The sequence below is a fragment of the Mobula hypostoma genome, chromosome X1 (genome assembly GCF_963921235.1).
Source record: "Mobula hypostoma chromosome X1, sMobHyp1.1, whole genome shotgun sequence".
Taxonomy (NCBI): domain Eukaryota; kingdom Metazoa; phylum Chordata; class Chondrichthyes; order Myliobatiformes; family Myliobatidae; genus Mobula; species Mobula hypostoma.
In genome coordinates this window covers 24,731,866-24,803,954 of record NC_086128.1, presented here as the reverse complement: position 1 = coordinate 24,803,954, position 72,089 = coordinate 24,731,866, and the positions used below count along the sequence as shown (strand labels likewise).

The 72,089-nt window shown below is 45.5% G+C and overlaps 1 protein-coding gene across 2 annotated transcripts; it reads right to left on the bottom strand.

Moving 5' to 3' along the window:
- Nucleotides 1-35,943: 35,943 nt before the first annotated feature.
- tamalin (trafficking regulator and scaffold protein tamalin) lies at nucleotides 35,944-71,688 on the bottom strand. 2 transcript variants are annotated; one of them, XM_063037088.1, is made up of 8 exons: nucleotides 71,450-71,688; nucleotides 52,416-52,465; nucleotides 51,486-51,540; nucleotides 51,098-51,200; nucleotides 47,004-47,097; nucleotides 45,223-45,289; nucleotides 43,991-44,057; nucleotides 35,944-42,807 (listed from the first exon to the last, which is right to left on the bottom strand). In XM_063037088.1, the coding sequence occupies exons 1-8, from the start codon at nucleotides 71,648-71,650 to the stop codon at nucleotides 42,368-42,370; spliced, it is 1,077 nt and encodes a 358-aa protein (XP_062893158.1). In that variant the 5' UTR covers nucleotides 71,651-71,688; the 3' UTR covers nucleotides 35,944-42,367. The 2 variants fall into 2 exon arrangements, with proteins under 2 accessions (XP_062893158.1, XP_062893159.1); XM_063037089.1 differs by having other exon boundaries at nucleotides 35,944-42,615.
- Nucleotides 71,689-72,089: the final 401 nt, after the last annotated feature.

The window sequence follows — 72,089 nt, the reverse complement described above, 5'->3', positions numbered from 1 at the left end:
CAGGAGATAGCCAGTATAAAGAGGTAGGGGCAAGTGGTGTGGTAAAAGCTGGTGGATGATAGGTGGATCCAGGTGAGGGGAGAGATAGACAGGTGAGAGAGGGGGCAAATTGGGAATGGTGTCAGAAGCTGGGAGGTGATAGTGATAGCTACAAAGGGCTGAAAAAGATTGAATTTGATAGGAGAGGAGGTGGGGAAGGGAACCAGTGGAAGGAATGTGTGGGTGATGGCCAGCTCGAGGGGGTGGGTAGGGGAAAGAAATGCAGTGATGGGGGCCAGTGGGATAAGAAGGGAAAAAGGAAGGAACAGAATGGAATTGTTACTGGAAATAAGAGAAAGCAATATTATAATAGGGTTCTTCATTGGATCTGAATATTGACCACTGCTGTCACAATTTATACTCTGAAATCAAGAACACATTTCCTAAACTTGCAGATTCGGGGGATTGTCAATACTGAAGAAGTTTGCAAAAAAAAACAGAAGAACATTAATTAACTTGTAAAATGGGAAAATAATTGACAGATGATGTTCAACACTGATAAATATGAGGTGGGCCATCGCGACTGAAAGAACAGGAAGGTCACCTTGTACATTTGAACGTGTGGGAGTTGCAGTGAGGTACAAAACACAGGGATCTCAGTAAGCATAAACATCGGTTGCCATAGGGATGTGACACAGGCTACTATAGCTACAAAATGTAACCCAGTAGTAGGGTTTATTCATGATTCTAGTTCATTTTTCACATGTACAGTGAAATGTGTTGCTTGCATTCATACCAACGCACCCGAGAGTGTGCTAGGGGCAGCCTGCGAGTGTCACCACGCATTCTGGCGCCAACATTGCTTACCCATAATGCTCGGCTGAACAACACAGAACACAGTCCTCTAACCACAAGACAAACTGTCCTCTTCATCCTCCAACACTTATTTCTCGAGGGACTGAACTGACAAGTGGGGAAAGTTATGCTGCCAAAAGCAACTGTGCTAGAAGAACAATGAATTAAGTAGCATCTGTGGAAAGAGAAATGAGTCAATGTTTCAGGTCAATGACCCTCAGGACCGAGGGAGAATGGAGAAGTTACAGTTTTCAAGACAGAGCTGCAGAGAGGAGTGAAGTGTAAGACAAAAGACTATAAGGAGATAGGATAAGACACGTCAGATGATTAGAAGCAGGAGTACTGACATCTTATTGTAATGATGTGAGAAAGGGACAAAAGCAGGGTAGTGGGAATAATAGGCGAGCACTTCACGTGAGGTTAGAGAATTCAGTGTTCATTGTAGAGGGTTGCAAAGTGCCCAGATTGAAGATAAATGATGTTCACAACAGGAATTCTGCAGATGCTGGAAATTCAAGCAACACACATCAAAGTTGCTGGTGAACGCAGCAGGCCAGGCAGCATCTCTAGGAAGAGGTACAGTCGACGTTTCAGGCCGAGACCCTTCATCAGGACTAACTGAAGGAAGAGTGAGTAAGGGATTTGAAAGTTGGAGGGGGAGGGGAAGATCCAAAATGATAGGAAATGATTGGATAAATGATGTTCCTCTGCTTTATGTTGGTTCTCACTGTGGCAGTGGACGAGGCCGCAGATGAGCGGGCCAGAATGAGAGTGGGATTAAAGTGGCCGTTACAGGAAGCTCAGGATCACCTTGAGGACTGAACACAGGGGCTTCACAAAGGAATCGCCCTTTCAGCGTTTGGTTTCTCTAGTGTAGAGGAAACTATATTGTAAACACTGAGTGCAGTACACTAACCTGGAAGAGGTGCAAGTCAATCGCTGCTTCGCCTGAGAAGATTGTTTGTACCCCTGGGTGGATGGGAAGAGGTGAAAGTCAAAATTATAAAATCAGCAACCATGTGCAAGCCAGGGGAGTCGCAATCTTTATTTCCCACTCATCCAGCTGAAGGTGTTGATAATTGGATTTCAACATGAATAAAACACGGGGTCCTTGTGCCCTATTGTTAGTTTAGATCAGATCTTGAACCCACAACACTGACTCAGAGGTGAGAGCACTGCCCACTGAGCTCAGCCTTCTATAAATAGTCAAGAGGAAACAAGCATCACTTTCCCAAGAGGTTAAGAAATCTTCGAAACACAAATCAGCCAAAAAAAGCTTGCTCTATCATGACAAGCCAAGATAGGAGCCATTGCAGATTTCCGCTTGGCTCAGTCACAGCCCTTGCACTTCAGAGGGAGAGTGGGGTGTGGCTGTGACCTATTCCATGATGAGGCTACTCTCAGTTTGGAGGAGAAACACTTCAGAATCCATCTGGGTAGCCTCCAACCTGATGGCATGAACATCGATTTCTCTAACTTCCAGCAATTTCTTCCCCCTCCTCCTTCTCTATTATTCCATTCCACATTGTGGCTCCCCTCTTACCCTTTCTCCTTTCCTCACCTGCCTATCACCTCCCTCTGGTTCCCCTTCTTCCCTTTCTTCCATGCTCCACTGTCCTCTCCTGTCAGATTCCTTCTTCAACCCTTTACCTTTCCCACCTATCACCTCCCATCTGCTTACTTCACCTTCCCTCCCCCACCCACTCACCTGATCTCACCGATCACTTGCTAGCTTGTCCTCCTTCACCGCCCCCCCCCCCCACCAACACCTTCTTATTTTGGCATCTTCCCCCTTCCTTTCAAGTTCTGATGAAGGGTCTTGGCCCAAAATGTTGACCGTTCATTCCTCTCCATTGATGTTGCCTGACGTATTGAGTTCTTCCAACATTTTGTGGACTTCCAGCATCTGCAGAATCTCTTGTGTTATGAAAAACATAATGAGTTTCCATAGCTATTTTTTTTTAAAGTTAACAAATTGAGCGTGGGTCCTATAGAAAGTGAATCTGGGGATTTACTGATGGGAAACAAGGAAATATCAGATGAATTACGTACTTTGTATCAGTCTTCACTGTAGAGAATACAAGTAACATCCCAGAATTGGAAGGGAAGGCGGCAGGGAAGTTACAGTCACCAGGGAAATAGTGTTGAACAAGTTGTTGGAGCCGTGGGCTGGAATCCCTGGCTCCAATGGACTTCATCCTGGGGACATAAAATAATGTTTTCTTTTATATTCATTTTAGGGACCTGTCATCATTGAGCAGGCTAGCATTTGTTGTCCATCACTAGCTGTGCATAAGACCATAAGATAGAGGAACAGAATTAGGCCATTTGGCCCATCGAGTATGTTCTGCCATTTCATCATGGTGATCCAATTTTCCTGTCAGCCCCAATCCCCTGTTTTCTCCCCATATCCCTTCATGCCCTGACCAAACAAGAATCTATCAACCTCAGCTTTAAATATACATAAAGACTTTGGCTCTATAGCTACCCGTGGCAAGGAATTCTACAGATTCACCACTCTCTGGCTAAAGAAATTCCTCCTCATCTCAATTCTAAAAGGACACCCCTCTATTCTGAGGCTGTGTCCTCTGGTTTTAGACTTTCTCACCATAGGAAACATTCTTTCCACATCCACTCTATCAAGGCCTTCCACCATTCGATAGGTTTCATTGAGGTCGCCCCTCATTCTTCTGAATTCGAGTGAATACAGGCCCAGAGCCATCAAACGCTCTTCATATGACAAGCAATTCAATCCTGGAATCATTTTTGTGAACCTCCTTTGAACCCTCTTCAGTGTTAGCGCACCTATATTAAGATAAGGGGTCGAAAAGTGCTCACAATACTCCAAGTGAGGCCTACCCAGTATTTTATAAAGTGTCAGCATTGAACCAAACAAAACCAAACATTGTGGTGCCACCAACATTGCGGCCTCTCTCCCAGATGAGCTCAATCGCTTTTACACTTGGTTTGATGTCGCTAACTCTAAGCTTCCGAGGAAAGCCACCGCTACAACCTGCAACCTGATCATCTCTGAGGCTGAGGTACGTGAGTACTCAGGATGTGCGCAGAGCAACTGGCAGGTGTGTTTACAGACATTTTTAATCTTTCCCTTTCCCAGTGTAGAGTGCCCTCCTGCTTCAAATTATCCACCATTGTCCTTCTGCCAAAAAAGACCAAAGTAACATACCTGAATGACTGGCGTCCTGTCACACTCACCTCAATAATAGGCAAATGCTTTGAGAGGCTAGTCAAGGATTACATCTGCAGCTTGCTACCACCCAAACCCTTACAATTCGCCTACCGACACAACTGATCACCAGACGACACAATAGCCACTGCTCTACATACCATCCTTACACATCTGCAGAAGAAGGATGCTTATGTGAGAATGCTGTTCTTGGACTACAGTTCAGTATTCAACACCACAATTCCCTCCAGCCTCGACAGGAAGCTCAGAGACCTCGGCCTTGACCCTACCTTGTGCAATTGGATCTTAGACTTCCTGTCAGATCGCCGGCAGGTGGTAAGAGTGGGCTCCCTCACCCCTGCCCTCTGACTCTCAATACAGGAGCCCCTCAGGGCTGCGTACTGAGTCCCCTCCTTTACTCCCTGTATACCCATGACTGTATCACCACCCACACCTCTAATCTGCTAATTAAATTTGCCGACAACACTACATTGATTGGCCTAATCTCAAACAATAACGAGGTGGCCTACAGGGAAGAAGTTATCTCTCTGACACAGTGGTGTCAAGAAAACAACTTCTCCCTTAATGTCGCAAAAACAAAGGAGCTGGTTGTGGATTACAGGAGGAATGGAGACGGGCTAACCCCTACTGACATCAATGGATCTAGTGTTGAGAGTTCCTCGGCATCCACATCACCAAGAACCTCACGTGGTCTGTGCACACCAGCTGTGTGGTGAAAAAGGCACAACAGTGCCTCTTTCACCTCAGACGGTTGAGGAAGTTTGGTATGGGCCCCCAAATCGTAAGAAATTTCTACAGGGGCACAATTGAGAGCATCCTGACTGGCTGCATCACTGCCTGGTATGGGAACTGCACCTCCCTTAACCGCAGGACTCTGCAGAGAGTGGTGCGCACAGCCCAGTGCATCTGTAGTTGTGAACTTCCCATGATTCAGGACGGTTACACAGACAGGTGTGAAAAAAGGACCTGGAGGATCATTGGGGACCGGAGTCACCCCAACCATAAACTGTTCCAGCTGCTACCATCCAGGAAACAGTACCTCAGCATAAAAGCCAGGACCAACAAGTCCCGGGACAGTTTCTTCCACCAGACCATCAGACTAATTAACTCACGCTGATTTGAGTGTATTTCTATGTTACATTGACTGTTCTATTTATTATAAATTATTATAAATTACTATGATTGCTCATTGCACATTTAGACGGAGACGTTACGTAAAGATTTTTACCCCTCATGTATGTGAAGGATGTAAAAAATAAAGTCAATTCACCTGGAACTTCCACCATAATGCTAGCATCCTCCACAATGAAGACTGATGCAAAATACTTATTCAGTTCATCCGCCATTCCTTGTCCTCCATTACTACCCCTCCAGTATCGTTTTTCCAGTGGTTCCATATCTACTCTCGCCTCTCTTTTACACTTTATGTATCTGAAGAAACTTTTTGTATCCTCATTAATATTATTGACCTGCTTACTTTTGTATTCCATCTTTACTTCCTTAATTACTTTTTTAGTTGCCTTCTGTTGGTTTTTAAAATTTTCCCAATCCTCTAACTTCCCATTATCTTTTGTTCTGTTATATGCCCTCTCTTTGGCTTTTATGTTGGCTTTGACTTCTCTTGTTAGCCATCATTGTATAATCTTTCCTTAAGAACAATTCTTCCTCTTTGGGATGTTCATATCCTGTGCCTTCCAAATTGCTCCCAGAAACTCCAGCCATTGCTGCTCTGTCGTCATCCCTGCCAGTGTTCTTTTCCAATCAATTCTGGCCAACTCCTCTCTCATGCCTCTGTAATTCCCTTTACTCCACTGTAATACTGATACATCCGCGTTTAGCTCCTCCTTCTCAAATTTCAGGGTGAATTCAATCATATTATGATCACTCACCCCGAAGGGTTCTTTTACCTTAAGCCCTCTGAGCAGTTCTGGTTCATTGCACAACACCCAATCCAGAACAGCTGATCCCCTAGTGGACTATGAACTGCTCTATAAAGCCATCTTGTAGGCACTCTAGAAACTCCCCCTCTAATCCAGCACCAACTTGATTTTCCCAATTTACCTGCATACTGAAGTCTCCTATGACTATTGTCACATTGCCCTTTTGGCATGCATTTTCTATCTCCTGTTGTAACTTGTAGGCACATCCTTACAACAGAAATTCTGCAGATGCTGGAAATTCAAGCAACACACATCAAAGTTGCTGGTGAACGCAGCAGGCCAGGCAGCATCTCTAGGAAGAGGTGCAGTCAACGTTTCAGGCCGAGATCCTTCGTCAGGACTAACTGAAGGAAGAGTGAGTAAGGGATTTGAAAGCTGGAGGGGGAGGGGGAGATCCAAAATGATAGGAGAAGACAGGAGGGGGAGGGATGGAGCCAAGAGCTGGACAGGTGATAGGCAAAAGGGATACGAGAGGATCATGGGACAGGAGGTCCGGGAAGAAAGACAAGGAGCGGGGGGGAGACCCAGAGGATGGGCAAGGGGTATATTCAGAGGGACAGAGGGAGAAAAAGGAGAGTGAGAGAAAGAATGTGTGTATAAAAATAAGTAACAGATGGGGTACGAGGGGGAGGTGGGGCATTAGTGGGAGTTAGAGAAGTCGATGTTCATGCCATCAGGTTGGAGGCTACCCAGACGGAATATAAGGTGTTGTTCCTCCAACCTGAGTGTGGCTTCATCTTTACAGTAGAGGAGGCCGTGGATAGACATGTCGGAATGGGAAAGGGATGTGGAATTAAAATGTGTGGCCACTGGGAGATCCTGCTTTCTCCGGCGGACAGAGCGTAGGTGTTCAGCAAAGCGGTCTCCCAGTCTGCGTCGGGTCTCGCAAGTATATGAAAGGCCACATCGGGAGCACCGGACGCAGTATATCACCCCAGCCGACTCACAGGTGAAGTGTCCGCCACATCACCTCATCACCCTTCCTACCCATGTCATTGGAACCTACATGGACCACAACTTCTGGCTGTTCACCCTCCCACTTAAGAACACTGAGGACTCGATCCGAAATATCCTGGAACCCGGCACCCGAAAGACAACATACCATCCAGGAATCTCGTTCTCAGCCACAGAGCCTCCTGTCCATTCCCCTAACTAATGAATCCCCTATCACTACAGCATGCCTCCCCCTGATAGTACCCAAAGTGATATACCTGTTGTTGAGGGGTTGGCCACAGAGGTACACTGTACTGGCTCCTTAACCCCTTTCCCCTTCCTGACTGTCACCCAGCCTTGGGTGTAACTACCTCTCTATATGTCCTGGGGGTGCACCTGGATGACAGACTTGAGTGGAGCATCAACACAGAGGCTGTGTACAAGAAGGGCCAGAGTCATCTCTACTTCCCGAGGAGACTGACGTCCTTTGGAGCGTGCAGGCCTCTCCTTCACATGTTCTACCAGTCTGTTGTCGCCAGTACAATCTTCTATGCAGTGATGTGCTGGGGCAATGGCATCAACACAGGTGATGCCAACAGGCTCAGTAAACTGACTAAAAAGGCTGGCTCTGTTATAGGATTCAAACTGGACACATTGGAGGCTGTGGTAGAACAAAAGACCCTATGGAAAATCCTGGCAATTCTGGGCAATGTTTCTCACCCTCTGCATGCCAATTTAGCTGAACAGAGGAGCACTTTTAGTATTGGACTAAGACAACTGTGCTGCTCTAAAGAGCGCTGTATGAGGTCATTCTTACCCTCGGCCATTAGGCTCTATAACGAGTCAACCTTTAGCCAGGAAAGTGATGACCACCCCTCCTGTTAGACTGTTTGAGGTAACTTATTTTTTATTCTTTCTACTTCTCTTCTAATATTTGTACATCTGTGCACTTGTAATGCTAATGTGACACTGTAATTTCCTTTGGGATCAATAATGTGTCTATGTTTTACCCCTTCAGCCTCCCAATGATCCGGAGTTCATCCAGTTCCTGTTCCAACTCCTTAACGCGGATTGATAGAAGCTGCAGTTGGATACACTTCTTGCAGTTGTAGTGGTCAGGGACACTGGAGGTCTCCCTGCCTTCCCACATCCTGCAAAAGGAGCATTCCACTATCCTGCCTGGCACCTCTATTGTCCCAGCTGAGCAGATAGAAAGAAGGCAAGGAAACAGAAACTTAACCTTGACCTTTCTCTGACTGAAGCCTCTCTTTGCGAAAGCCTTGAAGGGCTAAAGCCTCAAGATCACCACTCTGACTCTGTCCACTCAGGTGACGGCCGCTGCGATGGTGTCCTTGAGAAGATGAGGGTGAGTTGCCTTCTCGAATCGCTCAGTTTTCCAGTGAAGGTGCTCCCGTGGTGTTGTTAGAGAGGTTGTTGAGCTGAGTTGGGTTTATTGTCATAAGCACAAGTACGTGGATGCACAGGAGCAACAAAACCTTACTTGCAGCACGATCACAGGCTCATGTAAACAGCAATGACAAGAAAACATCAATTATACTCAATTTTTACGAGAAAATAAAACACAATTAGAAATTTTTTAAAAAGCCCATTTTAGTGTGATTAGGGTCGGTTCAGGAACCGAACGTTTGAAGGGAAGTAGCTGTTCCTGAACCTGGTGATATGGGACTTCAGGTGTGTACCTCCTGCCCAATGGAAGCTGTGAGAAGATGGCATGGCTAAGATGGTGGATGTCTTTGCTGGACGTTGCCTTCCTGAGGCAGCACCTCCTGTAAATACCACTGATGGTGGGGAGGGGTGTGCCCCTGCTGCATTTAGACCCAGTGATGGCAAAGGACTAGCAATATATTTCAGAGTCAGGAGAGTGTATGATGTAGTGGTGTTCCCCTGCTCCTGTTGTGCCTCCCCCTTTGATAAGAGAGGGTGCGCTCTATCAGAGTATCCTGGGTGAGAAACTACAGTGCATTTTGTAGATGGTGCCCACTGCAGTTGTGTTAATGGTGGAAGGATTGGATGGGGGTCTAATCTGGGGGTTGGATGGGATGGCCATCAAGCAGCTGCTTTATCCAGGGTGGATTCAAACTTCTTGAGACTTGCTGCAGCTGCAGAGTCTGTCCCAACACACTTCTAACCTGTGGAACCAGAGGAGCCAACACACTTAACCATTGTTATACCATCATCAAGAATGTGTACCATGCCATCCCACGCCCGCACTTTGGAAGGTCCGATCACCTCGCTGAACTTCTACTCCCAGCGTATTGGCAGAGACTAGAGACCACAGCACCAGTGCTGAGGGCTCAAGGGATGTGGAGAACTTACAGGACTGCTTTGTGTGGACTGGACAATACTCAGGGATTCAATTTCGAGTCTGAATGAATACGCCACAGTTGTCACTGACTTCATCTAGACCTATGTGAGTGAGTATTCACCTTTGAGAACATAATCGACATATCCAAACCAAAAGCCGTGGATAAACCAAGAGATTCATAGTCTGCTGAGGGTTAGATCTGTGGCATTCAAGTTTAGTGATCTAGAACTATACAAGAAGTCCAAGTATGGCCAGGAGGAGCAGGGTGAGCCGCCTCATCATCTTTCACCCAGTGGCATCACATCTACTGTGATGAAGTATCTTGAGAGGTTGGTCAGGGCTGGACCCGGTGCAATTTGCCCACAGCAGATGCAGTCTCACTGGCTATCCACTTGACCTTGGGTCACCTGAACAATAGTAATACCTACACAAGGCTGCTGTTTGTTGCTTACAGCTCAACGTTCAACACAATCATACCCTCAATTCTAATCAACAACCTCTAAGGCTTGGACCTCTGTACTCCCTCTGCAACTGGATTCTTGTCTTCCTCACCGGGAGAATGCAACTTGTGCAGATTGGAAGTAACATCTCCTCTTCAATGACAATCTACACTGGCGCACCGCAAGGATTTGTACTTAGCCCACTGCTTCACTCTCTCTACATCCACACTTGGCCATGCACAGCTCAAGATATATAAATTTTCTGACGACACAACTGTTGTTGGCAGAATTTCAGATGGTGACGAGAAGGCGTACAGGAGTGGGATCGATCAGCTGGTTGAGTGGTGTTGCAGCAACAATCCTATACTCAACACCAGTAAGACCAAGGAATTGATTGTGGGTGCCAGGGAGGGGAAGTCGAGGGAACACACAACAGTCCTCATCAAGAGATCAGCAGTGGAAAGGGTGAGCAGTTACAATTTCCTGGGTGTCAACATCTCTGAAGATCTATCCTGGGCTCAACATATTGATGCAATTACAAAGCAGGCACAACTGCAGCTATATTTCATTAGAAGTTTGAGGAGAATTGGTATGTCACCAAACACACTCGCAAATTTCTGCAGGTGTACTGTGGAGAGCATTCTAACTGGTTGTATTACTATCTGTTATGGAGGGGCCACTGCACAGGATCGGAAAAAGCTGCAGAGGGCTGTAATCTCAACCTGCTCCACCATGGGCACTAACTTCCCCAGCACTGAGGACACCTTCAAAAGGTGATGCCTCAAAAATGTGGCATCCATCATTAAGAGTCTTTTAAGAGACTCCTGGACAGGTACATGGAGCTTAGAACAATAGAGGGTTATGGATAACCCCAGGTAATTTCTAAGGTAAGGACATGTTCGGCACAGCTTCATGGGCCAAAGGGCCTGTTCTGTGCTGTAGGTTTTCTATGTTTCTGTGTTTCTGTTCAGGGCCCCCATCACCCAGGACATACCCTCTTCTCATTGCTACTATCAAGGAGGAGGTACAGGAGCCTGAAGGCATACTCAACGGTTCAGGAACAGCTTCTTTCCTTCACCATCAGATTTCTGAATGGACAATGATCCCACAAACACTTCCTCACTACTTTTCCCCTCTCTGTTTACACTAGTTATTTACTTTAATTTTATTTTTTATACATACTATTTATTGTAATTCATAACTTTTATTATTATGTATTGGACTGTACGGCTGCCGCGAGACAATAAATTTCACGTCACATGCCAGTGATATTAAACCTGATTCTGACTGGTGCCTTGCAGATGGTGGAAAGGTCTTGAGATGTCAGGAGATGGGGCCAATTAGAAGGCCTAGTGCCTGCCAGACCACATCCCAATTCGAGTCTGTTGGAGGCTGGAGGCTGAAGAAGATGGCCTGTTCTGGGGTTAGAGGACTGTGTGTGTGTGCGTAGGTGTGAGGGAGGAACGGGGCTTGTTTTTGCTGCTGTTGTTTTGTTGATTGTTGTGTTCGTGTTGTTCAGCCGAGCATTGTGGGTATGTTATGTTGGCGCCGGAATGTGTGGCATCACTTGCGGGCTGCCCCCAGCTCATCCTCTGGTGCGATTGTTAAGGCGAATGAAAGATTTCACTGTATGCTTTGATGTAAACATGATAAACTTGTGGATAATGAAGCTCATGTGTGGAAGATAATATGTTATTGAGGACAGCTATCTGGGGCACTAACAAGAAACAGAGACTTGACACAAATAGGCCTTTATCTGATTGGCAATTTCTGACAAGTGGTGCATCACAGTCACTGATTCTGGCACCTCAGCACTTTAATGTATAAATAACAGACGAAGATATCAAATGCATGGCCACAAACTTTACTGTTGACACAAAGATTGGACAGCAAGTAGATGCACAAGGGACAGCAGACACTGAAATTTGTAGCAACAAGCAATCTGCTGGAGAAACTTAGCCGGTCCAGCAGCATCAGTGCTGGGAAATGGACAGTCAATATTTTGGATCAAGTCCTTTCATTTAGACTAAAAGGTAGAGGGGAGCTAGCCAGTATGGAAAGCATTCAGTACTCCTAATGTGGCCTCCTCTACGTTAATGAGACCAGTCACAGAATAGGCGACCACTTTGTTGGGTGCCTTCACTCTTTCTGCCATGGGCAATTGGAGCTGCTGGTTGCCTGCCATTTTAATTCCCCTCCCCATTCCCTCACCAACCTGTCTATCCTCAGCCTCCTCCACTGTCAGGGTGAGGTTAAACACAAACTAGAGGAACAGTTCCTCATATTCCCCATTGGGTAGTCTACAGCCTGCTGGCATAAATACTGAATTCTCCAACTTCTGCAATCTGCTCCCTCTCTGTTCCTTTTCTCTTTCCTCCCGATCTACCCAGTTCCTCCTACACCCACCCCAGCCCCTATCACCCTGCCTCTTTCCCCTACTCCACTACCTCTAGCTGCCCATCACCCATACACTCCTCAGCTAACAAATGTAATCATTAATGTTGCGGGAACTGTAAGCCAAATAGGGAAAGCAACAAATATAGACTGCAGATGCTGGAAATCTGAAACAAAATCAGAAAATTCGGGGAAGTCCCTGACAGTCAGGCAGCCTCTGCGGAAAGGGAAACAGAGGGAATATTTCAGGCCCATGACTCCCTCGTTAGAGCTTACAGCAAAGATCTCAACCTGAAGGGTTAACAAACTTCAGGAACTTATGCTTTAGTGAGCTGCAGTGTGGTGCAGCTGATACAATCCTGACGTTAGGTGCTGTCTGCATGGAGTTTGCAAATTCTCCCTGTGACTGTATGGGATTCCCCTGGGTGCTCTGGTTTCCTCCCATATCCCAAAGATATGCAGGTGGGTTGGTCAATGAGCTAAAGTAAATTTCCCCTGATGCACAGGTTGAATCAGGGGGAATTGATTGGAATCTAGGGATGTAGGGTTGGTGTAAGAGGGCGTTTGATGTGGGTGTGGAATCAGTGTTCTGGAGAGCCTGTTTCTATGCTGGACATCTCCACAAACTCTATCTGTGATCTCTGTTTATACAGGGCAATAGTAAGAGCACGTAGAGTCATAGTCATAAAGCATTTCAGCACAGAAACAGGCCCTTCGGCCCATCGAGTCTGTGTCGACCTTTACTTCTGCCTCATCCCCTCCATCCGCAACTGGACCCTCCTTACCCCTCCCTTCCTCGTACCTATCCAAACTTCTGTTAAGTGTTGAAATCGAACTCCCATCCACCACTTCCGCTGGCAGCTCGTTCCACGCTCTCCCTACCATCAGAGTGAAGACCTCCCCCCTCAGGTTCCCCTTAAATATTTCATATTTCACCCTAGACCTATGAGCTCTAGTTCTAATCTCACCCAAACTCAGGCGAAAAAGGTCTATTTGCATTTGCCTTATCTATAGCCTCATAATTTTGTATACCTCCAAAAGATCTCCCCTCATTCTCCTATCCTCCAGGGAATAAAATCCTAACCTATTCAACCTTTCCCTATAACTCAGGGCCTCAAGTCCCAGCAACATCTTTGTAAGTTTTCTCTGTACTCTACCAAGCTTATTGATACCTTTCCTGTAGGTAGGTGACCGGAAATGTGCATAACACTCTAAATTCAGCCATACACGGGCAAATGGGACTAGCTTAGAAGGGCATCTTACAAAAGAAAATGGAACATAGAGTCCAGAACCTAGAGCATAGAACATAGACCTCAGAACATAGAACTATACAGTGCAAGAACAGGCCCTTCAGCCCAAAATGTCTGTGCCGAACTCGATGCCAAGTTAAACTAAGCCCCTCCTGCCAGATTCCTCCATTCTCTGTACATTAATGTATCTAACAATCTCTGAAACACCACTATCATATCTGCCCCCACTACTATCCCTGGCAGTGTACTTCAGGTACCTTCCACCCTCTGTGTAAAAAAATCTTGCCCCGCACATCTCCCTTAAACTTCCTCTCTCTCACCTTAAGTGCATGCCCTCTAATATTTGATATTTCTATGTAAGATTGTAACCGTTTACACGGACAAGTTGGGTCAAAGGGCCTGTTTCCAATGCTGTATTACTCTATGATTCTATGATATCTTGATAACCTTAACATCTAAAAGTCTACCAAGCTCCACCTTCAGTGAGTGAACCTCCATGGCCCTCCTTGGGTATAGCATTCCAGAGATTCACCATCCTCTGGGCAAAGATGTTTCTTCCCACCTTTATCCTGAATGGCTGATCCTGTATTTTAAAATGGCATCCTCAGGTTTGAGACCCCGCAAGCTGGTCACTAGGCCTGCATCTGCCCTGTCAAACCTCATGAGGATTGTGTATTTTAAAACAAAATCACCTCTCGCTCTTCTAACAGCCCAAGTAATGGAATCGCAGCCAGGTTCTGGGCTGCAGTTGGACAGTTCTCACAGGTTCTTCCCCAACAGAGTTGCACGAGTGTAGAAGTCAGCTGGGAAATTTCCATCGGACACTTGTCACTGACGTTCCAAACTGTAAACAAAACATAAGGTAAATCTACTCATTGAAAATGACAGGATAAATAAACTAAATAGCATGCAAAGTATTAATCTTCTGTTAAAGTGCAGCTTGGTGGAACTTGTTAGCTCTTTCTGATCACAGGTTCCATTTGCTTAGCTTTCCTTAGCTCAATTATAGAGGTTTGTAATGTTGTAGACAGGGTGAATGCACAGTCTTTTTCCAGGGCTTGGAGAATCAGCAACTAGAAAGCAGAGATTTAATGTGAGGGGGGGGAAGATTTAAAAGAGACTTGAGGGGCAACTTTTTTCACACAAAAGGTGGTATGTATATAGACTATAAGACAGTAAGACCCTAAAACATAGGAACAGAATTAGGCCACTTGGCCTATTGAGTCTGCTCTTTCATTCCATCTTCCCTCTTAACCCCATTCTCCAGCCTTCTCCCTGTAACTTTTGATGCCCTGACTAACCAAGAACATATCAACCTCTGCTTTAAATATACTCATCTGCGGCAATGAATTCCACATACTCACCATCCTCTAGTTAAAGAAATTCCTCCTCATCTTTTCTAAATGGACGTTCCTCTATTCTGAAGCAGTGCCCTCTGGTCCTAGACTGCCCGCTATAGGAAACATTCTCATCACATCACTCTATCTAGGCCTTTCAACATTTGGTAGGTTTCAATGAGATCCTCCTTTACTCTTCTAAACAGTGTGTACAGGTCCAGAGCCATCAAAAGCTCCTCATATGTTAACCCTTTCATTCCTGGAATCATTTTTGTGACCCTCCTCTGGACCCTCTCCACTGCCAATCTTTTCTTAGATAAGGGGCCCAAAACTGCTCACAATGCTCCAAGTGCGATCTGACCATCATCTTATAAAGCATTACATCCTTGCTCTCATATTCTAATCCTCCCGAAATGAATGCTAACATTGCATTTGTCTTCCTCACCACCAACTCAACCTGCAAGTTAACCTTTAAGGAATCCTGCATGAGGACTCTCAAGTCCCTTTCCACCTCTGATTTTTGAATTTTCTCCCCTTTTACAAAATAGTCTACACCTTTATTCCTTCTACCAAAGTGCATGACCATGCACCTCCCTGCTCTATATTCTATCTGCCACTTCTTTGCCCATTCTCTAAATATTTCTAAGCCTTTCTGCAGACTCCCTGCTTCCTCAACAGTACCTGCCCCTCCACCTATCTTTGTATCATAATCAGTCTTGGCCGCAAAGCTATCATCCAAATACTGACATTTAACGTGAAAAGAAGCAGTCCCAGTCCTATCCCTGTGGAACACCACTTGTCACCGGCAGCCAATCTAGTGATTCTTGAAAGATCATTACCAATGCCTCCATAATCCCTTAAGCCACCTCTTTCAGAACCTGGGGTGTAGTCCATCTGGTCCAGGTGACTTGTCTACCTTCAGACCTTTCAGCTTCCCAAGCACCTTCTCCCTAGTAATAGCAACTGCACTCACTTCTGACCCTGCCACTTTCGAATTTCCATCATACTGCTAAAATCTTCCACAGTGAAGACTGACACAAAATACTCATAAAGTTTGTTTACCATTTTTGTCCCCTATTACTACCTCTGCTATCTCATTTTCTAGTATTCTGATATCCACTCTTGCTTCTATTTTACTCTTTATATACCTGAAGAAACTTTTGGTACCCTCTTTGATATTTTTTGTCTAGCTTACCTTCATACTTAATCTTTTCTCTCATGTTTTTGTTTCATTGCCTTCTAGTGGTTTTTAAAAGCTTCCTAATCCTCCAACTTCCCTCTAATGTTTGTGATATTATACACCCTCTCTTTTGCTTTGATGCTGTCTTTGATTTCCTTTGTCATCCACATTTGACTCGTCCTCCCTTTAGAATACTGCCTCATCTTTGGGATATATCTATCCCATGCCTTCTGAATTGCCCCAGAAACTCCAGCCATTGCTGTTCTACTGTCATCCCTGTTAGTGTCCCCTTCCAATCAACTTTGGCCAGACCCTCTCTGACAGCTCTGTAATTCCCTTTACTCCACTGTAATACTGATACATCCAACTTTATCTTCTCTCTCTCAGAAACTGCAGGGTGAATTCTATCATATTATGATCACTCTCTCCCAAGGGTTCCTTTACCTTAAGCTCTTAAATCAAGTCTAATTCACCAAACAATACCCAAACCGGAATTACCTTTCCCCTACTGGGCTCAACCACAAACTGCTCTAAAAAGCTATCTCATAGGCACTCAATAAATTATCTCTCTTGGGATCCAGCACCAACATGATTTTCGCAATCTACCTGCATATTGAAATCCCCAAAGACTATCGCAACATTGCCCTTATTACATGCCTTCTGTATTTCACATTGAAATTTATATCCCACATCCTGGCTACTGTCCAGAGGCCTGTATATAACTCCCACCAGTGTCTTTTTTCCCTTGCAGTTTCTTAATTCTACCCACAAGGATTCCACATCAGGTCCTATGTCACTTTTTTCTAATGATTTGATTTCATTTTTTTACCAACAGAGGCACCCCATCTCCTCCTCCTACCTGCCTGTCTCTTCAATACAAGGTGTATCCTTGGATGTTAAGCTCTCAACTATTATCTTTTTTCAGCCATGTCTCAGTGATGCCCATAATGTCATACCTGCAAATCTCTAATTGTGCTAGAAAATCATCATCCTTACTCTCTCTACGGTGTGAATTCAAATATAACACTTTTAGTCCTGCAACACACATCAAAGTTGCTGGTAAACGCAGAAGGCCAGGCAGCATCTCTAGGAAGAGGTACAGTCGACGTTTCGGGCCGAGACCCTTCATCAGGACTAACTGAAGAAAGAGCTAGTCAGAGATTTGAAAGTGGGAGGGGGAGGGGGAGATCCGAAATGATAGGAGAAGACAGGAGGGGGAGGGATGGAGCCAAGAGCTGGACAGGTGATTGGCAAAAGGGATATGAGAGGATCATGGGACAGGAGGCCCAGGGAGAAAGACAAGGGGGAGGGGAGAAAAACCCAGAGGATGGGCAAGGGGTATAGTCAGAGGGACAGAGGGAGAAAAAGGACATTCTTTCTCTCACTCTCCTTTTTCTCCCTCTGTCCCTCTGACTATACTCCTTGCCCATCCTCTGGGTTTTCCCCCCTCCCCCTTTTCTTTCTCCCTGGGCCTCCTGTCCCATGATCCTCTCATATCCCTTTTGCCAATCACCTGTCCAGCTCTTGGCTCCATCCCTCCCCCTCCTGTCTTCTCCTATCATTTTGGATCTACCCCTCCCCCTCCCACTTTCAAATCTCTTACTAGCTCTTCCTTCAGTTAGTCCTGACGAAGGGTCTCGGCCCGAAACGTCGACTGTACCTCTTCCTAGAGATGCTGCCTGGCTTGCTGTGTTCACCAGCAACTTTGATGTGTGTAGCTTGAACTTCCAGCATCTGCAAAATTCCTCGTGTTTTCACCTTTAGTCCTGTATTCATCACCCTTTTTGATTTTGCCCCCATGTTACACTTCAACTCATCCTACTGACTGCAATGTTGTCCTGTCGTCTGCCTGTCTATCCTCACAATCTTAGCACACTCTGCATTGACTTGCATACGGCCATTCTTAGCCTGAAAACACCTGATCTTGCAAGCTGAGCAGGCTCAGGTCTGGTTAGTGCTTGGATGGGTGACTGCCTGGGGATACCAGCTGCTGTTGGATATATTATATTGTGTGTTGTTGTAACGTAGCAGCTAGTGCAATGCTATTACAGCTCAGGGCGTTCCGGAATATCCAGAAGAATTTCAAGGAGTAGTGCCCCAGTAAGGCGGCATCCATCATTAAGGACCCCCATCACCCAGGACATGCCCTCTTCTCATTACTACTGTTAGGAAGAAGGTACAAGAGCCTGAAGGCACACACTCAACAATTCAGAAACCGCTTCTTCCCCTCTGCCATCTGATTTCTGAATGGACATTGAACCCATGAACACTACCTCACTACTTTCTTATAGCTATTTTTGCTATACTTATTTAATTTAACTATTATATATTCACGACATATGACATATGGATCTTAAACCTGATTCTGATTCTGAGTTCAGAGTTCATTCCTAGCACTATTCTGTAAAGAGCATTTGGAGTTCTCCCCAAGGAATGTGTTTGTTTTCCCTGGGTGCTCCGGTTTCCTCCCACAGTCCAAAGATGAACTCGGTAGGTTAATTGGTCATTGTAAACTGTCTTGTTAGCTTAGGGTTAATCAAGGTTGTGGGATTACTGGGACAGTGTGGCTCAAAGGGCTGAATGAGCTTACTCCAGGTTGTATCACTAAATAAACACCAACTACCCCATCCTTAGCCCTGTCACTCCAGTTTCCACCCCCCTGCCAGATTAGTTTAATCCCTCCCCAACAGGTCTAGCAAAATTGCCTGCAAAGATATTGGACCCCTCAGGTACAGGTGTAACCTGCCCTTTTTGTACAGGTTATGTCTTGCACAGAAGAGATCCCAATGATCCAGAAATCTGAAGCCCTGCCCCCTGCACCAATTCCTCAGCCACTCATTCATCTACATCATCATCCTATTCCTGCCCAGATTAGCATGTGGCACTGACAGCAATCCAGAGGTTATTCCCTTGGAGATCCTGGTCTTCAGCCTCTTCCCTACTTCCCTACACTCACTGCGCAGGACCTCTTTTACCGCTTTCTACTCATATCATTGGTGCCAATGTGCACAGTGACCTCTGGTCCCTCTTGAGAATCTTCTGCAGCCACTCTGAGACATCCTGGACCCTAGCACCTAGGAGGCAACACATCATCCTGACGTCTCTTTCGTGGCCACAGAATCTCCTGTCCATTCCCCTAACTATTGAGTCTCCTATCACTATCACTCTGCCTAACTTTCCCCTTCCCTGCTGAGCTGCAGAGGCGGCCACAGTGCCACTGGCCTGGCTGCTTCTACTGTGCCCCAGCAGTATCCAAAGGGTTCGCTTGTTCCTGAGGGGAATTGTCACAGGGAACCCCGCACTGACTGTTTACTCCCCTTGCTTCTCCTGGTGGTCACCCATCTACTCTCTGAAACCTATCCTCAGAAGTCTGCTCTCTAAAGGTGCTAGGGTCCAGGATGTCCCAGAGCACCTCAGTAAAAGACTCATCCATGAAGTCTCGAGTGCATCCAGCTCCTGCTTCAGTTCCTTGACCTTGTCAGTCAGAAGCTGAGATTGGATGCACTTCCTGCAGATGTAATCATCAGAGAGACCATTAGGTACCCTAAAAGCCCACACCTCACAGGAGGAGCATTCCATTGTCTGAACTACCATCCTGCCTACACGTGTTATGCCCCTAATTTCTCAAACTTAAGTTCTAGCCTGCACCCGTTCTCCCCAAAGCCTGTTGGGTCAAAGTCTGACCACTCTAAGACTGTCCAATCACACAATGGCTGCTCTGCTTAAACCCCGCTTCTTTTTATTGCTCCTTGCTAATTAACCCTGGTTTCTATTAACCCAAGCAATCTCCCACTCCACAGACAAGTCCCAAAGGGCCCCGCTCACTTTTTAAAACTGGCGTGTAATGTCCACAAGGAACTGTCTCCAACTCGCTCTGTGGTCGCCTACTCCACAGAAAGGTCCCAACAGGCTCCATTTGCTCTTTAAAGCTGGTGCATAAAGTCCACAGGGTACTGTCTCCAACTCACTCCGTGAAGGTGTAGGAAAACATAGAAGATATAAGCTATTTGGCCATTAAGACTTCACCATTCAATCATTGCTGATTTTTTTTCAACCCCATTCTTGCATCTTCTCCCTGTAACCTTTAGCCCCTTGATCAATTAAGAACCTATCAATCTCTGCCTTAAATAGACCCAGTGACTTGGTCTCCACAGTCATCTGTGGCAATGAATTTCACAGATTCACCACACTCCAGCTAAAGAACTTCCTCCTCACCTCTGTTCTAAAGAGACGTCCCTTTATCCTGAGGCAGGTATGGAGTGGGCTGCCAGAAGAAGTGGTTGAGGCAGGTACGTTGACAACATTTAAAAGGTACTTGGACAGGTACATTGGTAGTTAAGGTTTAGAAGGTTATGGGCCAAACATGGGAAAATGGAACTAGCTTTGAAGGGAATCCTGACCTGCATGGACAAGTTGGGCTGAAGGCCTGTTACTGTGTTGTCATACTCTTTGGCTCTTCAGTGATTACTTGGTTGAAGCAAATTGCCAATTCAGTATGAGGTCATCCTCAGCTACAGTATTGTACAAAAGTCTTAGGCACATATAGGCAGTACCCAGGGTGCCTAAGGCTTTTGAACAGTATTGCATATTGTTAAAATAGAAAGGTGGTTGTGAAACAGAAATAAAAGTACTTAGCTTTGTATTAGCTCAGTTGTATTAAGTGTTATTTGGTAACTGGAAAGACATAATATACAGTAGTGTGCAAAAGTCTTAGGCACCCTAGCTATATACAAAATATGTGCCTGACTTTTACACAGTACTGTATATTACGCTAATTGAATTGATGTTTCAATGTTCATGTGACAAATAAAACTAATTTTTATATATCCTGATCTAAGTTTTCTGGATATTGGATGGATCAAGGGATACGATGATAGGGCAGGAAAATGAGACTGGATGTTGTTGAGTACCAGAGCAAATTAGTAAGGCTGAATGGCTGACTCTTTATCTATTTCTTATGTTTTAAATAGGTCACAAAAAAACTGCATTTGTTGCATTCTGGCAGAGGAAGAGGGCAGATACTGTTACAGCAAGAGATTTGATCTATTCTAATTTGAGATCATTGTGCTGATTGCATCTGAATTCTTTGAGCTTATTTCCTGTTCCTCTGCTGGACTGATGTGATGAAAGACCGCGGGTTTTGAGCATTGCCGTTATTGCTCAGGATAAAGAGCTGCAGATGATTTAATATTCGTGTTATAAATGTCACTGGACAAGGTTCAGTGGAGTTGTAAATTGTGTCAAAATGTCTAACAGCAGAACAACTGGGAGGCCCCGCACTCTCTTGTCCAAAAGGCCTGATCCAAGTCTCATTCCATAAGTTTTCCAGAGAACAGCTGCAATGAGCAAATATTGAACTTACAATGTCCGGAAGACAAAGCAACAAGAGCAATTCTTTCCGTTGTGTTTACAGAAATATTAGAACTCTGTTCAAGAGGTGAAGCCTTTCCATTTTCACTATGACCCAGAGACCAGGGATAAATCTTCCCAATGTGCTTACAGTGTCACTGAGACTCAGCAACGGACAAGATTTACTGTGTTTACAGTGCCATGGACAACAGCAACCAGAGGAAACCTTTACTCTGTGTTTCTAACACCAGCAAGTCACAGTAAATAGAGTGAATGTTCAAACTGTGGTGATAATGTAAGTAAGACACAGTGACCAGGGTATTTTCCACTGTGCTTACAAAGTGGTCATAAGGGATGGAAATTGATCGAAGAGACAGATTTTTAATGCAAGGGCAAAGCACACATTTGCAAGGTAGAAGGGCGTGTACACTAACTATTTAAGGATAATAGATGATAGAAGAGCTTCAACAAAGCCCAGTCAAGGTCACAAAGTCCCATGACCAGTGGTAACCTTCAGAATGTTTTTTTTTGAAGAGCTCAATGTTTTTATGCTTGCTTTGACCATCAAAACATGGATAAGCCTTCACCTATCCCACAGCCCCCGATGACCCTGTGATTCCAGTCTCTGAGGCCAATGTGAGAGCATCTTTCAGGAAGGTGAACCCATGGAAAGCATCTAGCCCAGTCAGAGTACCTGGGCGAGTACTGAAGATCTGTGCTAATCTGGCTGGAGTGTTCTCTGAGATCTTTAAACTCTCACTTTGGCAGCCTAATGTACCCACCTACTTCAGACAGGGTTAATTATACCAGTGCCCAAGAAGAACATGGTAATCTGCCTCAATGACTATCATCCAGTAGCACTCTGATGAAGTGCTTTGAGAGGTTGCTGATGAAAAATATCAACTCCTGCCTGAGGAGTAACTTGGATCCACTCCATTTTGCCTCCTGGCACAAAAGGTCCACAGCAGATGCCATCTAATTAGGTCTTCACTCAACCCTGGGACATCTGGACGGTGAAGATGAATACATCAGGATGCTCTTCATTGACTACAGTTCCACATTCAATACTACGATCCCCTCAGAACTAATCAATAAGCTCCAAGACATTGACCTCAATAGCTCCTTGTACAAATGGATCCTTGATTTTCTCACTTGCAGACCCCAGTCAGTTTGGATTGGCAACATTCCCTCCAAAATCACCATCAGCACGGGTGCACCACAAGGTCCCCTGCTCGACTCACTTTATACTTATGATTGTGAGGCTAAGCACAGTTTCAATGCTATATTTATGTTTGCTGATGACATTGCAGTTATTAGCCAAATCAAAGGTGGTGATGAATCAACATTTCGGAGGAAGACTGAAAATCTGGCTGAGTGGTGCCACAGCAACAACCAAAGAGCTGATTATTGACTACAGGAGGAGGAAACCGGAGGTTCATAAACCAGTCCTCATCCAGGGATCAGAGATGGAGAGGGTCAATAACTTTAAATTCCTCAGCATTATCATTTCAATGAATCTGTCCTGGGCCCAGCACGTAAGTATCCTTACACAGAAGGCAGAGCAGCATCTCTACATCTCTACTCTCTTAGAACTTCTTGAAGATTCAGCATGTCATCTAGAAGTCTGATAAACTTCTATAGATGTGCAGTGGAGATTATATTAGCTATTTGCATAACCACCTGCTTTGGAAACACCAACGCCCTTGAACAGAAAAGCCTACAAAAAGTAGTGGATACAGCTCAGTCCGTCATGGGTAAAGCCCTCCCCACCGTTGAGTACATCTACATAAAGTGCTGTCACAGGAAAGCAGCATCTGTCTTCAAGGACCCCACCACCCAGGCCATGCTCTCTTCTCACTGCTGCCATTGGGAAGGAGGTACAGGAGCCTCAGGATTTCTACCACCAAGTTCAGGAATGGTTATTACCCGTCAACCATCAGGTTCTTGAACCAGAGAGGATAACTTCATTCAACTTCCCTCACCTCAACACTGAACTGTCCCCACAACCTATGGACTCACTTTCAAGGACTATTCATTTCATGTGCTTGATGCGTATTGCTTATTTATTCATTATTATTATTTTGTTTTTTTTTTCTTTTTGTATTTGCACACTTTGTTGTCTTTTGCACGTTGGCTGTCCATCCTGTTGGGTGCTATTCTTCATTGAATCTATCCTGTTTCTTTGTATTTACTGTGAATGGCCGCAAGAAAATTTCAGAGTTGTATATGGTGACATATATGTACTTTGATAATAAACTTACTTTCAAGTTTGAACTTTTTTTCTAGGACATGAGGTTCTAAAGATCAAGAGAGCGCAGGAAATACAGGAAGGTTTTGACAGGACCGGTATGTCTAGCCATGACAAAAGATTGGAAAAGCTGAGGGGGGACTTAACTAAAGTGTATACCTTCTTGAAGGCTCTAGATAGAGTAAATAAGATCTAATTTCCCTTTGCTGAGGGGCCCAAAACTTAGTGGCACAGAGTTGAACTAAGTGGTAGAGGAATTAGAGAGGTGATTGGAGGGGGTGGGGTTGTGGAGGCAGAGAATCCACATTAAGGGATAAGTGGTGGGAAGGATGAGCAGCTTCACGTTCAGCACTGTCAGCATCTCAGGGGATCCATATCGGTCCTACATATTGATGCAATCGCAAAGATGGCACACCAGCGGCTCTGCTTGGTCGGGAGTTTGAGGAGGCTTGGAATGCCGCCAAAGACTCTCACAAATTTCTGCGTATGTACCATGGAGAGCACTCTGATTGACTGCAGCACCACCCTCATGCAACCTCTGCTGTCTACCCAGCCAGCTCCATCACGGGCACAAGCCTCCCAGACATCGAGGACATCTTTAAGAAGCGGGGCCTCAAGAAGGCAGCGTCCATCACTAAAGACTCTCACCATCCAGAACGTACCTTCCTCTCATTGCTACCATCAGGGAGGAGGCACAGGAGTCTGAAGACACACACTCAATGATTCTTCCCCCATGAACATATGAACACTACCTCACTATTCTTCTTTTTCACTTTTTTATTTGATTTTGTAACTTCCAGTAACCTTTATGCTTTGGACTGTACTGCTGCCGTGGAACAGCAATTTTCATGACATCTGTCAATATTAATAAACCTCATTCTGGTTCTGAAATACTCATCATGTTGAACCGGTACTGACAGGTGTACCTCAGTCATGACTTGCAGTGCAGCAGACCCAGTGTAGGAAGGTGTGGTTATGCTGCCTGCTTCCTTTTCAATCACAGGTACACTGAGCCACCTGGCCTTTCTTTGCTGCAAATTTTCCATGATGTTATGAGCAAAGAGAATCTTCAGAAGGTTTTTCCAGTGTTAACCACACTGAGTGTGCAACTCCTCAAAGAGGTAAAGACGGGGAAATTTAATACTAAAGAACAGTATTGACATCAGTATTTACCAAAGATAAGATGTGGAGGATAGGCATATTAATAAACTGGGACATTTCAAGGTAAAGGAGGAGGTGGTGTTGGGTCTCTAAAGGAGCATTAAGGTGAATAAGCCCCCAAGGACTTGATGGACTGTGTGGTTCACCCAGATGAAGCCAATGGTGGTACGGCCCGAGGAAGTAGTAAGAGTGATGGGGACCCCCAAATTCCCCCGAATGCCTGAGGGCGAGGCCCTCTTAGCAGACACTCCAGAAGACCACGAGGGGGAGTCGGGGTTTCCTGCTGGGGTACTGGTGAGGCCTGAATTGCAGAAGGTTGTACAGGCGAGCAGAATGGCAGTGATCGTCAGGAACACTACGAAGAGGGAGGTCACCTTCAAGCGGGGGATGCCCCTGGCGCATCTGTTCCCGGTGACGGTAATGTCTGGTGACCCTGTGAGACAAGCCGGGGAGAAACTATTGGAAAAGGGGGGAAAGTTGACTGCTGAGTCATTCAACTTCGGGGTCTCCCCGGTTCCTGCGGGTTAGAAGAGGAGGTTGGTAGAGAAGATGTTGAAGCTGGAAGGTGTCTCTTCCACTGATGAGTTTGATGTGGGTTGTTCCAAGAGCACTCGTCACACTATCCGGGTGACCAAGGACATCCCGTTCAGGGAGAGGTCGCAGCGACTGGCCCCTGCAGAGGTGGAAGACGTTCGGCAGCATTTGTGTAAGTTGAAGGGAGCTGAAAAAGGCTTATGAATTAGCTGGAGCTGCGGCTGCCAAAGCAGAATCATGGAAGTAGAGGTATGATCAAAAGGTGAGGTTTTCCCAACTCCTGCCGGGAACTTGGGGCTACCTGAGAAGCACAAGGTGGCTGACCACTGGGTGGCCACACCCTATGTGGTGGAGAGCCTGATGCCAAACCTACCAGTTCTCCGGGTTAAACTAGAGGATGAGAATGGGCCTGTCAAGATTCTCCATTGGAACCACCTGTTGCACCTGGGACAAGAGGTGCAGGTTGACCCAGATCCTGACCTGGAGCCCACACCTAGTAAGAGGACTCTGCAACAACGTGGGGCAACTGCAGAGCCAACAGCAGGAGAGGTTAAGCTGGCCCCTACCCCTGAGAGGGATACTGATTTGGAGGATGAGGACCTGGAGGTGTGGTATATGCTGCCTTTTGCTAACTCCCCATTGATTGAGGAAGAGACTCCCAGCCCTTCTCTCGCTGAGGCAGATGAAATTGGGGGGGCTATCTGTGGACAGTCTGGGTTGCAGCGAGACGCTGTAAGGGATGAAGCGGGGCTTAGCCACAGGACAGAGGGGTCTGAGTTGCAGGTGGGCACGAGTTGCCTCGCCCAGTAGACCAGAAGTATCCCCAGTAGCATCGGAACATGAAGAAGTAGCTGAGGGGATACGGAGGTCTCACAGAATCAGGAGACCACTCTATACACTAGCCTATGTAACACCGGGGGAACAGAGTGTAGCCCCTACTGCTTTGGAGAGCTATGTCACTGCCTTTTATACCTGGATTGGATTTTGTGTTTTGCAGGAAGGGTTGGCAAATTATCTCAAAGTCATGAGGACTTGACTACATTTGGCGGGGGGAAGTGTGTAATGACGTGGGAAAGGTTTCACTGCTAATGTAATAGTTTCTCTGTAGCAGCAGTGTTTGGGTTATGACTAGAGATAACAGGGGCCTTGGAATGTGTGCTGGCCAATGGGGAGGGGTGTTTTTCTTTCTTGTGGGCCCGAGTGAAGGTTTTGCGGTCTTTTGTTCGGCGGAAGATGGAGAGAGAAGATGCCAGAACAGGGAAATTGTAGACTGCAGGACGGAGTGGACTTGGAATGGGGTCGGGAGTTGACGACGCCCGGGGGAAATCAATGGAGAATGAACAGACGGGAAAGCAGTGAGCTCCAACGTTGCACATTAGACTGTTTCATGAAAATGGGCCCTTTTTCGTTTTTGTTTCTTTACTAACCCTATAGTCAAATTAAGAGGTATGAAGCTCAATCCTTTAATTGTATATTGTGTACTGTTTGTTATTTCATGGTACCGATTTGTAACAGGGGACGCATCATGCAGCATCCACCCAAACGAGATTTCTCAAGTTTGACTGGGCCGAAGGCTGTCTTCCCCTAGATTAACGCTGCTAGCCTAACCTGAGGGTCACACAGGTTATTGAGAGAGGCAAGAGATCAGATTGCTGGGGCCTTGACCAATATCTTCATGTCCTTTCTAGCCAGAGCCAAGGTTGCGGAGGACTGGCAAGTAGCTAATGGTCCAGGGAACCAGGCATAATCTTGAAAACTATAGAACCATGTCTCATGACATAACATGAGTCGCATGTCAGTGGTAGGGAAGTTACTAGAGAGAACTCTAAGGGATAGGATTTATGAGCACTTGGAAAACCATGACCTAATTAGGAAAATGCAGCATGACTTTGTGCGGGGCAAGTCATGTCTTCCTGAGATGACTGAGTATTTTTGACAAGATGACAAGGGTGATTGATGAAGGTAGAGCTGTGGATGTTGTCTACATGGATTTTAGTAAGGTGTTTGAGAAAGTCCTTCATGGTAAGATCATCCAGAAGACCAGGCATGGGATCCATGGTGAATTGGGCGTTTGGATTCAAAACTGGTTTGCCCATAGAAGACAGAGGGTAGTGGTCATTAGGACTTACTTTGGCTGGAGATCTGTGATTAATGATGTTCTGCAGTGATCTGTACTGGGACCTCTGCTGCTTATGATGTATATAAATGACCTGGATGAATATGTAAGTAGGTGAGTTAGCATGTTTGCAGATGATACGAAGGTTGGTGGTGCTGTGGCAAGACACTTAACAGTGTTGATGAGCAGACGGATCTTGGGATCCGAGCTCATGGTTCTCTGAAAGTGGCTACACAAGTTGATAGGATGGTTAAGAAGGCATATGGCATGCTTGCCTTTATCGGTCTGGCATTGAGTTCAAAAGTCAGGAAGTTATGTTGCAGCTTTATAAGACTCTAGTTAGGTTGATCTGGAGTATTGCAAATAGTTCTAGTTGCCCATTATATGAAGGACCTTGAGGCTTTGGAGAGGATGCAGAAAAGGTTCACCAGGATGTCTCCTGGATTAGAGGGCATGTGCTATAACAACACATACAAAAAAATAGAGGAACACATTAGGTCAGGCAGCATCTATGGAAATGAATAGTTGTCATTTCAGGCCGAGACCCTTCTTCAGGACTAAGAAGGAAGGAGGAAGATGCCAGAATAAAAAGGGAAGGAGGCTAGCTGGAAGGTGATAGATGAAGCCAGTTGGGTGGGAAAGGTGAAGGGCTGGAAAAGAAGGAATCTGATAGGAGAGGAGACTGGACCATAGAAGAAAGGGAAGGAGGTGGGGACCCAGGGGGAAGTAATAGGCAGGTGAGGAGAGGTAAAAGATCAGAGTGGGGAACAGAGGAATTGTGGGGGGGGGGATTTGTTTACTGAAAGGAGAAATCGATATTCATGCCATCAGGTTGGAGGCTGCCCTGATGGAATATAAGGTGTTGTTCCTCCACCCTGAGGGTGGTCACATCGTGGCACAGAAGGAGGCCATGGACGGACATGTCAGAAAAGGAATGGGAATCAGAACTAAAATGTTTGGCCACCTGTATGTCCTGCTTGTGGTGGATTGAGGGGGTGGGGTGTGTAGGTGCTTGAATGGTTGACTACATTAATGGGGCTGTATTACAGACCACCCAACAGTCCGAGGGATTTAGAGGAACAAATTTGCAGAGAGATAGCAGACTGTTGCAAGAGATGTAAAGTTGTTATAGTAGGTGATTTTAATTTTCTGCATATTGCCTGGGAATCCCATACTGTAAAAAGATTAGCTGGGATAGAGCTTGTCAAACGTGTTCAGGAAAGATTCCTTCATCAGTACCCAAAAGTCCCAACAAGAGAGCATATAATACTTGACATGCTATTAGGGAATGAGACAGGGTAGGTGACAGTATTTGCGTAGGGGAATACTTTGCATCTAGTGATTACAATACCATTAGTTTCAAAGTAATTATGCAAAAGGATAAGTCTGGTCCGTGGGTTGAGAATCTAAATTGGAGAAAGGCCAATTTTGATGGTATCTGAAATGATCTGACAAGTGTGGATTCGGACAGGCTGTTTTATGAGAAAAGCGTACTTGGAAAGTGGAAGACCTTCAAGAGTGAAATTTTGAGAGTACGATGTTTGTATATGCCGGTCAGAAAAACAGGTAAAGATAACAGGTGTAGGGAAACTTGGTTTTCAAGAGATATTGAGGCCCTGGTTAAGAAAAAAAAAGGAGGCGCCTAGGAGGTGTAGGCAGCTAGGTACAAATGAGGTGCTTATGGAGTATAAGAAATGCAAGAGAACACTTTAGAAAGAAATCAGGAGGACTAAAAGGCGGCATGAGGTTGCTCGAGCAGACCAGGAGAAGGAGAATCCCAAGGGATTTAGGGGAAATCTTAAATAATTTTTTTTGCATCTATATTTACTCAGGAGGTGGGACAGAGTCCATAGAGGTGAGGCAAAGCAACATCAGCTTCATGAACCCTATACAGATTACAGAGGAGGAGGTGTTTGCTGTCCTGAAGCAAATCAGGGTGGATAAATCCCCAGGGCCTGACAAAGTGTTCCCTCGGACCCTGCGGGAGGTAAGTGCAGAAGTTGCCAGGGCCCTAGCAGAGATACTTAAATCACCCTTAGCGACAGGTGTGGTACCAGAGGATTGGAGGATAGCCGATGTTGTTCCGCTGTTCCAGATAGGCTCTAAAAATAAACCAGGAAACTAGAGGCTGGTGAGATTGACATCAGTAGTGGGAAAGTTATTGGAAGATATTCCAAGGAACTGGATATACAAGTATTTGGATAGATATGGACTGCTTGAGGATAGTTAGCATGGCTTTGTGCATGGTAGGTCATGTGATCAATCTTCCAGAGCTTTTTGAGGAAGTTACCAGGAAAGCTGATGAAGGCACGGCAGTGGATGTTGTCTACATGGATTTCAGTGAAGCATTTGACAAGATCCCGCATGGGATGTTGGTCAAAAAGGTTCAGTTGCCAGGCATTCAAGATGAGGTAGGAAATTGGATTGGACATTGGCTTTGCAGGAGAAGCCAAAGAGTGGTAGTAGATGGTTACCTCTCTGACTGGAGGCCTGTGATGAGTGGAGTACCAGAGGGATCAGTGCTGGGTCTGTTGTTATTTGCCATCTATATCAATGATCTGGATGATAATGTGGTTAACTGGATCAGCAAATTTGCGGATGACATCAAGTTTGGGGCTGTAGTGGACCCAGCAAGGAAGGTTATCAGCAGGATTTTGACCAGCAGGAAAAATGGGCTGAAAAATGTCAAATGGAATTTAATGCAGATAAGTATGAGGCATTGCTCTTCAGTAGGACCAACCAGGGTAGGTCTTACACACTGAGCACTAGGGCACTGAGGAGTGTGGTAACAAAGGGATCTGGGAATACAGGTCCATAATTCATTGAAAGTGGCATCACAGGTAGATAGGGTTGTAAAGAAAGCTTTTGGCACATTGACCTTCATAAATCAAAGTATTGAGTACAGGAGATGGGATATTATGTTGAAGTTGTGTAAGACATTGGTGAGGCCTAATTTGGAATATTGTAAGCAGTTTTGGTCACCTGCCTACAGGAAATTTACAGAGATGTTGCTGGGTCTGGAGGGCCTGAGTTATAAGGAAAGATTGAATAGGTTAGGACTTCATTTCTTGGAACATAGGAGATTGAGTGGAGATTTGATAGAGGTATACATAATTATGAGACGTATCGACTGGATAAATGCAAGCAGGCTTCTTCAACTGAGGTTGGGTGGGACTACAACCGTAGGTCATGGGTTAGGGGTGAAAGGTGAAAATTTTAAGGGGAACAGAGGGAAACATCTTCCCTCAGAGGGCTGTGAGAGTGTGGAATGAATTGCCAGCACAAGTGGTGCATGCAAGCTTGATTTCAATGTTTAAGAGAAGTTTGGATCAGTACATGTACAGTAGGGGTACGGAGGGCTACGGTCCCGGTGCAGGTCGATAGGAGTAGGCAGTTTAAATAGCTCGGCACATACTAGATGGGCCGAAAGGCCCCTTTCTGTATTGTAGAGTTCTGACTCTATATAGACTGTACATTTGCCAAGTAGGCCCAGAAAGAAATGCAAGTTTCCTGTGCTGTACTTTTCTTTGACTCTATAAAAGAAATCAGTTAACAGGCTTGTCTCCAGAGATGATCAAGAAAGTGGATGTACGTGTCAGAGATGGACCAAGTGAATTTAACGGCAGGGTGGAAGTTAAAGGCGAAATTAATAGAGTTGATGTACTCAGCATAGGTGCACCAATACAGTCGACCATGTAGCTGGAGACAGAGGCGAGGAAAGAAGAGCTCGACATCATTGCGGGTGCAGAGCTCACCAAGGTGCGGACAAAGGGGATGAAGGTGATGCCTTTTGCTGAGGACAGAATGTTTTACCTCAGAGAGAAGGTTGGAGGGAATTGTAAAGACACGGCAAGGATTAGAGCTGGAATCTGGGGGTGGAGGGAGGGGAGAAGAGATAGTTGGTGGAGTTGGTGGTGCTAAAACAAGGTTGGACAAACTTGGGTTATTTTCTCTGGAGCATCAGAGGCTGAAGGGAGATCTAATAGAGATTCATAAGATTGAGAGGCATAGGTAACGTAGACAGAAACATCTGATACCAAAGGGCATGCAGGGGCAAGTTTGAAGGAAATGTGAAGGAACTTTAAGAGAAATTTAGATAGACACTTGAATGTGAGAGAATTGGAAGGGTATGGATATTGTGCAGGCAAAAGGGATTAGTTTAGTCGGCTATTTGATTGCTAATTTAATTGGTTCAGCACAACATTGTGAGCTGAATGACCATTGTGTTCCTGTTCTGTGTTGTTCTATATTTTATGTCCCAGTACTATTAAAGATAATTTTAATTAAGTTTTGGGAGTTAATATTAACTGAACTTTAACCTGGCTTCAAGTGTGGGTACTGCAGGGTTGGTGAGCTAGAAGCCCAGCTTTGGCTAATGTTAAACACAACAGATTCTGCAGATGTAATACACACAAAATGCTGGAGGAACTCGGCAGGTCAGGCAGCATCTGTGGAGAGGAATGAACAGTCAATGTTTCAGGCCGAGACCCTCCAACCTGATGAAACATCAACTGTTCATTCCTCTCCATAGATACTGCCTGACCTGCTGAGTTCCTCCAGCGTTGTGTGTGTGTGTTTCTCTGGCTACTGTTGCCACTTCAGAAGCCATACTGTTGCTTCCTTTGACTGAGTCATCACAAGATAAAGCACCACCCTTTCCACATAGATTGTTGCCTCCTTCCTGGTGGACATTCACTCTCAGGGAAAGCCTGGCACCTTCTGAAGCAATTGCCTTGTTTGGGCCACTACACATCCCTCAAAAACCAGACCTTGAGCAACGTGCTTCAAAAGAGTGTGGCAAGATAATCACTGGCTTCTTTAAATTAAAATTCAACCTCAAAGGCTCTGAATATTTCTTCAGCCAAACAATTGTTCAGTCTGTCAAATGTTCATGCAAAGGCTTTTGGGTTTTTATTGTACATTTATTTCCTGTTACCAGAGCGAAAAAAAAAGAACATAAGCAGGTCATAGAAAAAAATTTCCAGGAATCTCTTGAACAGGAAGCCGCAGTGAGATACAAGTCTGTAATCTGCAAGGCTTGTAACTGGTGGAAAGTTAGTCCACAGCTCAGTGGAATACACCACTGACAGACACAAAATCACTTGGCTGAAGTACCAGCGTACATGAAAAAAAGGAAACCTATTCCAGCATCCAAGACTCTGTGTGGCCACATTTACAAGTACCGGTCGCAAATTCTTACACTATGGTTTCCAGGAATTACAAGGATTTGCACTGTCCAAAATACAGACATGCCAAGCAAAAAATAATTGACTTTATGAATAATTTAATAAATTACTCTTGGGGATATGAAGTTGTACAATAAATTATAGTAGTAGTGATTGGCTTATGATGTCTCTGATGTGGAGCACCCTTCAATTATGAACAGTTTTGGGCCTCATCTTAGAAGAGATGTGCTGGCATTGGAGAGGGTCCAGAAGAGGTTCACAAGGATGATACCGGGAATGAAAGGGTTATCATACTACTGATGGCACTGGGACTGTACACGCTGGAATTCAGAAGGATGAGGGGGGATCTCATTGAAACCTTTCAAGTGTTGAAAGGCCTAGGCAGAGTAGATATTGAAAGGATGCTTCCCATGATGGGAGAGTCTAGGACAAGAGGGCACAGCCTCAGCATAGAGGGGTGCCTTTTCAAAACAGAGACGCAAAGAAATTTCTTTAGCCAAAGGGTGGTGAGTTTGTGGAATTTGTTGCCACATGCAGCTGTGGAAGCCAGGTTGGTGGGTGTATTTAAGGCAGAGATTGATAGGTTCTTGATTGGACATGGCATCAAAGGTTACAGGGAGAAGGCCGGGAACTGGGGTTGAGGAGGAGATAGAAAAAAAACGATCAGCCATGATTGAATGGCTGAGCAGACTCGATGGGCCAAATGGCCTAATTCTGCTCCCATGCCTTCTGGTTCTTATTATTACATGTACCAAGATGCAGTGGAAAAACTTCCTTGTGTGCCATCCTTGCTGTCCACATTTCCGATGATCTCACCTGGTCCCTGAACTCCTCCATTCTGATCAAAAAGGCACAACAGCGCCTTTATTTCCTGCGGAGCATGAAGAAAGCTCACCTCTGTCCCAGGATACTGACAGACTTTTACTGCTGTACCATTGAGAGCATACTCACCAACTGCATCTCAGTGTGGAATGGCAATTGTCCTGTATCGGACCGCAGAGCACTCCAGCGTGTGGTGAAAACTGCCCAGCGGATTATCGGCACCCAATTGCCCACCATTGAGAACATCTACCATAAACGCTGCCTGGGCAGGGCGAAAAGCATTATCAGGGACGCATCTCACCCTAGCCATGGACTTTTTACTCTCCTCCCATCCGGTAGGCACTACAGGAGCCTCCGCTCTCGCACCAGCAGGCACAGGAAGAGCTTCTTCCCTGAGGCTGTGACCCTGCTGAACCTCACATCACAGCTCTAAGCAGTAGTACAATATCGGTGCAATGTCTCAGTAGTTTTATATTTGTGTGCTATAGCACTTACTTTGTATTCGCAGTTATTTTGTAAATAACACTAGCATCTGACCAGAAATGCAAAGAGTAATTACATTTCATTGGCTTTGTATCTGTACTCGGCCCAATGACAATAAAGTTAAATCTAATCTAATACACAAGTATATCAAAGCTTTAATCAAAAGAATATGGAGTTACAGTTAGAGAAAGTGGAGTGCAGGTAGACAAACAAATTGCAAGGGCCACTACAAGATAGACTAGGAGACCAAGAGTCCATGTTATCATACAGGTTTGTTTAACAGCAGGATAGAAGCTGGCCTCATGTCTGATGGTACGTGCTCTCAGATCTTTGATTATGCTTTACTGAGGCAACAGGAGGTACAGGTGGAATCTATGGATGAGAGGCTGGTTTTCATTCAGTGCTCATCTGAAGTTACACGAATTGCAAAAAGAATCCCCTGCCAGTACTTCCTCGCCCTGTATCAAGATACTTATAAATAGCTCCTCTCTGAGCGCTGCAGCTGCTGGTTCTTGCTGTCCGTGTACTAACTCATCGCCAGACCACATCCTCTCCGTTGTTTCATCAGCCTATACACCTGGAACAACAGTCTGCTGCTCTACAAGTGCTTACGCTCACTCCGCCCCCATGTCAATTTGTCCAGGAACTAAGCCACTTGCAATCTAACACTAATAACTGGTTACAAAACAATTGCTCTGACTAATTGCAAGTCGAGCACTGCCAGTTCAGGACCAGATGCTGTGGTTCTTCACAGCCATATGGAGTGAATACGGGTTGACGAAATGAACAAAATGCTGAAGGTTTCACTTCATGTCTTTAAACCCCCCCCCCCACTGTTGAGTCACCTGATTGAAGAGGACTTCACTTCCAAAAATCACTACCCCTTCGTCCTCATGTGTGACTGGAAAGAACACAGCAACAAATATTCCTCGGAAGATTTCAAAACTTTTATTGTCAAATCTTGTATTTTACAGAGAGTTTCAGAAATCTGAGTTCTGTCACTGCTTTTAAATGAAAACTTTTCTCATACAACTTATCACACCATAAACCTTAGTAAAATACATTAAAATAAATATTAAGAACATTAAAGGAAAAAAGATATTTACAAAATATTACAGAATTATCTGCATGATGATAATGGTGACATTATGATTTGAATAGATTGGAACAGAAATTATGAAGTAAAACTTGGAAATTATGCCACACAATTATTGTACAAGTCCTTAGCTATTAAATTCTTTCCTTTGATGTAAAGGCTGAAGACACAGAGTCTGATATGGATGTTTAACAATATCATATTCACAGACAAAAAACATCAGTCTAACATGCAACATTACTGAAGACACTGGGGTATAAATTCAATAACATGGCCAATCAGGCAAGATCCTACTCGGTGATGGTTGCATGCCAGGGAGGAGGGTGCCTCGTATCTCATCAGAATAAATCAGCAAAGCCACATGGGCCGATTCAGTGCCCTGATTTTGCCAGCCAGGGCTTTTGCCCATGCTGTGAGGATTATGAATTGAGGGAGAAGGAAGACAGGGGTGGAGGGGAAATGCAAGTTGAGGGTACCTTCATTGGGCCTTGAAGCCAGAAGAGTCATCCTCAAAATGCAATGTGCTGGAGATTTAGGATTTTTTCTTCTCTGATTGGCCCGAGTGATTTCTCCACAGATTACTGATTAAACTGCGATAAACAATTGAGGCTCCTGGGTTCCTTTCAGGCCACCTCCAGTAGCAGCCAAAAAGACTTCAACCAATTTAGAATGTCCCCTAATCGGTGTGCCATAACTAATTTGGCCATTACTATCCATAAAACAGGGCCCAATGTTGACTTTACACCCCACTGCTACAGCACGTCTAAACTGAACATTTGAATGTGACTTAATTGAAGGCTCCCTTCCCTTGACACAAGATTTACAATTTTAAGTAACACACTTTATTTTACTAAAATGGAGATTTCAATGTTCAAATTCCACCCCACCCTCCAGTGTAGATGTTGCTTGTTTACTATGAAACAGCCTCAGAAACAAGATGTTGCTCGGAACACGCTGGAGATTGTTTCCACGGATGCTGCCCGTCCTGCTGAGTTCCTCCAGCGTGTTGTGAGTGTTGCTTTGACCCCAGCATCTGCAGAGTATTTTGTGTTCAAGATGTTGCTCTGGCTCTCAGACCTATTCTTCCATTCGTTACCAATCATGGCTGATTTTTATCTTAACTCCATTTACCCACCTCGGCCCCATGACCCTTACCTAAAAGAAATCTGTCAACTGCTGTCGTAATACTGAATTGAGACCAGCTTCTTCTGTAATTTTCTTCTTTGCACAATCTGAAAAGGGCTGCTAAAATAGGTACAGTTGGTAGGGCGTGGTGGCAGTTCAATTAAAACAAGCACTCTCCTTCAAGAGAAAACTGATCACATATTGTCAACCCTAAGCCGGATATTCAACAAACCATACCATGTCACAAGACACCCAATTATAACCAAAGCCTAATATCACATATGCTTTAAACAGGTTTAATAATGCAAGCAAACAGCTACATTTTGGAGGAAAGCTTTAATCTTGTAATTAGGTTCCCTCTTTGCTTTCAATTCAACAAACATTTCATAGGTTGAGTGACCTGGGGCTTTTCTCTTTGGAGGGAAGGAGGATGAGCAGTGGTTTGATAGATATGTACAAGATGATAAGAGGAATAGATCAATTAGACAGTCAAAGATTTTATCCCCCAGGTCCAAAATGGCTAATGAGGGGGCATAATTTTCAGATTACTAAGTATAGGGGGAGGGGACATGTTGGAAGTAGGCCAGACACACACACACACACACCCCCAGAGTCAGGGATGGTGGTGAAGACAGATACATTAGGCCAGTTAAGAAACTTAGGGGCATATGAATGATGCAGGAGTGAAGGATTAGGGTTAAAAGGTCAGCATGATATTGTTTTAAATTCCATGTCCTATATATAATATTGCAGTCGGGAGATTGTTTCTGCTTATGAGGGTGAGCATTATAGCAGTCACTGATGGTTCATTGAGAAGTTCAGGAGAACTTTATCTGGAACTTGGGAGTGGTTGAGGTGAATGGGGGAAATACTTGTGGAGAGAAGGAGAAAGGAATGAAGGATATGCTAATGGAGTGACACAAGATGGAATAGGATGAAGCTTCTGTGTGGGACCGAAGCATCACCATGACCCGTTCGTGGTCAATAACTTGCTTCTGTTCCATATAATGATCTCCAAGAAACACAAAATGGCATAAGATTCTTGATTAGTTAGGACGTGAAGCGGAATCAAAGGTTATGGGGATAAGGCAAGAACTGGATACTGATTGTGGATGATCAGCCATGATCACAGTGAATGACGGTGCTGGCTCAAAGGGCCGAATGGCCTACTCCTGCACCTATTGTTTATTGAAGGGATAATGGGCAGAGGGGAGGCAGGAGATTGGGACTGACAGGAAAAATGGATCAGCCATGATGAAATGGCAGAGCAGACCTGATGGGCCAAATAGTTTAATACTGTTCCTATATCTTAGGATCTGATAAAACCATGGGGAGATCCGTACTCAGACCCACCCCACAGGGGAAGAGGTAATGCTCATGTTAGCTTATCTGCCTCCAGAAGGTTGAGCAAAACAAGTAGGAGAGAGAACTGGGAACAAACCCATTGCAAAAGGCTTCCCCCCCCCCCCACTTTCAAAACAGGCACAATTTAACTTAGAATGTGCAAAGCAAGGATGCTCATGGAAATTTTAACTGAGATTGTGAAGGAAAATTGAATAAATAGAGGGCACAACATTTGTTATTCAAAATAGCCCTGGAAAAATGCAAAGCAGAAAGAGCCTTTGATGTGGTTTGATAGCACCGCCATCACACCTAGAAGGCACAGAGGCATTCTGGACCCTCTAGCACAGAAAGGGATTGGACTGGCCTCGTATCAACAACTTGCCAGGCACAAATACTAGGGCCAGTATTTATAGCTATCCCAGGTGACTTCCAACCACTGAACTGCTTTTGAACTGTCGTCACCAGTTGGAATTAAGAAATGCAAAAGGCAATTTATGCACAGCAAGCTCCCACAAACACCAGCGTGACAAAAAAAAAAGTTTTACTGACACTGCTTAGAGGGACATACACTTAGTGGCCACTTTATTAAGTATACCTGCACATTGATGCAAATGTCTAGTCAGCCCAATCATGTGGTAGCAGCTCAATGCATAAAAACATGCAGACATGGTCAAGAGGTTCAGTTGCTGTTCAGGCCAAATATCAGAACTGTGAACTAAGTGACTTTGACCATGGAATGACTGTTGGTGGCTGATGGGGTAGTCGGAGTATCTTAGAAACTGATCTCCTGAGGTTTTCACACTTAACAGTCTCTAGAGTTTACAGAGAAAGAAGCAAAAAACAAAAGAAACATCCAATGAGTGGCAAATCTGTGGCTGAAAATGCCTTGTTCATGGGAGAGATCAGAGGAGAATAGCCAGATTGATCCTAGTTGACAGGAAGGCAGCAGTAACTCAAGTAACTACGTATTACAACAGTGGTGTGCAGAAGAGCATCTCTGAACGCACATGTCAAATCTTGAAGTGGATGGGCTACAGCAGCAGAAGACCACACTGGGTTCCTCTCCTGTACCTAACAAAATGACCACTGAGTGAATATCGGCCAGGATAACTCCGCAGTCCTTTTAAAAAATGCCACTCATCTACACAGAACTCCACTCTCCTGGATGTGCAATCTAGAATTTGTACTCAAGTCTCTGAAGTAGGATTTGGCCCTGCAATGTCCGGATATGCTCATAATGCCTCAGTTAAGATCACCTCCTGGGTCTTTCTGACATTGTCTGTAAAAGGTTACTCTGGGTGTCCCTAAACAGTGAAACACTCTGAAATCTTGTGCCAACATTTGGGGTAAGAGGGCACCAGGTTCGGTTTTGAGTTTCTTTCCAAAAAAAAAAGTTGGGATTAGTTACTTGCGTGACCTTCTATTGGCCCATCTCAAAAGGTCAGCGCATGTCAGCCCTTAGAAACCAAACATAATGGAGCAGAATGCGCCTCTCGGGTTAGCTGTACTAGACAGGATGTGACTGCCCTTCAGTCCGAGCATTGTTTGGTGTTGCTGCTTGGCTTCCTTTCAGCCGAGCCCTTGCTGTTTTTAGACTGTTGCATATGATGCTTGCACCCACCTAACACCCCCTCCCCAAACCATCTTACTTGCTGTCTTAACTGTGCTCAAGTTGTGGAAGATTCTGGTTGAAAACCTGACAGCTTCCACACATGTATTAACAACAATATAAAGCTTTTCAACATAACCAGTGTCTACAAGCCTTTGCGGTTGCAGAATAAAGCCATTACCAAGAAACTATTTAGAGATCAGTATTCAGTGAGGCAATCAGTTTAGACCTGCAGTAAAAGGCTACTTAACGAGGCAGTACCCGGTCTCTTCAATTGCTATTCCTTTTAACCATTCAGTCCCACAGGATTTAAGAATTTATTATGTTTCAACCTACTATTCAGTCAGATCGAAATGAACAGAACAGTTCTAAGACCCTTGTGAAATCCCATCAAATCAGTTCTATTATGTGAGCCAAAACAAATTTGAGTGACAAACTTTAAGCATTAATGCTGTGCGGGGGGAATTCAATTACAGGCAAACTCTAGTGGATTCTTTCTCTGGTCACCTTTGGGATACAAATGGCTGGAGGCAATTTCTTCATGACAATAATCATGAGGGTGGCAGAGTCCTGGAGTGCTACGACTGACCTCATTACACTGGGGGCTAGGCAAATGGGAAAATCACCCCAGGAATTTCATGTGGTTTTGTTCTTCACTGAACCTTTCCACACAAGGTGTACTCCTGACAGTTAAGACAACAAAGGCCTTGCATTTTCAAAGGACAGCTGTCAACGACCATGTGACATCCTGAAGGGACAGGAGTGTTCAGGAGTGTTGCTATTGTTGTAATGCTGGAAACACAGCCACCAGTTTGCAGGCGGCAATCTCCCACACAAGCCAGAGATGATCAGATAATCTTTTTTTTTAAATATAAAATGAGTCAGGGAAAGCATTAGCCAGGAGAAATCCCTTGTACTGTAATAGCTTAATGGGATTTTTTCCTGCTAGCATGAACCAGGAGATAGTTTAACATTTCTCGACACAACAAGACCAGACAGTGGAGCAGTCTTTCAGAATGTCTAGGCTGTCATGAATTATATTCTTTCTCTTTCAATTTTGCACTAACTTCATGTTTATTATGTTGTTTATTTTGCACATTTGCAGGTATAATATTAATTTATGTTTATCCTTCTCTTATAATGTACTCTGCTGCTGCAAAAAGCTGATTTTAATGATACTTAATGACATATACCCTGGGCATGTATGGCTATAACAATAAACTTGAACTCTCTGCCTTAAATCCACAGTTTTCTGCTAAGTCAGAGATCACAGACAAAGGTTTGACTGTGGAGCTCCCACAGATGAATTGTTCTCACCACTTAAAGAAAACATGAAAACTGCCCTTTTGACTGGCCTATGATTCTAGGTTGGAAGTGGGAGACGGGGAAGAGAGGGTCTGTCAATATTAGTGGCATAAATTTTTGCTGTCATTCACCAGTTAAACTGTTATAACACCTCACCACCTGACTTTCACTCCATGGGAAGGGGGGGGGTGGGGGAACAAATCAGCACTACCATCTCCAAAAGCAAAAAAATTTATAAATGAAATTTGGGCAATAGCTGTGTTATTCTAGCAAAACGTGATATCAAAGAGCGTTGCCCGTGGGACTTTGCTGTGTAAAATTTTACCCTTGACACAGCTGAGATTGGAGAAATTAGCTTTGTCACATGGACATCAAAACATACAGTGAAATGTCTCATTTTGCATCAAATCAGTGAGGATTGTGCTAGGCGTACTGCAAATGTCACCACTCTTCCAGCGCCAACAGAGCATGCCCAGAACTCACTGACCCTAACCCATACGTGTTTGAAACCCGAGAACGTACAGTGCGTGCACCTGACAGACAAGCAGATGGAATCGAATGCCGGTCTTACAGTTGGTGCTGGAAAGCGCTATGCTGGCTGTTATGCTAAAGTTAAAAGAGCGACGCTGTGAGGATTGGCTGCGCAGAGTTTTACCCCGACACAGCTGACGTTTAATCTCATTGGAATGTGCAGTAGGTACACCACAGCTAGTTGGGCATCTTAGGCCACAGTGTGGAAAGATTGGACTCAGACTGGGAAAAGAAGTTTGGTACAAAGTCTGAGAGCTGTGGACTTGGACCTGGCTTTAAGCCACTAATTCAGACATTCAAATTGGTTGAATAACTCAGAGGTGCCATTTGACACCCACACAGAGACTTTGTGGAACCCCTTCCTTCCCTGCAGCCGTACCCCACCAAAAAAAAAATGCAGCCAAGGCTGCAGCCAGTTGGAAGCAGCTTCCCAGTTATTCCCTCCTTACAGCTCACTTCCTTGACTGTGCACCCTCACGAACTTCACCCACTTCTGATTTGCGCCATTGGAAGTGTGCTAGCAGCTCTGCAAGGTCGTCCTGCGATACGGGAGGGATCACTTAGCAGCGGCCAGTGCGAGAAGACTAAATGGGCCAAATGGCCCAATTTTGCTCCTAATAAAAGGGACGTGGCAGTCGTGAGAGGACAAAAGGAATTTAAAAAAAACCTGTGCACTGTGACCACGGGTAGCATAGCCACTAAATATCAAGTTCCTTTACCACAAGCAGAACTAAGAGTGAGGTCAGATCAGCCAGAAACCTCAAGGCAGACTGTTCACAGCTCACCAAACAATGGAGCTGTAATGGAAACAGCTTAAAGGTCAGTCACACCCACCCTCAAAATTCAACATAAAAAAAAAGAACGTGGACATCAAGCAGCTAAAATGGCAAGAGCCAAGCTCGGCAGATGAACTTAATGTATGTGGGCTGGAGTGTTGGAATGCTCAGGTCAGGAAGGTACACAGCTGACTCTCAAGTTCACTGGGGTAGTTTGTGTTCAGTGAGAGCACTCCAAGTTAGCTCAGGTGCCTGATCTCTGTGTGACAAAGGCAGTGTTCGGATTGAGACCAAAACGCGGCTCTGTTTCACCATCCTGCTCTTTGGGATGCCGTGAGGCCACTCCTTTCCCGCACTTGAGCAACACTGCTACCACCTTACCCGAGAGGAGGGAGAGCGATCACAGGGTGAAGCAGCATGGGCGCCCATCAACCCCTCAAACTTGGCCTCTATATTGATCCCAACCCCTCTCCTTCCCATGGAACCACGGAACCCTTGACTACTTCCTCTGCCTCAGAAGGTAGGACGGACTGCAAAGTGTTAGAATGAAAGCTTGTGCTTCCAAAGGAAAAGCATGGAGAAAGCACAAACGATCACTGCAGTCTTATCGGACTTATCCCAAAGCTCAAAAGCCATTAAATGTATCTCTTACCCTCCCCTCAGTCACATCCTTTGGCACAGACACTGTCCAGCTCACTGTTGAACTTGCTGATCCTGTGCAGCTCCAGAGAGTCCTCAGGTGCATCTCCCCTCTTCTGGCACCCCGTCCGTAAGATTTCCGGTGGCAGCAATTAGCGTTGAGAGTAGGAAATTTAATAAATAGATGCACAGGCACATTGCCTACAAATGGCTTTCTTCCTCCTCCACTGACCGGTTCAGTCCTGGGATATACTTGAGCAATCTCTTCCGCAGGCTCTTCCTCCTGGGCTTCCTCGGAAATGTCCCGAAAGCAGCTTGATTGTTGCATTTCTCCCAGGAAGTGGAGGAGCCATTGTGCCCAACCCTGGCGCTCACACTCCGTGTCAGTGGTTTCTTGGCAAGGACCACCTCGTTGCTGTGAGTGCTGTGGCTGTCTTCGCTGCTCATCTCTAAGGGGTCAAAGACACAAGTCTGATAAATGGGCTCGTCGTTGCCCTCCATGGTACTGGTGCTGCTGTGGGTACTGCCACTGGAGTGGCTCTGTCTTTGGGCCCCTGGGCTGGAGTAGAGGCCTTGACCATAAAGGCTGGCTCTGACCGATTCGAAAACGTCATAAACACTTGGATCTTTTGACACGACCCCTGGAAAGAGGGCACAAACACCAGGTGGTAAGGTCGACAGACTAGAAGGCTTGCCACACCTACGCTTCCAATCAGGCTCCAAAACACTGGCATCATTTTACCCGCGTGCCTTCCACTCTTGCCACTAAACCCGGCGCTTTGAGTGCCAGTGCGTCAGCCACTGAGCTCGTCCGGCAAGGAACCGAGCAATGGCCCGATGGGCATAGTGACCATAGGGTCTGGGCCTGGCACAGCCAGAGGCTCGGGAGCTGGAACCTTGCCTGCAAAGAATTCAATCCATCTGCGGAGTTCAGTGCTGGACATTACCTAGGTCCGCTTTGCATGGAAAAATAAGAGTGGAAGCAGTCATCAGGAGGCATGGGAAGGGATGCTAATCTCTGGTACCAAATGAAAGAGAGCAATTGCTGGGACTGTGTTTGGAGAGGAAGAGGAACAGTGGTCTTCTAAGAGGACTGTCCCCGCCACTTAAACACTTCTACCTTATTGCAGACAGCCGCCTGTATTGGACAATTTGCCAACACCGCAGGCACTGGGTGGCAAAGGCAGTCAACGCGTGTTAAGCGCGGCAATTTTTTTGCGGACTGTTCGAGCAGCTGTTCGCGCCTTGTTGCGATGTGGCTGTGTCCTTCAGTAGGCAACCACCCCCCTCCCCCCACCAAATCTCCAACCGCACAGGCTGCAGGCTCTCTCTCCCTTCTGGTTATTATGGGCTGTGGGATGAATTTCTGGCCAGGCCTCTGGGAAATGTTTCTGGCCACATCACTGCTATGCACAGTGGGCACACTGCACCAACCCACCACAGGCCACAGGGAGCGTACCCAAGCCAATGTAAGACAATGGCTGCCCACAATCTCACCATGTGTGTATGCATTTGTCTAAAGGCAAATGCACATTACATCCATCTTGACCAACAAACCTACGGATAAATGTGAGGAACTACAAACTAGACATCCCAGGTGAAAACTCAATCCCATCAGCCTGAGCGCCAAAATGACCCCGCTTCACATCCTTTATTTTACAACCACGGTTGTGCTTGCTGCCTCTTATGCCTCTCGGTTAAAATTGGGATTAACGCACAGTTGACCAGAAAATCCTCACACTATCCGACTCGAGCTACAGTTACCCAATAGAATCAGCTCCCAGTGCCTGGCCTCACCAAGGAGGAAATGCGGAGTTCACCTACCATGCACCAGTCTCTGTTCCTGGGCCATTAGGGATCTGTACTCCTCCCACTTCTCCTGCAGTGTTTGCTGGCAAAGAACAACAATAAAATCTCACATGAGGGAAAACAAATAAGCTTGCTACAAATGCAACACTAATTCATCTCCCAATCTACCTCACTGTGCCCCCTTGCACTTTATCTGTTGTCTCTCACTACACTTTCTCTGGAAGTGCACCACTGCATTCTGTATTCCTCGTTATGACCTTCATCAGCCTGAATGGCATGCAAACAAAAGTTTTTCCACTGCGTCTCAGTGCCTGTGACAATAATAAACCAAGTATCAACAGCAATTGGTGAGCAAGTCACCATAGAGAGCCAAGAGGTGAACGGAGGATGGAGGAAGGGGAAGAGGAAGAGTGGGGTGGAGACAATGGGGGAGGGATGCTGAGGTTCTTCAAATGGACATGACAGCTCTGGCGAAAGGCCCAGTGTGACGAATCAAGGAATGGGAAGAGGCCCCTCTACAGACTATGTCCAATCCTGATTTATTACAGAGTCTACCTGGTCTACTTATTACCTCTGGTGTTCAGAGAGGTGAGACACGGAGAAGTGGATGTTGAAATGATCTCAGCTTTTCTGCCATTAGGCTTTGTCACTACCCAGTCTCAGACTAGATCAAGGGATGGACTTAAGGGCATCACACTGGCACACAAAGTTCCTGACACCAAAGTGTCCTTGTGCATCAATGTGCCTACATTGTGATGCTGTTTCATGGGCAAGTGTGAAACACACTGAACCAAGTCAGTGTGGCTGGGTCACAGAACCAGGTTCTGGTGGAATGTTGGAGGACCTATTAGAAGGCGGGCCCGTTCCTCAGTCACCTCTACCTTGTGCATAGAATGGCACTGAAGAGGTGAGATCCAACAATCACTGACCTTGGAAGATCTAAGCACTTTCAAGATCAAGAGGGAAAGAACTTCTTGAGATTTGATGAGAAATCAAAACAAACTCTACGTCCTCTCACCGTACAAAACTTTACGATCCTCAATCTCACAGATACTAATTCAGGTCTTCCTCTAACCCTGCTAATGCCAAATAAATACTTTATTCAGGATCCCATAGTCTCCAGAGTTTGCCCTCATCTCAGATCCTGTTGGAACTGTGATGATATTGTGTGTCGTGTCTCCTAATCCAGCCTTCACATGGACAATATTCCATGGCCCATAGATAGAACCAGGCAGAAAGCGATTTACCTTCAGGTATTGCAGTCTGGTTTCCAGCTCCGCTCGTCTGATGGAAGCTCCGTACACAGTTTCAAGCCTGGCAGTGGAAAGGTACCAGTCAAACACTGAAGGGCACATATTCCAGATATTACCTTTCCACACCCATTTCTTCTTTTGGCCATTTCTTTTGTGACACTGTCTTATTGCTACCATGGACCCGTGGTATTCCTCTAATAGGCCACTCCCAGTTCTATCCTGCTGCTCCTCTACAATCAACTATTGGCATACAGAGAACGAGGTGGATATCTACATAGTCACTCCGTGCCTCCCATTCTTAGAGGAGCACTCTCCCAACCCATTCCTCCCTCTGATGGCCCAGTAAGCAATTAGACAACAAGACATAGGAGCAGAAATCTGCTCCACCATTCAGTCATGGCTGATTTATGTTCCCTTTCAACCCCATTCTCCTGCCTTCTCCTTACTACCTTTGATGCCTCCAATAATGAAGAACCTATAAACTTCTGCTGTAAATATATACACTGACATGGCCTCCATAGCCATCTGTAGCAAAGAATTACACAGACTTCCCACCCTCTGGCTAAAGTAGTTCCTCCTCATCTCTGTTCTAAAGGGACATCCCGTCTCTTGCAGAGAGGCTGTCCTTCTGCTCTGAATCTCCACTACTATAGGGGACATCCTCTCCACATCCACTCTATCCAGGCCTTTCAATATTCAGTAGGTTTCAATGAGATTCCCCATCATTCTTCTAAACTCCGGCGAGTACAGGCTCCAAGCCATCGAATGCTCCTCATACATTAAAACTTTCATTCCCATGATCGTTGTCCTGAACCTACTCTGGACCCTCTCCAATGCCAGCACATCCTTTCTTAGATAAGGGGCCCTAAACTGCTCAACACATTATGGTCAAAATGAAACACATTAGAAAATTTGCTGAGTGAGGCATCAGTGTCATCCAAGAGGAGATTGACTCATTGCTTGAAACAACTATATTAAGATAATATCAAGGGTTTCTATGGAAACATACTGCATGAGGAAGTATATCAAAAATTTTTTAAAAAGCAGAAGAGACCACTGGGGTTAGAAGTTAGGCCTCATTCGCATAACACTTAACAGTCTTGGGCTCCCTTTCCAAAATTTGGCCTTATGGAAGGCAAGTGTTAAACTCAATGAGTGCAAAGTGTAACGACGACAGTAAAACGCCGGAGGAACTCAGCAGGTCAGGCAGCATCTATGGAGAGGAGTAAACAGTCGACAGTTCTGGCTGAGACCCTTCATCAGAACTGGAAAAGGGGAAGAAGCCAGAAGAGAAGCTGAGAAGTGATAGGTAGAAAAGGTGAAGGGCTGAAAGAGGAATCTGCTCGGAGAGGAGAGTGGACCATGGGAGAAAGGGAAGGAGGAGGGACACCGGGGGATGGGCGTGTGAGGAGAAGGAAAAGGGATAAGAGGGGAGTCAGAATGGGGAATGGAAAAAGAGAGAAGAGGGAAGGGGAGAAATTACCTGAAGTTAGAGAAATCAATGTTCATGCCATCAGACTGGAGGCTACCCAGACGGATTATGAAGTGCTATTCCTTCAAACTGTGAGTGACCTTATCCTTCTATCTTTGCAATAAAAGTAATGCTTCAGATTATGTGAATAGGAGTCAAATGGAGCACAGGCCACCCTGAGATTGCACTAGTGACATCACTAGCCTTCCTCCAATCAAGTGCCTTCTATTGATCTAAACCTGATGGAAGATAATTGTAGACAGCTTTAGAATAAGGATCAGCACCAATCCTTGTGTTTAATTACCTCAGGCAATTCCCAGATGACTTGATAAGATCCACAATATCTCGATGGCGGAAACCATCAACAGATGTCCTATTGATGCTAGTAATGGTGTCACCTGGAAAGAAAGCACACAGCTAGTGAGTCTCAAGGCAACTGTGACTTACAACTCTGACAGAACCTCAGATGAAACACTCTCCTACTTGTCCGTCAAGACAGGAACTCAGCACAAGAAATACGTCAAGGAGCAGGTACAGCTGAGAAAGTGAGAACTTTTATACAGAGATGACAGTGATTGAATTGAGCTTAGCTGGTTAATTAAATTGCCCCATGTGGAACTTAACCTACACAAACTAAGAAGGTCCCAGGAGCAGTCCTTGGTCTGTGTAGGAGTCAGTATATAAACAACAACAACTGTTCCTGATAGCCCTTGGGCTGGACAGGACAGTATCCTGCTACAAAATTATTTTTCTGCATGCCGGGTGCAAAATAAAAATTTTCTTGTCAAGACACCAAAGACTGGAGATGCTGGAATCTGGAGCAACACAAAAGACGTTGGAGGAATCTGGCAGGTTGGGCAGCACCTGTGGAAGGAAATGGACAGTTGACATTTCAGGTCAAGATCCTTCATCCAGACCACTGACTATCCATTTCCCTCCACAGATGCTGCCAAGCCTGCCCAGTCCTTCCAGTCCCTTTTGTGTTACACTTCCATGTGTCTTTATAATGTTGCGTCTCCATTCTGCCTCACCGAGGGCTCCTGTGCTCTGTCTCCTCAGAGGGAGAAATTCACCCACTCTAATTTCAGTCGGGGGACAGTGGCATCTCAGGCACTGGGATTTTTCCACCAGTGCTGGGTTCCCTGGGATCCAGATTGGCCATTGACCCATAGAGATCTCCCAAATAACCCTGACCTTTCCCCCAACAGGAATGTTTTCTGGGCCTGTAGATCACCAGGAGAATTTCCTGATAGTTAGTGTCACATTTCCCAGAGGCACTCGTCACTCCCCATTCCAGTGGGAGGCCACACAGTCAGGCATTCCAACTGCCCGAAGGGACAGATCCCAGCGGACAAAGGCTTCGCTCTCCTGCCCTGGCTCCTTGCTCCAAGGTGCTGTCTGTCCACAGAAGTACAGTGCCAAGACAAGAACCAGAATCTTTGCGAAACACCACTGGTCTCCTCGAGATGAGGTTCCGGAGGCTACACCAGTGCAATACCGCTCCATTGTCCACACCCAGCTGCCTGATCCAGAGCCTAAGGCCCGTGAAGTGGATCCCGCAGAGGAGGGGGAGCAGGAGGAAGAGTAAAGTAGGGGGACATCCCTCATACAATCCACAGATTTTCTCCCACTCATCACAGGGCAGGCAGTGTCCACACGGGCGGAAGGAACTTCCTGTTCGAGTGATCCTGAGGAACCACAGCCCCCCCCCCCCCCATCTGCACACCCCAATCATTACCACTAGCATACTACCCGAGAAACCACACAGGGGAGCCTGAATAGGTACAAACCCCCTCCTATCCTGATGTACAGGTCCACCTACACTGACCACAACACCTCAGTGAGTCCCTGCTCCTGTTCGTTCCTAATGACTGGCTGCAACGTCCCTGTCACTCCTGATGAGTGACACCTCACTTGAAGAGCTGCCCCCCCCGCCCACAGGCAATACATTCCCTGTGGGTCCCCACTCTGCAGGGGTAGACAGGACACCTTAGACATTTACTTCAGTGTAAGCCCAGTGCGTCAAGACTCTCACTCCTAGAGGAGACCACTGCAGACATCTCCTGCCAGGACCTCTTGATGTTGGGCCTGTTGAATCTCAAGGCCCCGTCCCTCAGGACCTCTCTCCCCTGGTCTGTCTTCCACCATACAGGACCCCCAGGTCCCTTTGGTTGAATATGGGAGCAGCCCCATTCTCCCCCACAGCCTCCCTTCACCTCCATGTGCAATTGCTCCTCCTGTGAAGACTGTGCATTTAAGAACTGGTCTGGTTCCTGTGCAACACAAAATGCACAAAAACTGGGGTCAGACCAATCAGGAAACGTGCAGGTCCTGGTCCTGCTCCAGTCCAGTCCAGGTTTCTAGGTGTAAAACCCCAAGGCCATTTCAGGCTGAAGTGTGACCAATTCTGCGAGATTTGTAGGGGATCCAGTGGTGTTGTAGTTAATCATAGCCATGTTTCAGCACAATGAAGAATGGACACAACCCAATTTCTAGGTAGGTGTTTCTGACAACCAGAATCAGATAGTTAAGGGGCTCAGTTTTAAGTTTTCTCCAATGTCTTTATTAACTTTTTTGGGATTAGGCATTGCTTGTAAGACCAGTATTAACTATCCAACTCTAATTGCCTTTGAACTGAGAGGCTTGCTGGGCCATTTCAGACTGACCCACTTTGAGACCAGGCTGGGCAAGGCTTCCTCCCCTCAGGAAGAGTTCGTAACCAGCTGGGTTTATACGGCAATATGCTCGTTTTGTGACTTTGTTTACTTCCTTTATTTTCCACAGCTGCCATGGTGGGATTTGAATTCAGGTTTCTAGATTGTTGGCCCAGGCCTCTGTATTACCAGTCCAGCAACTGAACCGGTGAAACCACTGGAACAAACAAGTTCGTTGCATACCCACGTCCCCAGTAACTGCGCCAATAGGTTGGCCTGAAATACACAATTGGCATCCAGTTTGAGGCCTGAACTCATGATCTGCTGTTGTCATTGAACAGGATCCACGTCCTGCAGTGGACATAGTAAACACCTCAGCACCATGCGTAGTGTGACTTTTTTTTAAGCTAGCTTCATCAGAGCGAGATCATTATCAGTGCTACACCATTAGTATATAAAGGCTTGGTTCCTTGCTGAATGGAAACTTTAGTAACAGATTTTGAGTCTGTGAGAAGCAGTCAGCTTATCACGCTCAACATCCTCACCACCAACATGCAGCCCATCTCTTCTCACCTCTTAACTGTTTTCTCCTCTCCACCCCTCAGTGTGCTAACTGGCTACATTATTGTTCCAGTGTTGCATATTGTCTCTTGCCGAATGGTACTGAGCTGTGGTGGAAATCTCTGTGTCATGGGGAGCTCGCCACCAAGATTTGTGGCCCTGTCAGCTGAAGGCAATCTACACAGAATCAGATCGATCTCTCTCAGCTGCTGGTGGCTTTGCAGTGCATTTCCAGTGCCGAACTCTGCAAGTACTTATGTTGTAGAATCACTGAGTTGTTTGCAGACAACAGCCATTTGGGATAGCAGCCAACAGCCCTTCCGGGATAGCTCCCACTTGAGCAATAACCCAGTCTTCTGCTTGTTCCCCATAGTCTCCACTAGTTCTGTCCAATCATTTACCTTAAGCCATCACCTTGACAAATAGTTAACGTTCCATCAGATACAAGTCCACCGACTTCTATTTAAGAAACTGGATCGGCCAGATGAGGTCTTCTACCCAGAGAAATAAGGTGAGGCTGTGACCCTCGGTGTGTGTGTGTGTGTGGGCGTCTCTGTGGGATGGTCTGTGTCAGCAGCACCAGTCAGTCTGCCTCAGTGACAGGGTCAGAGTGTGAAATGGAGGGGGGCAGGGGGGTGGAGAGAGAAAATCAGAAATGTTCTAGGTTCAGTTTTTATTCAGACCAAACATCAGAATGAGGAAGAAATGTGATCCAAGTGACTCTGACCATGGAATGATTGTTGGTGCCAGACGGGGTGGTTTGAGTATCTCAGAAACTGCCGATCTCCTGGGATTTCCACACATAACATTCTCTAGAGTTTACAGAGAATGGTGTGGGGGGAAAAGAAAAATCCAGTGAGTAGCAGTTGTGTGGGTGAAAATGCTTTGTTACTGAGAGAGGTCAGAGGAGAATGGCCAGACTGGTTCAAGCTGACAGGAAGGTGACAGTAACTCAAATAACCACATGTTACAACAGTGGTGTGCAGAAGAGCATCTCTGAATACACGACATGTCAAACCTTGAAGTGGATGGGCTACAGCAGCAGAAGACCACGAACATAATAAAGTGGCCACTTTATTAAGTACAGGAGGTACCTTATAAAGTGGCCACTGAGTGCATTTATTATACAAACAAAAAGGTAACAGGAAACTGGATTTCACATCTCCTCCTATCTATTAATTACCTTGCCTCAATCCACCTATCTGCGCTGGGCTGTTCTCACGGACCCTACATACAAATGTGCACATCTCCAGCGTGTTCTCATCTCGGTGATGTAACCCATACGTCTGCAAGCAGAGCAGAAAAACAGAAACATGCCTCTGAATACAAATACAACAAAATACCAAAGAAACATACAAGGGCATGGCTGTTCACAAGGGGCAGGGAGAGGGAGAGGGCAGAGGCTTACAGGAAAAAGCAGCTACATGTGGCTGTCTGACACCATGAACTCCAGAGAGTCGACTGTAGGAACCACAGTCAAGTTCACCTCCTCTCCTCAGAGGTTACACCAGATGCAACGAGAGGAACGAAAAAAAGGGCTTAGAGATGGCGGAAAGTAAAATGAATCATACCTGAATTTCAAATCCAAAGGCTTCATCATCTTGCTTTTCTAAGGTAATAATTCTCCTTAAGACAGATGAGCAAAAAATGAACACCGTCCATTAAAAATATGGCACACTTTTATTTTTATGATATCTTTTACACCCTCCAAAATTTCTTCCTTCCCACCACCCCAACTACCAGCAACTGTCTCACGGGGTGTGATCCCTATTCAAGAATACTGGCGGGTAATTTAGCAAACCTGATCCCACCCTCACTCAAACATCCCTCCCGCATGCATTGTGCACCATCTAACAGTCACTGATGGGTGATCTGAGCAACCTGACTGGCCGTAGCCCTTTCTCCCACTCCGCCAGCCTTGAGGTTCCCTCCTGCCAGTCAGAGCAGCATACAGCACAGAAACAGGCCCTTCAGCCCATCAGATTCCTGCCAACGATGGAGGTGCCCATTTCATTCTCATCAACTCATCCCAGATCCTATCCATCAGCCATGCACTAGGCATAATTTATCTGCCAACTCTTACACCTTTGGGATGTGGGGGGAAACCAGAGTACCCTGAGGGCCTCCACAGACAGCACCCGAGGTCAGGATCAAACCCAGGCTTCTTTTTTAAAAAAAAATATAAATCAAAACAAACTTCATTCATAATAATAAAAAAAACAAGAACAAACCCAGCAATGCCTTTTTATTCTTACATTCATAGTCAATGTTTTCAGTACAGTTCTATAATTGAGGGGCTTCCTCACCCAACCTGACCCATTCCTTTCCGGTAGTGGAAGCACCCTATACCCGAGTCCCAGGAGTTGTGAGGCAGTGGTGCTACTTGCTGCACTGGTATACTGCCCCAAAGTCTGATATTATCAATAAGCTTACTCCTCTAAGGCGCCAGCTCTGAGATCTTCCAGGCTGAACCCAATCTCAGAAATAAAGGTGCATCTTACCTTTCATGCTCAGAAGCGTCCGTCAGCGTTTTCCATTTCATTAATGACCTCTGCAAGAGAAGTCAGACCTTTAGATTTCAATGAGCATTCTTCAACTGTTATTCAATGAGATGCAGTTTGGAAATGTCCTGACCTTGATGTACTGAATGAACTGGTGCCTATGCCATGATATCAAGAATGGACTTGTGCTCAAATGAGCTGAACTGAATATACCTCAACTCGACTCTTTCAATTGTTTTACATATCGTGTTTATGCTCTTTTTTTGTCGCTGTTTGCTTGATATTTTTTCCCCACATGACTGGGGGGGGGGGGGGGGGTTTGTTTTTTTTTTTTGAATATGTTCCATGAGATTTACTAGGATGCTGCCTGGATTAGACAGCATACTTTATTGGGAAAGGTTGAGCAAACTAGGGTTTTTCCTCTTTGGAGCAAAGGAGGATGAGAGGCAATTTGATAGAGGTGCATAAGATTATAAAAGGCATAGATTGAGTGGTGAGCCAGTGCCTTCCCCCCTGCCCCCCAAGGCATCAATGGATTATACCAGAGTCTTACCTTTTTAAGGTGAGTGGAAGTTGGCTTAGTGGAGATGGCAGAGGTAGGTTTTTTTTAAACACACACACACACACACACACACACACACACACACACACACACACACACACACAGAGTGGTGGGTGTGCAGAATGCCCTACCAAGTGTGGTGGTAGAGGCAAATACATTAGGGACATTTAAGAAACTGTTAGGTAGGTACATGGATGAAAGAAAAATGGAGTTATGGGCCATGTAACAGGGAAGTGTTAGCTATTCCATGATTAATTTTTGTATAGGTTGGCACAACATTGTTGACCAAAGGGCCTGTACTGCATTATTAACTTATTAATTGTAGGAAAGGAATAGGGTTAGAGTGGATAAAAGCTCAAAGAGTCCTTACACTTTGTACCTTGACTCATACCTCACAGTAACTTATGACCATTCCTTTAGCCACAGCTCCAGAGTGGGGCTACCCTCTCTGGTTGGACCATTTCACCTTCTAATCCTTCACCTCCACATTCCCGCCAACATTCCCATCCTCATGACCCTCCAACCGTCTCTATCACTTGGACCATGAACACATTCTTTGGATGTTTACTGAGTTCTATTCAAAAATCTCTTCTCACATCTTTAATATTTTCAAACCGTTCCGTCTGTTATTAGAGAACGCATACAATATACAACCTGAAATACCTGTCTTTGCAAACATCCACAAAAAAAAACAGAAGAACCTCAAAATAATGAATGATGGTAAAAGCAGAGCCCCAAAGCCCCCTCTCCCCGGCTTCAGCAAAAAGTGTCAGTACCCACCACCCACCAAGCAATAGCAAAGCACCCAAAGAGAGACCATGATCTGCAGTCAACAGAATCTATTATTTACCCAACAGGTCAACATGCCACAGGCTCTCTCTCTCTCACTAACAAAGGACAGAGAGATATCACCCATTTTCACAGCGAAAGGGGAGATGGACAGTCACTGTTACGATGTTATAGTCTGCTGTGTCGCTTTTTATTCCGAGATGAAATTCATGAACAAAAATAGCACAAAGTTAAAATGAGGAGAGGAAAAACTCTCTTTTTGACATGTCTTTATTTTGTCTCCCAAATTGCTAGAGCCAGTGTCACAGCAATCAGTCCATAATTCCTGGAAACTGGGATTTATTGCAACTTCTGTGGGGTTAATACATCAAGTCAGATCTCCACAGTACAACAGCCCTTATCTTTTCACAGGAAATTCTTTAGCTCCTTCGTCAGCTCAACGTGTTTCCTGAATGGGTCTTTGGTCTGGCCCCGAGCTCCAGCTTTAGTGACATTATACATAGTCAACCCCTGGTTTCTATTTGTTGTAAAGAATGGAATCATTTTGTTGATTGTCTTGACTGGGACAGCAATGGAGCCAGGTCATTCTAGTGATAGAAATTGCTTTCATCTTCACAACAACTAGCGTTTCAATTAAACCACAACTGATGCATCAGCTCCAAGCCCCATCTACCACAATTTTATGAACTCAGTTGACACATGCACACTTTGGCTTTGTTATTTAGCCAGAGGGAGCTGGGCTGCAGAGAAACAGCCCACCTCCTGCTGGGGCTGACAATTTGGGCTTCTGAACTGGGCCAGATGGAGTAAAAACAAAAAATAAATCAGCCCTTGTTGACCTTTGCCCGGCACTGCCCAGCCTGAAGCTACACGTGATGTTGAGATTGAACCGAGTTCTAATTTTCCTGTAGGTGAATACCACATTGGCCTTTGCTAACTGTGGCATTCCAGCAAGGGCACCTAGTATTGTAACCCATTGTGTGTCAGGGTCTTCCAAGAGATGCCAGGATGAAGTTTCACTGTGAATATACAACAGCTGACCATTCAGTTCCACAGTTCAATGCTCCATGCAAGCCTTCCTCCATCAGCTAAACTTTGTCTTTTGTGTTCTTCCTCATCCAGCTTCCTTTAACCTATAGCATTTACCACAACTACTCCATGTAATACTGTTCCACATTTTGGAGTGAAAAACATTTCTCCTGAATTTCCAGTTAGCTATTTAGTGAAAAACCACACAGGCTTAAATGCCTTTCAGTCCCACCCACAAGCACAATTCCCAAATGCAGGAAGTTTGAAACTGGCTGCCTCTTCCTTGATTTAAAAAAAATCCTCTTCCCCTGCACCCCCCCCCACCCCCATAGGATTCGGTGAGCAAAAGTAAACATAGATCCGTGCACACCATTTATTGTGCACCAAGACTTGGCGAGGCTAGCTTACCCTCTGCTGGCACGACACGTCACATCATTAAGAAAAAGGGCTGAGCTGAAATCAGTTACAAATGTGGACTGACTCTTTTGCAGCTTTCCTGCTGAAGCCAAGGGGCCCAAGTCACTTGTCAGTCACTCTTTGCCAGTTCAATTTTGTGCTTTTCTTGACTCAATGATTCACCATCACAGCGTAGTCAGAAAAGCAGAGCAAAGTGGAGCTACAACAATGAGCAATCAGCAAGACTTTGTGCGGCAGGCGCTGTGAATGGATGCCAACAGCTGGAGAAGCAGCACCTGGCACCAGAGCAAAAAAGGTGGTACCTGGGCATCCTCGTGGACCCCTAGGTGGAGTGCCATCCACCAAGTCACTATCAGCACATTATTCAAGCTTGGCTTCTGAACAAGTGGATTAGTTCAAAGTAAATTTATTATCAAAATACGCATATGTCACCATATACTACCCAGAGGTTCATTTTCTTACAGGCATTCTCACTGGAGCTGGCCAGTGGTGCAGTGGCATCAGCACCGGACTTCGAGTTGAACAGTCCCGAGTTCCAAACCAGCTGGCTCCTTGCATTGCACACTTTCCATCAAGCTCGGCTGAGCATCGAGCTGGCAACTTGGCCTCGTAAAAAAAACTGACGAATGCTACAGAAACAGCAAAAGGGCTGCCTGATGCGCCTCTAGGTGCAAAAAAAAAGCCATTCACAATAGAAGAAATACAATAGAATCAATGAAAAACTACACACAAAGACTAAACAACCTATGCGCAAAAGACAAACTGTGCAAATAAATTAAATAAATAAATAGTACTGAGAACATGAGTTGCAGTGTCCTTGAAAGTGAGTCTATAGGTTGTGGAATCAGTTCAGTGTTGAGGTGAGTGAAGTTATCCACGCTGGTGCAAGAGCTTGATAGTTGAGGGGTATCAACCGTTCCTGAACCTGGTGGTGTGGGCCCCAAGGCTCCTGTACCTCCTGCCAGATGACACCTTGCTATAACACAGAAGGATTTCACGGCTGCGTCCGCTGAACCCGCTGCAACAAGCAAGTTGGCAGAGGTCTGGGCAACAGCCGCTTGCACGACTGTTGCACCTAGTGCCAGGAAACAGCAGAGTGGCAATCCTGACCGATAGCTTTCCTCTCCCGGGGCTTCGGCTGCCTTGGCCAACTCGGGACAGACAGACCTGTCTGGCTCACGATCGTACCCAGCAGTGCCATCGGTAACGTTCTTAAAGGAAAAGCGTGGGTGGCTTCATCCAGTGCCGACCTTTTAAGATCCCAGCTCACCATATGTAGCAAACGTGTTGCAGCTGGAGGCTGCAACACCAAATTACCAGTCAGCTTCAAAGGAGAAGGTGAGGGAATGTAATTACTGCTTATTCCAGTCGCAGCGTTCCATCTATATGGCAAGGAGCTTAACGTCGGGAAGAAAAACAACTGCCAGCTACATTATGGCCAGGGACTGATTAACCCTGCAATAAAGACCTGAGGCTAAGTGGAGTGTTTATATCTGGGCTGCTCCTTTGGTGCTCAATTTGCATCACTTGACACAAATTTCCATCATGATAGGGTTTTTCACTTGTTAGTTTATAATAAACCCTTCTCTAGAGGCTCTGGTGAAGGGTGTCGGCCCAAAACTTCAACTGTTTATTCCCCTCCATAGATGCTACCTGACGGAATGAGTTCCTCCAGCATCTTGTGCGTTGCTTCTCTAGAGGTTTTGTCATCTCCCAGTCTCTTTCACCATCTCCACCCTCCCCTCCTCTATCTGCCTATCCCCTTCTTCCTCACTTGGATCCACCCATCACCTGGCAGCTCTTGCCCCACGCCTTCATACCGACCATCTCCCCTTTACTCTTTCAGACTAGATGAAAGGTCCCGAAACGTCAATTGTCCACTTCCCTCCAGAGATGCTGAGTTCCTCCAACATATTGTGTGTTGATCAGGATTTCCAACGTCTGGTGCCTCTCCCATCTCCCCCTGCACAGGCTCCAGTTACGGCCCAACTGTGATGAGATATAGACTGAATGCCTGATCCAAAAGATAAGCTTCATGTTCTTAAAGGCAGTAGAAGGCATGGCCACCCATAGTGGAGCAAAGAAAGCACGAGGGGTCAGAATCAAAGGAATGCAAATACCTCAGCGAATTCACAGCAACTGAGAGGGTTAAGGTTTGAAGCACAAGGACAAAAAGATCGATGCTTGGGCTTATGAAAAAGTTCACTAATATTCCACAGAGGCAGACATCTAGACAACGGGGAAATGAGTTTTTTTTAATTCCTGGTGGCAAACCTGTGCTGTGCCATCTCAAAAGGCTGCTGCACTACAGTGTTTTGCTGGTGCCACAATATGGTTGACTACCAATTAGTTGGTCAGAGATCCAGCCCCACCCCGCCTCCAAATACATGCACTGGGTGTTGCTCAATGGTAAATTCAGCCAGGAGAGCAACAGGAAGCTGCTACAGGAAATTACTGATACATTTCAATGCCCATCGACAAGCAGCAGAAGGCTGCATATGCTGACAAAATTTCTACCTCTCTGTCAGCATATACCTAACTGGGGCACCTGCCCATGCTTTCTCTCTGGAACAGGTCCATGTGCCATGCTCTCCTGCCTTTGAAGTCTACATGATCTAGTTCATGATGCACTGCGTGAGACCATAAGACACATGAGCAAAAGCGGGCCATTCGGCCCATCGAGTATGCTCCACCATTCAATCATGGCTGATTTATTTTCCCTCTCAACCCCATTTCCTTGCCTTCTCCCTGTAACCCTTGAACCCCTTACCAATCAAGAATCTATCAACCTCTGCTTTAAATATACCCAATGTCTTTGCCTCTGCTGCCATTTGGGGCAATGAATTCCACAGATTCCCTGCCCTCTGGCTAAAGAAATTCCTCATCTCTGTTCTAAAGGGACATCCTTGTATCCTGAAGCTGTGTCTTCTGATCCTAGACTCCCCCACTATAGCAAACATCCTGTACGCATCCACTCTATCTAGGCCTTTGAATATTCAATGGGTTTCAATGAGATCCTCCCTTCATCCCTCTGGGCCAGTGAGTACAAGACCCAGAGCCATCAAAAACCCAAGTGTTTCATCCCAGGGTTCGTTCCTGTAAACCTCGTCTGGACTCTCTCCAATCCCATACATACTTTCTTAAATACGAGGCCCAAAACTGCTCACAATACTCCAAATGTGGTCTGACCAACAACTTATAAAAGGCTTAGCAGTACATCATTGCTTTTTATATGGAGGACAATTAACTTAGTTACTTCAAAGCAAAGTCCTCTCCTAGACTGACTATCTCCAGTAGCTTGAGTGAAATGAATGAGTTCTTGAAAAATAAGCAATTAACACAGTAGTGTAGAAGTTCGTGTAACACTATTACAGCATCAGCACGTCAGCAAGCGCGGTTTAATTCCCGCTGCTGTCTATGAGGGGTTTGCATGTTCTCCCTGTGACCATGTGGGTTTCCTCCAGGGGCTCCAGTTTGTCCCCACATGCCAAAGGCACCTGGATTCGTATGATAATTGATCACACGGCATGGGCTTGCTGAGCCAGAAGGGTCTGTTACCTTGCTGTATCGCTAAATAAATAAAAATTAACAAATAAAAAGATTTAATCAGAAATAATCATTGGGTGCACTTGAAGTACAGGAAGTGCAGTGCCCATCTTCTCAGAGAAGCTATGGCACATGAACTTCTTGCTTCTGGACAGGCTGTGTGGAACCAAGGGCTTTTCCAATCCACTGAAAGCTCCATCCTTCATCCTCCATCCATCGGTATTTAAATAGAGCCTTTAACTTAGTGATATGCCCCAGACACTTTACGAGGGCACCATGAGGCTGTGGAGGAGGTATCAGCGCACAAGTTTGGCCAAAGGGTGAAAGGCAGTGAGGAACTGCACAGTGTGCAGCTCAGGCAGGTGAAGACACTGAAGAAATGGGATCGAGTAAGAGGGCAAAATGAACAAAAGATTTCCCCCCGGATGCAATGCACTTCCCTCCCAATCTCAACTTTGCTGTGAATGAGGGTTGGAATCTGGGGAGAATAAAATGGGAATCGGGGTAAATAGGTGGTTTATGGTCAGCACAAGGGTTCTAGAACAAGGGTTCCAAATCTTGAACATGCCATGGACCAAGACAATTAACAAGGGACCTGTGGACCCCAGGTTGGGGACCCCTGATCTAGAACGATGATCTGAACAGAAGCTTCAAGCTAAGCATGGAGCCAAGTGTGCCAAGGAGCAGAGGTGCAAGAGCCAAAGCTGAGTGCACACTAACAGTTCCACCCACACCGTTGGAGACTGGATCCCCGAACCTCTGAAAGCTGACCACAAGGGCAGTTTCCTCTCCCGAGGCCGGAGCAAACGGCGCCGAATAGAATGGGGAAAGGCAACTCCGTGGCCAAACTGCGGATTGCCTTTCAATTAAAACCAGGCGCCAATAATGTAGCAGCTGTGGCCTCAGCGGATGGGTTTAGTGTGTGGATTGCAGGAATATTTCATCAGTCTGCGCAGTCTCATTTCCTGCTGAATGTCTTTCCTGATTGGTTGCGAATGAGGGGAATGATTTATAATATCATAATGTTCCCGCTTCTGGTTTCCATTAGATTTTATTTTAACTGGCAGCAGATTCAAATCGGCACATTAAAGCCTCCGTCTCTCTTGAAGAGCCAAAGCAATTTCCTCATTCCTTGGTTTCTAGACAAAACGGTCCCTCGACCCCCCTGAACATCCTACCCGACAATGCATCTCCCCGCTGATCCTTGCCAGAATTAGATCTTGCTCCTCCAGAACTCTTTGAACTGGTGGCGTATGTAGCGAGCTTCAGCCCCAGTCACACTGTACACGCAGCAAGAAGGGATTCTGCTTTGGAGTGAGAACTGGCTCCAAACTCCCGCTTTAAATCACTAAGGAGCTGGAGTGTTGTGCGGGCTTGGGACATGGTGAAAGTGCTTTGGCAGTGCCCTGTGTGGCAATACCCCCGTTCCCAGTAGAGCGGCAGCTGAAAGTGAGCCCAGGTTTGGGATGGCAGAGGCATCTCACACTTGCCAGTAACTTTCACCTTGCCAAGGGCACTTCTCTACCAAACAGACTCCTTTTGCTGAACTGAGCTCAAAGCTAGGGCAGATGCACTCCAGTCACTCACGGTACACTTGATGTAGAACAGCCTGCACGTTGGTGCGATCTTCCCCAGCACTCTGGCTAAATAGGAGCACATTTCCAGAACTGTAACGTTACAGCAGAGGGAGGGAAAGCTGGGCAGCAAGCACTGGGAACCTGGGTCACTTTGATTACATGTAACTGAACATTACCACAGTCTCGAACTGTCAAGACAAGGATCATTCCAATTCTTGTGCAAACTTGTGTCCTTATTAACAGCATAGAACTCTTCTCCATTCCAAGCGTGGTGTGTCGCACTGTTGTACACAGCCACAGTAGTGGCAGCCTTGAGAAATGCAAAGTCTCTTGCCTCCATTTTGCCCCATAAATGCGCAAAGAGAAACTCCAGAGCACAGGCACGAAAGTCTGGACGAACTCAGCAGGTCAGGCAGCATACAAAGGAGAGGAATAAACAGTCAATATTTCAGGCTGAGACCATTCACCAGAAAGGGGGAAAGAAGCCAGAATAAGGTGGTTGGGGGAGGGGGAGGAATGGTGTACAAGGTGATAAGTGAAGCCAGGTGAGGGGGAAGGCGGGATGAAGTGAGAAGCAGGGAGCTGACAAGTGGAAGAGCCAAGGTCTGAGGTAGAAGGAATTTGATTAGAAGGTAGAAGAGAGTGGACTATGGGAGAAAGGGAAGGAGGAGGGGCACCAGAGGGAAGTGAAGGTCAGAGATAAGAGGGGAGACAGAATGGGGAAATCAAAAAGAGAAGGGAAGTGGGGAACAATTAACAGAAGTTTCAGAAATCAATGTTCATGCCATCAGGTTGGAGGCTACCCAGACAGAATACAATGTGTTACTCTTCCAACCTGAGAGTGGCCTCATCGTAGCAGTAGAGGTGGCCATCGACCGACATGTCAGAATGGGCAGTTGGACAGTTTACATCTGGAGTATCACCCTCTTCACATGCCCTCTTTGTGTAAGACAGGTACATGATGATGTGGTTATGCCCAGAGTCTGAGAACTCATTCTAACCTCACTTCAGACGTAAGATTTTCATCTGAATGCGTACTAACTGGATACAAGCGCTGGTGCTAGAGGTGATGGGACAATATGTACAGTTTAATGTGGAAGGTGTGCAGCTGAGATCTCTCTGGAATAAATGCACTTTTCAAAAAAAAGTTCATTCATGTTCTGTGCAGTGAGCACCACTGGCTATCGCCCATCCCCGATTGTCCTTGAGAACAAGGGGTGAGTAGCCTTCTTGAACCGTTGCGGTCCATCTGGGCATGTGTGACTCTTAGAGTGGTGGTGTTCCCATGTGCCTGCTGCCCTTGTCCATTTTGATGGTAGGGGTCCAGAATTTGGGAGGTGCCTATGAAGTAGCCTGGGCAAGCGACTGCAGTGCATTTTCTGTGCCGATGATGGAGGGACAGAGTGTTTAGATGGGGTGCCAAACGAGTGGGTGCTTAGTTCTGGGTGGTGTTGAGCTGCTTGAGAGTTGCTGGAGCTGCACTCACCCAGAAGAGAGCATTCCATCACAGGGGTATGGGTCATGTGGGTGGCTCGGTAGTGTAGCAGTCAGCACAACGCTTTACAGCGCCAGAAACCCAGGTTCATTCCCTGCCGCTGCCTGTAAGGAGTTTGTACGTTCTCCCTGTGGGTTTCCTCCGGGTGCTTTGGTTTCCTCCGAGAGTCCAAAGACTTACGGGTTCATTGGTTGATTGGTCACATGGGTATCACTGGGTGGCATGGAATAGCCTGCAGCTTAAAATAAAATAATAAATATGCAGGCAAATGCAAATTAGTTTAATTTGGCACTGTGCATGGCACAGACATAGTGAGCTGAAAGATCTGTTCCTTTTTGTATAGTTCTACATTCTATGTTCTTAATCCTGACTTTGGCCTTGTAGATGTTAGCAAGGCCTTGGCACGTCACGATGCAAGTCACTCACTGCAGGATATGTAACCTCTGACTTGCTCTTACAACAGTACTTGTGGTCGGTCCAGTTGAGTGTCTAGTCAATGGGGGAGCTCAAAGCTGGTAACCTCCTGGAAAGTCATGGGGAGGTGGTTAGATTTTCTCCTGCTCAAGATGCTCACTACCTGGCAGTTTTACAGGATGAATGTTAGTCGACACTTACCAACCCATGAGCGAGTGTTGTCGGCATGTTGCTGCATGCAGGCAGTCTGCTACATTTGCTACGATGTGAAAATATTAGGGAACATCCCCACATATTCCCACCAGCTTGCCAATGGCCCTTGAATGTTATGGACTATCATAGTCACTTGTTGCATGTAAAAAGATAAAGCTGTACCACAAGCATTGTAGTACTTTGCACATACTGGAGTAGCATCGCAATCTTGTTGTCTTGAGCAATGACAACATTCTATTCTATTCAAGGGACAAAAGACTATTGTACATCCTGCTGTCCATCCCCAATATAAATACAGACTCACAGTTATTAGTGTGTGTGATAGATTTCACTGCCCTTGCACAGGGTGGACAAATGGTGGTCCCTACCAGGAAGTCTGCCCTCAGAATAACTTCATCGTATTTGAACACATTGATCGAATCACGTCTCTCCGGCCACTGGATTTGCATGTACTTTTGCTGGCGTGATATTGCTGACTAATTTCAGAGTTACCTTCTTCCTCCAATCTTCCAACCTTTACAGAGTTAAGGAAAATATTACCTCTGGTTGATAAGGACTATTGCACTATTGGCAAAACTGACAACAGTGACATTTCCCATTTTGTAGCCCACAAATTGCAGGCAGGGCCTTAAAGAGGAGGAATTGAAAGTTGTCCACCTTTCATGCAGAACCCAGCCTGTTTTGCTCAGTTTCCACAATGCCATTTTCAAGCAATTGCTGCTAATGTATCTTCTGCTCAGAAAAGTCAACTGTAGCTCAGAAGCATTATTGATTGAGACTGAAATGCATTTGGCCACAGAGCAAGGGGTGTTTAGTACTTTTAATTCTGGATTTGTGTTTAGATTGGCGTGTTGAAATAAAGACAGAAGTGTTGCCATAAGGACATGTTTTCAGATGCTCTCAACATCTGATAAGAGTCTGCTTCAGAAGTAAAAAGCTACAGCGAAAAATACTGCAGCTCTCTTACTTTATACAAGAAGCATCTGTAGTGCAAAATGTGGCTGAAACTCCAGAATTATCACTATCCCCTGCACCACCAAGTACCATGTAGTTCCTCACCCACAACAGCGCCTCCCAAATCTGCCAAGAACATGGACAGTAGGTGCATGCGAACACCACCAACTGCACCTTCCCCTCAGGGCCTCACACCACCCTGACTTAGAAACATCATCGATTAGACACATTGGAACTCCCTAAGTAACACATACAAAGCACAGGAGGAACTCGAGACAGGCAGAATCTACGGAAAGGGATAAACAATCAGGCCGAGACCCTTCATCGAGGCTGGACTCGATACTGCCAAATTATTTAGCTCCTTGTAATCTGGCAGTATCATGAACAGTTGTACCTCAGAGATTTAACAATCATTTGACTGCCAGCTTTGCCAGGGCACCTGGGAATAGGCATCACTAGCACTGACAATATCTGGAGAATTAATCTGAACATTGAGATTGGCGATTGGGGTTTGGGAATACCCATTGTACTCCCCATAATGATCCAGACTTTCTGACCACAATGAGCCAAAGTTCCAGTGATCGGCATGTTCGCAACCTATTCTGTTCTGCTGTGGTCTCAGCACCGAGTCCCAAGGACAGCTCTGGACCTTATAACATTACACCTGGACTCTCCGCATTACAAACGGTGGACAAACAGTAATACTATGGGGGAGGTCAAGAACCTTCATTAAACAGGTAACCTGGCTTCAGACTGTGTTCATTTTTACTTAACTTTATTTTTAATGTTTTAATTAATTTACAGTGATGTAATTAATTTACTGGTTGCTATAGCCAGAGGTGGTAGTGGGATAAGCTCCCAGTGGCTTGCATCTCATATAGCCTCTGACAACCAAGTCCAGCTCCTGGCCCTCACGTGTTGCTTAACTACTAAACCTGGAGGAATTGTTCCTACTGACAGGAGGAGGGGCAAGGGCAGGTCACTGGCACCTTAAAACCACTCACTTCAGGCAGGTGGGGCTCGTCAGCTGTGGTCGGCAGCTCACCTAGAAGGAAAGTTCTGATCTCAAACCTCCGCTGCCTTGCGGCTACACCCACTCACGGGTGAGGCTTTGGGAGTAAACCCCGAGGGGAAACCCCAGAGCTGGTGTTCCTAAGGCAGTTCTACGCCGACTGGCAACTCCTTCAACACCACTGGTGCCAAACTGCATCAGTCTCTGCCATTCCTTGGGATTCAACAGCTGCCTGGAGAGGGGGAGTTTGCTACATGGGCAACAGCTTGCTCTCCATATTGTACTGTCCTGACTTGTGTATCACGTACACAGCTGGGGCGCAACATCCATGGCTGACCCCAACCAGAGGGCCTCAATTAATTGAGCCACAATTATTATTTCCTCTTTTTTAAAAATACTTTAATGTATTTAAATATTTTTAAAATAAAATTCAGTGAGTCATTCACAAGCAACATCTGATCAGAAAGTTTAAAGATGACACAAAAATCAGAGTTGAAGAAGGCTGGACAGAATACAGCAGGATATGGACCAATTGGGAATGTGGGCAGAGAAATGGCAGATGGAGTTTAATTCAGACAAGTGTGAGGTGTGGCACTCTGAGAGGTCAAATATGGAAGGAAAATACACACAAATGGCAGGATCATAATAGATTGACAAAGCAGGTAATCTGTATTACATATAGATACATACACACAGGTACATGCCAGGCGAGGTGCTAGAAATAGAATCAACAGTAATGCTGATGGACAATTAGACACATGAACAAGCAGGGAATAGGGGATAAGCACCATGTACAGGCACATGGGATAAGTTTAGACTGGCATCATAATCAGCATAGACATTGTGGGCCCAAGGGCCTATTCCTGTGATAGGTTCTATCTGAACATTTAACCATGCTGAAAATGCCTTTGACAGCACTGGCCGCTCAGTTGCAGCCTTCTACAACACATCCTGCTGCGGTGACACAGGAGAGTGAAGCACAGACAGGATTAGTGCAGGAGCCACATGCAAGTAGCAGATTGGTTCAAACCCAAACTGGCAGAGAACCTTAATCCCAATATTGTCCTAATAGGTTCAAACAATGGGCACTTCATATACATTATTTTCATATACTGTACCTCTAGACTATAAGGAGATCACTTAGGCCACTCTCAAAGCTATCCCATTCCCTTCGACCTGTTCCCTCTCCCATATTCCCAACCTGCCCCAGATTCCACCACTTGCCCACCCACTAGGAACAACTTACAGCTGTCAATTAATTCACCACCCGCAGGCCTTCAGAATTTTGGAAGCAGCACACACGGTCACAGAGGAACATGCAAACTCCACGCAAACCACTGGAGGTTGGACTCGAACCCATGTCTCTGGAGTTGTGAGGCAGTGGTACCATTGTAAGAGATCGGAGATCTAAGATCTAAGAATTGTTCTTAGGGCCTCAAAGGCAAATATTACAAACATTTCAATACATCATCCAGTTCTTGCCTGCATTTACTCACGTAAGTACACAGCTCCTAATTTCAGCTATGACATTACAGCTTGGTGTTGGACAGCCACACACACCCCCACAGGAAAATGGAAACGCTGAGTTCAAGAACTGTGAGGTAATGTTGCAGCTCCATAAAACCCTGGTTAGACCACACTTGAGAGTATTGTTTTCAGTTCTGGTTAGCTCATTATAGGAAGGAAGGGGAAGCTTAAGAGAGGGTGCAGAAGAGATTTATGCCTGGAGTAGCAAGCATATTCTTTTAGAAGAATGGGGGGGGGCGGCCTCATAGAAACATTTCGAATGTTGAAAGGCACGGACGGAGTGAATGTGACAAAGATGTTTCCCATGGTGGGGAAGTCTAGTACGAGAGGGCATGACTTAAGGATTGAAGGGTGCCCATTCAGAACAGAGATGCGAAGAAATTTTTTTAGCCAGAGGGTGGTGAATCTATGGAATTTGTTGCCACGGGCAGCAGTGGAGGCCAAGTCATTGGGTGTATTTAAGGCAGAGATTGTTAGGTATCTGAGTAGCCAGGGCATCAAAAGTTATGGTGAGAAGGCGGAGCAGTGGGACTAAATAGGATAAAATGGATCAGCTCATGATAAAATGGTGGAGCAGACTCAATGGGCCGAATAGCCGACTCCTGCTCCTTTGTCTTATGGTCCTATCTTATGACAATAGGTTGAGCGACCTAGGGATTTTGTCTTTGGAGTGAAGGAGGACGAGAGGTGACATGATAGAGGTGCACAAAATGATAAGAGGAAAGGTCCACCAGGTCCAGGGACAGTTATTACCTTTCAACCAGAGGCTCCTGGACCAGAATGGATAACTTCACTCAACTATCACTGAACTAATTCCACAACCAATGGATTCACTTTCAAAGACTCTGCAACTCATGTTATCAGCATAAATTAACAAATTATTTATATTTGCAGTTTGTCTTTTACATATTAGTTGCTTGTCAGTCTTTGTGTGTAATTTTTCATTGATTCTATTGTATTAATTGTTCTATTGTGAATACCTGCAAGAAAATTAATCTCAGGGTGACATATATGTACTTTGATAATAAATTTAATTTGGACTTTGTACTAAATCAAGCAGACAGCTAAAGACCTTTTTCCTTGGGGGAGGGGGAAAGAGATGGCTAATATGAGGGGGTACAATTTTAAGATGATTGGAGGAACATATGGGCGGGACGTCAGAGGTATTTTTTGAAAAGCAGAGTGATGGGTGCATGGGAACGTAGAGTCAGATACATCAGGGACAATTAAGACCCTGTTAGATAGGCACATGGATGATAGAAAAATGGAGGGCCATGTGGGAGGGGAGAGGTTGATTCACCTTAAAGTAGGTTAAAAGGTCAGCACAACATTGTGGGCTGAAGGGCCTGTACTGTGCTGTAGTGCTCTGTGTTCTATGTTTGCCATGGGAGCCGTTAGACCCACTCCAAGTAATAATGAGAACTGCCTGCACATGTAATAGTCCAAGAGGCGAAGCAGTATCAGGGAGTGCCAAGTCACGCCGCGAGATATTTGGACAGATGGAGTTGGGTGTTCAGGGAAATCTTAAAATGAGGACAGAGATGCAGAGAAGTTCCAGAGAATTGGGACTTCTCATCTGAAGGCTTTGGCTTCCAACGTTCATCTAAATGTCATGCAGCACCTTACAGCTAAAGCAGGAAGTGGGATTAGTGTAGACAACAACAAGGGGAAAAAAAAAATCAGTATCACACAAAGTTGCTGGTGAACGCAGCCACTTTGATGTGTGTTGCTTGAATTTCCAGCATCTGCAGAATTCCTCGTGTTTGCGAAAAAAAATCAGTATGGTGGACAGAAGGGCCTGTTTCCATGCTGTACGCTGCACCACTCTCCAACTCCCGAGTGTTGGTCCACAGCCATCTCTGCCTTAATCATTCAAGTGGATAGCTAGATATTTCTTAAGCGAGCGTGTCTGCCTCCACCACCCCCTCAGGCAGTGTGATCCAGATTCTAACCATTCTCCGGGGGCGGTGGGGGGGGGAAGAAGAGAGATCTTTTTTTCTGGGAATACATCGGAGAACTCAAAATGAAAGCGGCGATCACAGAGATCTATCGGAGCTTTGAAAAACAGGGAGGTGACCAGTGATTTGTTTTTCCATACCTACTGCTTCTTTTTAAATGGGTGATAAGAGAAGGGAAGGACAGGAATGAATCTGAACTTAGTCTGCAGCCAGACGTATGGAGGCTGGCATACACATGGAGCAGAAATACCGTTCCCCCTCCCCGCCAAACACTGTACACCCCCATACATCACACGCCTGTCCAACTTGAGCTGCGACCCAACCAAGTTGCAACTTGCACATAGGTGGATAGGTGGAACGGTCCCAGTGAGGTACACTGATTTGAGATCAAATGGTGCCTACAAAGCGGAATAAGATTAGTGTGTGTTAAGAGGTTGAGAAGCAGCAGGCAACCTTTCATCTCACACACACAGTGCTACGTCAAAATTTACACAGCAGGTTGATTCCTTCAAACTCTCTTCCACAAAGGGTTGCTGAGATGGAGGGAAGGTCCTAAGCCAAGGATAACGGGCTTTGTTTGGCCTGGATCTTAAGGAATACATGGGAAGGGGCAGAAGTTAGATCACCACAATCCTATTAAATGACAAAGATTCATGGTTGTTCCAATGTTCCTCATCTGCTTTCATGTTTCAAATACCTTATTTTCACTAAAACTTCAGACACTGGCATATGACAGAAATACTACCACCAATGACCAATTCCTTGGCTCACAGTGTCTTAAGGTTCTTGCCTTACAGAAATCAAGGATACAGGTCTGCTCTCTCATTTCCACTGCAATAGTGATTCCTGATTATTAATTTTTCTTACGATAATACAAGTAACTCAAGTGGTGATATGGAGCCCAAGAGGGTGGGAGATGGGGTAGATGGGGACATCCTGCATATATCCATGGGCGGAATCTAAACAGTGACACCTCCTGCCTAGACAGGTGAACCTTAAAACATTTCCACTGAATTCTACCTTGATGTGAAGTCCCAGCTAACTAGCCCTGAAGGTCCAAAACAACTCTATGACTCAACAGACTGTTATAGAGAGAGGCTATTTGGCTCTGCTTGCCATGCCAGCTGTTTGGCTGAAGTACCTCATTCCAGCATCCCCTCCCAACCTGCCTCCCACCATTCCTTCCCACTTGCCTTTTGCATATTTATCCAATTCCCTTTTGAAATTTAGCAGATCCATTTCTCTTCCACACGATGACTCACTCTGTAATGAACCATTTTGTTATGTTGGCTCCAGTTCTTTCATTTGACATTAATTCTCTGCCCTCTGTTTACTGTACCCAGCTGTTGCTAGTCAATGGACTATCAAAATCCTTCACTAATTTTAACAGCTTGGTAAAAGGTCCAATTCCCTCTACCCAAACAACAAGCTGTGTTCATATAGCAACTTTTTGGTAGCAAAAATGACAAAAGGCTTTGCAGGAACATTTTCAAACAAAACTTGACACCGATTCACATTAGGAGGTATCAGGTGTACAAGATAAGAAGCATAGATCCACATGAAGTTTCTCCACACCCCCCCCCCCCGCCCCGGCTAATACAGGGGGTATAAGTTTCAAGGTGATTGGAGGAAAGTACAGTGGGGTGGTGTCAGACGCAAGTGTTCCCCCCCCCCACACAGAATGGTGTGAGGAACATCCTGCCAGGGGTGATGTTAGAGACAGATACGTGTATCAGGAGCATTTAAGAAACTCTTAGATTGGCACATGGTTGATAGAAAACTGGAGGGCTACGCAGGAATGAAGGTTAGATTGGTCTTAGACTAGGTTAGAAGGTTGGTACAGCATTGTGGGTCAAAGGGTGGGTCACTGTGCTGTAGTGTCCTAAAAAAAACACCTGGAGGGATCTGGTTTTGAGGGCTGATGGCAAGGTCACCAATGGTGGAACAATTAAATCCAGGTATGAGGGAGACAGGAGTGCTGAAATCTGGACTGGCCGCAGGGATGGGGATTTTGATTCCATGGATAGGCTGCCGAATCTGGAGCTGTTCTTGAAGAGCAAAAGAGGTTTAGAGCAGGTGTATAAAATATTGACAGGTGGAGTTGGGGTAGACAGGGACAATGAACAGAGGGCTCAAGAACGGGAAGAATAAACACACAAGAAACTCTGATATCTGAAGCAAATAACAAGACACTGGAGGACCTCAGCTGGTCAGGCAGTATCTGTGGAGGAAGCAGGCAGTCAATGTTTGGGGTCGAGACCTTTCATCGGAGTTTGATAAAAAGATCCAAGCACGGTGTGAGGATTTTGTTTAGCACACTGAGCAGTTGTACCCTGGAAAGCGGTGGATGCAGGTTCTACTGTCGCTTTTGAAGGGGAGGTGGATATGTATTTTAATTTGAATTTAAGATCGCTGGGCAATGGAGAAAGAAGAGTGCGAGATTGGGCTCGCTTGGATTGTTCCAAAGAGGCAGCATAGACGGGATGGGCCGAATGGTTTTCTCTGTGTGTAACATTTCCACAGTCTCCGAGCTGTAGGACTGGACATAATGGAACAAGATCACAGAGCGATCTGAGAACAAGGTTCACGGTGCTGCTTAGACTTGAACCGAAACCGGGGAGGATAATGGTAATAAGCGTTTACACCCGCTTTCCAATTGAAACGAATGCATCACGGGGCCGGAGGCACTCCATAAAGAAGCCCCCAGCTGGGTTCTCATCAACTACGCCGAACTAAGGGTTAAACGGCTGAGCTTTAAAAAAATAGCAATCGTTTAATTGGCCAAGTCGTGCTAATATAGGAATCACAATTATATAGAGGAAGCGCACCTACATGAACTGTGTGAGCTGTTTTATTCCACAATATACCCCTTGTACAATTCAAAAGTTTCCCTTCATATTGATGTCATCTCGCTTCCACGAAACTTTGAATTCGTTGACTCCCAATGCTCGGGGGACAGACTATCATCATGTTAACAATAGGTTGCAAGTTAAAATATTTCGCTTTAAACTAACTGCTCCCTTAGAAAAGATTTTAATTAAAACTTAGAACGCCAAATATTGAAAATAAAAACAAACTCCCTAATCCAAATTAAACTTTTAAATACAAGCATTTAAAAGTTAGGAATGCCCCACTGGTGCCGACTTTTGATGAATTCCATCTATTGTATCTGATTATTTAAACAAGAGCTCCCGGACCTTTCATCATTCCCGAAAACACACGTCTGCTGTGCCTGTATGTTTACACAGCATAGATATACTATTTTCTGAACAATGGGCAACAGCCCTCAAAATAACGACGTTTACAAAATAGCAAATCGTCCTCGTCAAAAAGTTGTGTCACGGTTCAAACAGTGCGCCCGCCGATATACCGCATCATGGATAAACTCTCTTATTACATAGCCAGTTACTGAATGTTTCAATTTGGATAATTTGCAAGTGAACATAATATTTCATTTCAGTCTTTCTGAAGTAGAGGTGCCAGTGTTATTCTTTTTAAGCGTAACTTTCAGCGTGTTTGGTTTTGCTAGCTGTTTCCGTACCTGCTTGTGACTACGAGGCAGTGTGCCTCCGGAGTAGGCGAGAGTCTTGTACAGTTCGGACGCCTTGTAAGTTTCCGCGCCGGTTTTATAAGTTTCGCTGGTACTTTTGTAAATCTCGTTCTCAGCCACACAAGATGCGGCGCAGTCGGCGCTGCCGTAATCCTCCTTGCGACTTAACCTTTTCACTCTTCGGAAAGTCATTTTCCAACAATTTTCATTCTAATTTTCTTTTAATCGGAACAACGACTCTGCCTCCCAAGTACCACAGTGGAAGTTGCTCCCTGACACGAGTTTATTAAAGCGTCTAGTCTAGACGGATATAACAACCCGCCCCCTCCCGCACGTGGTCGAGGTGTGGTTATAGTTTCATTTCCCCCTCCAAATTGATAAGAATCTGCAAGGAACAAAACGCTTTTAACTGTTCTTTTTAAATTTCACTGCCGCCCCTAAAAAAAAGCGACGTAAATCCGTCTTTACCCTGTATGCAGAGTTTGCAGTTTATATTGGGAAGGCTCAGTTATACGGATGGTTCTGATGTCGACGTTACATATCTCGCAGGGGCCTTGAAATCGACCAAATTTTACCCACATCGTGAAACAGATGAAATTTAAGCGGCGTAATTTTAATTTATTATGACATT

Coding starts and splice junctions, on each gene's coding strand:
- tamalin (XM_063037088.1), bottom strand. CDS start 71,650: ATGACTTTCCGAAGAGTGAAAAGGTTAAGTCGCAAGGAGGATTACGGC. Junction 51,201..51,485: donor CCTTTGGATTTGAAATTCAG/GTATGATTCATT, acceptor CTCTGCTTGCAG/ACGTATGGGTTACATCACCG. Junction 44,058..45,222: donor CCAGACTGCAATACCTGAAG/GTAAATCGCTTT, acceptor GTTCTTTGCCAG/CAAACACTGCAGGAGAAGTG.